The 72089-nt window shown below is 42.0% G+C and overlaps 4 protein-coding genes across 9 annotated transcripts; 2 read left to right on the top strand and 2 right to left on the bottom strand.

Annotated features, from left to right (window-relative positions):
• Window positions 1-37761: 37761 nt before the first annotated feature.
• On the top strand, window positions 37762-46238 carry comtd1 (catechol-O-methyltransferase domain containing 1). 5 transcript variants are annotated; one of them, XM_021575347.2, is made up of 8 exons: window positions 38565-38620; window positions 39115-39182; window positions 39372-39499; window positions 42297-42402; window positions 42607-42725; window positions 44706-44760; window positions 44845-44978; window positions 45561-46236. In XM_021575347.2, the coding sequence occupies exons 3-8, from the start codon at window positions 39395-39397 to the stop codon at window positions 45711-45713; spliced, it is 672 nt and encodes a 223-aa protein (XP_021431022.1). In that variant the 5' UTR covers window positions 38565-38620; window positions 39115-39182; window positions 39372-39394; the 3' UTR covers window positions 45714-46236.
• Window positions 46239-46392: 154 nt separating this feature from the next.
• On the bottom strand, window positions 46393-50720 carry LOC110499468 (voltage-dependent anion-selective channel protein 2). The gene is made up of 9 exons (XM_021576606.2): window positions 50571-50720; window positions 49652-49723; window positions 49209-49258; window positions 48958-49110; window positions 48827-48879; window positions 48396-48623; window positions 47993-48143; window positions 47710-47767; window positions 46393-47615 (listed from the first exon to the last, which is right to left on the bottom strand). Exons 2-9 carry the CDS (start codon window positions 49716-49718, stop codon window positions 47524-47526), a joined length of 852 nt encoding a protein of 283 aa, XP_021432281.1. The 5' UTR covers window positions 49719-49723; window positions 50571-50720; the 3' UTR covers window positions 46393-47523.
• A 5156-nt stretch (window positions 50721-55876) lies between these two features.
• On the bottom strand, window positions 55877-63265 carry LOC110499467 (sphingomyelin synthase-related protein 1). Of its 2 annotated transcripts, none has more exons than XM_036956333.1 (6): window positions 63084-63265; window positions 60133-60712; window positions 58851-58946; window positions 58351-58468; window positions 57283-57433; window positions 55877-57037 (listed from the first exon to the last, which is right to left on the bottom strand). In XM_036956333.1, exons 2-6 carry the CDS (start codon window positions 60693-60695, stop codon window positions 56730-56732), a joined length of 1236 nt encoding a protein of 411 aa, XP_036812228.1. In that variant the 5' UTR covers window positions 60696-60712; window positions 63084-63265; the 3' UTR covers window positions 55877-56729. The 2 variants fall into 2 exon arrangements, with proteins under 2 accessions (XP_036812228.1, XP_036812227.1); XM_036956332.1 differs by lacking the exon at window positions 63084-63265 and adding an exon at window positions 62798-63048.
• Window positions 63266-65957: 2692 nt separating this feature from the next.
• On the top strand, window positions 65958-69122 carry LOC110499466 (dual specificity protein phosphatase 13). Its single transcript, XM_021576604.2, has 3 exons — window positions 65958-66383; window positions 66693-66910; window positions 68677-69122. Exons 1-3 carry the CDS (start codon window positions 66247-66249, stop codon window positions 68895-68897), a joined length of 576 nt encoding a protein of 191 aa, XP_021432279.2. The 5' UTR covers window positions 65958-66246; the 3' UTR covers window positions 68898-69122.
• Window positions 69123-72089: the final 2967 nt, after the last annotated feature.

The following is a 72089-nucleotide window of genomic DNA, read 5'->3' as shown; positions in this document are numbered from 1 at the left end:
ACTGACTAGTCTATATTAACATAGTGGACCAGTAACTGACTAGTCTATATTAACATAGTGGACCAGTAACTGACTAATCTATAATAACATAGTGGACCAGTAACTGACTAGTCTATAACAACATAGTGGACCAGTAACTGACTAGTCTATAACAACATAGTGGACCAGTAACTGACTAGTCTATATTAACATAGTGGACCAGTAACTGACTAGTCTATAATAACATAGTGTACCAGTAACTGACTAGTCTATATTAACATAGTGGACCAGTAACTGACTAGTCTATAATAACATAGTGGACCAGTAACTGACTAGTCTATAATAACATAGTGTACCAGTAACTGACTAGTCTATAACAACATAGTGTACCAGTAACTGACTAGTCTATAATAACATAGTGGACCAGTAACTGACTAGTCTATAATAACATAGTGGACCAGTAACTGACTAGTCTATAACAACATAGTGGACCAGTAACTGACTAGTCTATAACAACATAGTGGACCAGTAACTGACTAGTCTATAATAACATAGTGTACCAGAAACTGACTAGTCTATAACAACATAGTGGACCAGTAACTGACTAGTCTATAATAACATAGTGGACCAGTAACTGACTAGTTTATAACATAGTGGACCAGTAACTGACTAGTCTATAATAACATAGTGGACCAGTAACTGACTAGTCTATAATAACATAGTGGACCAGTAACTGACTAGTCTATAATAACATAGTGGACCAGTAACTGACTAGTCTATAACAACATAGTGGACCAGTAACTGACTAGTCTATAATAACATAGTGGACCAGTAACTGACTAGTCTATAATAACATAGTGGACCAGTAACTGACTAGTCTATAATAACATAGTGGACCAGTAACTGACTAGTCTATATTAACATAGTGGACCAGTAACTGACTAGTCTATATAACATAGTGGACCAGTAACTGACTATCTATAACATAGTGGACCAGTAACTGACTAGTCTATAATAACATAGTGGACCAGTAACTGACTAGTCTATAACAACATAGTGGACCAGTAACTGACTAGTCTATAATAACATAGTGGACCAGTAACTGACTAGTCTATAATAACATAGTGGACCAGTAACTGACTAGTCTATAATAACATAGTGGACCAGTAACTGACTAGTCTATAACAACATAGTGGACCAGTAACTGACTAGTCTATAACAACATAGTGGACCAGTAACTGACTAGTCTATAATAACATAGTGGACCAGTAACTGACTAGTCTATAACAACATAGTGGACCAGTAACTGACTAGTCTATAATAACATAGTGGACCAGTAACTGACTAGTCTATAATAACATAGTGGACCAGTAACTGACTAGTCTATAATAACATAGTGGACCAGTAACTGACTAGTCTATAATAACATAGTGGACCAGTAACTGACTAGTCTATAATAACATAGTGGACCAGTAACTGACTAGTCTATAATAACATAGTGGACCAGTAACTGACTAGTCTATAATAACATAGTGGACCAGTAACTGACTAGTCTATAATAACATAGTGGACCAGTAACTGACTAGTCTATAATAACATAGTGGACCAGTAACTGACTAGTCTATAATAACATAGTGGACCAGTAACTGACTAGTCTATAATAACATAGTGTACCAGTAACTGACTAGTCTATAACATAGTGGACCAGTAACTGACTAGTCTATAATAACATAGTGGACCAGTAACTGACTAGTCTATAATAACATAGTGGACCAGTAACTGACTAGTCTATAATAACATAGTGGACCAGTAACTGACTAGTCTATAATAACATAGTGGACCAGTAACTGACTAGTCTATAATAACATAGTGGACCAGTAACTGACTAGTCTATAATAACATAGTGGACCAGTAACTGACTAGTCTATAATAACATAGTGGACCAGTAACTGACTAGTCTATAATAACATAGTGGACCAGTAACTGACTAGTCTATAACAACATAGTGGACCAGTAACTGACTAGTCTATAACATAGTGGACCAGTAACTGACTAGTTTATAACATAGTGGACCAGTAACTGACTAGTCTATAATAACATAGTGGACCAGTAACTGACTAGTCTATAATAACATAGTGGACCAGTAACTGACTAGTCTATAACAACATAGTGGACCAGTAACTGACTAGTCTATAACAACATAGTGGACCAGTAACTGACTAGTCTATAATAACATAGTGTACCAGTAACTGACTAGTCTATAACAACATAGTGGACCAGTAACTGACTAGTCTATAATAACATAGTGGACCAGTAACTGACTAGTCTATAACAACATAGTGGACCAGTAACTGACTAATCTATAACAACATAGTGGACCAGTAACTGACTAGTCTATATTAACATAGTGGACCAGTAACTGACTAGTCTATAATAACATAGTGGACCAGTAACTGACTAGTCTATAATAACATAGTGGACCAGTAACTGACTAATCTATAATAACATAGTGGACCAGTAACTGACTAGTCTATTACAACATAGTGGACCAGTAACTGACTAGTCTATAACAACATAGTGGACCAGTAACTGACTAGTCTATAACAACATAGTGGACCAGTAACTGACTAGTCTATAACAACATAGTGGACCAGTAACTGACTAGTCTATAATAACATAGTGGACCAGTAACTGACTAGCCAATAACAACATAGTGGACCAGTAACTGACTAGTCTATAACAACATAGTGGACCAGAAACTGACTAGTCTATAACAACATAGTGGACCAGTAACTGACTAGTCTATAACAACATAGTGGACCAGTAACTGACTAGTCTATAACAACATAGTGGACCAGTAACTGACTAGTCTATAACAACATAGTGGACCAGTAACTGACTAGTCTATAATAACATAGTGGACCAGAAACGGACTAGTCTATAACAACATAGTGGACCAGTAACTGACTAGTCTATAATAACATAGTGGACCAGTAACTGACTAGTCTATAACAACATAGTGGACCAGTAACTGACTAGTCTATATTAACATAGTGGACCAGTAACTGACTAGTCTATATTAACATAGTGGACCAGTAACTGACTAGTCTATAACAACATAGTGGACCAGTAACTGACTAGTCTATAACAACATAGTGGACCAGTAACTGACTAGTCTATAATAACATAGTGGACCAGTAACTGACTAGTCTATAATAACATAGTGGACCAGTAACTGACTAGTCTATAACAACATAGTGGACCAGTAACTGACTAGTCTATAACAACATAGTGGACCAGTAACTGACTAGTCTATAACAACATAGTGGACCAGTAACTGACTAGTCTATAACAACATAGTGGACCAGTAACTGACTAGTCTATAACAACATAGTGGACCAGTAACTGACTAGTCTATAATAACATAGTGGACCAGTAACTGACTAGTCTATAATAACATAGTGGACCAGTAACTGACTAGTCTATAATAACATAGTGGACCAGTAACTGACTAGTCTATAATAACATAGTGGACCAGTAACTGACTAGTCTATAATAACATAGTGGACCAGAAACTGACTAGTCTATAACAACATAGTGGACCAGTAACTGACTAGTCTATAACAACATAGTGGACCAGTAACTGACTAGTCTATAACAACATAGTGTACCAGTAACTGACTAGTCTATAACAACATAGTGGACCAGTAACTGACTAGTCTATAACAACATAGTGTACCAGTAACTGACTAGTCTATAATAACATAGTGGACCAGTAACTGACTAGTCTATAACAACATAGTGGACCAGTAACTGACTAGTCTATAACAACATAGTGGACCAGTAACTGACTAGTCTATAATAACATAGTGGACCAGTAACTGACTAGTCTATAATAACATAGTGGACCAGTAACTGACTAGTCTATAACAACATAGTGTACCAGTAACTGACTAGTCTATAACAACATAGTGGACCAGTAACTGACTAGTCTATAACAACATAGTGGACCAGTAACTGACTAGTCTATAATAACATAGTGGACCAGTAACTGACTAGTCTATAACAACATAGTGGACCAGTAACTGACTAGTCTATTACAACATAGTGGACCAGTAACTGACTAGTCTATAATAACATAGTGGACCAGTAACTGACTAGTCTATAACAACATAGTGGACCAGTAACTGACTAGTCTATAATAACATAGTGGACCAGTAACTGACTAGTCTATAACAACATAGTGGACCAGTAACTGACTAGTCTATAATAACATAGTGTACCAGTAACTGACTAGTCTATAATAACATAGTGTACCAGTAACTGACTAGTCTATAACAACATAGTGGACCAGTAACTGACTAGTCTATAATAACATAGTGGACCAGTAACTGACTAGTCTATTACAACATAGTGTACCAGTAACTGACTAGTCTATAACAACATAGTGGACCAGTAACTGACTAGTCTATAACAACATAGTGGACCAGTAACTGACTAGTCTATAACAACATAGTGGACCAGTAACTGACTAGTCTATAATAACATAGTGGACCAGTAACTGACTAGTCTATAATAACATAGTGGACCAGTAACTGACTAGTCTATAATAACATAGTGGACCAGTAACTGACTAGTCTATATTAACATAGTGGACCAGTAACTGACTAGTCTATAATAACATAGTGGACCAGTAACTGACTAGTCTATAATAACATAGTGGACCAGTAACTGACTAGTCTATAACAACATAGTGGACCAGTAACTGACTAGTCTATATTAACATAGTGGACCAGTAACTGACTAGTCTATAATAACATAGTGGACCAGTAACTGACTAGTCTATAACAACATAGTGGACCAGTAACTGACTAGTCTATAATAACATAGTGGACCAGTAACTGACTAGTCTATAATAACATAGTGGACCAGTAACTGACTAGTCTATAATAACATAGTGTACCAGTAACTGACTAGTCTATAACAACATAGTGGACCAGTAACTGACTAGTCTATAATAACATAGTGGACCAGTAACTGACTAGTCTATAATAACATAGTGGACCAGTAACTGACTAGTCTATAATAACATAGTGTACCAGTAACTGACTAGTCTATAATAACATAGTGGACCAGTAACTGACTAGTCTATAATAACATAGTGGACCAGTAACTGACTAGTCTATAATAACATAGTGTACCAGTAACTGACTAGTCTATAATAACATAGTGGACCAGTAACTGACTAGTCTATAATAACATAGTGGACCAGTAACTGACTAGTCTATAACAACATAGTGGACCAGTAACTGACTAGTCTATAACAACATAGTGGACCAGTAACTGACTAGTCTATAACAACATAGTGGACCAGTAACTGACTAGTCTATAACAACATAGTGGACCAGTAACTGACTAGTCTATAACAACATAGTGGACCAGTAACTGACTAGTCTATAACAACATAGTGGACCAGTAACTGACTAGTCTATAACAACATAGTGGACCAGTAACTGACTAGTCTATTACAACATAGTGGACCAGTAACTGACTAGTCTATAATAACATAGTGGACCAGTAACTGACTAGTCTATTACAACATAGTGGACCAGTAACTGACTAGTCTATAACAACATAGTGGACCAGTAACTGACTAGTCTATAATAACATAGTGTACCAGTAACTGACTAGTCTATAATAACATAGTGGACCAGTAACTGACTAGTCTATAACAACATAGTGGACCAGTAACTGACTAGTCTATAATAACATAGTGGACCAGTAACTGACTAGTCTATAATAACATAGTGGACCAGTAACTGACTAGTCTATAACAACATAGTGGACCAGTAACTGACTAGTCTATAATAACATAGTGTACCAGTAACTGACTAGTCTATATTAACATAGTGGACCAGTAACTGACTAGTCTATAACAACATAGTGGACCAGTAACTGACTAGTCTATAACAACATAGTGGACCAGTAACTGACTAGTCTATAATAACATAGTGTACCAGTAACTGACTAGTCTATAATAACATAGTGGACCAGTAACTGACTAGTCTATAACAACATAGTGGACCAGTAACTGACTAGTCTATAACAACATAGTGGACCAGTAACTGACTAGTCTATAACAACATAGTGGACCAGTAACTGACTAGTCTATAACAACATAGTGGACCAGTAACTGACTAGTCTATATTAACATAGTGTACCAGTAACTGACTAGTCTATAACAACATAGTGGACCAGTAACTGACTAGTCTATAACAACATAGTGGACCAGTAACTGACTAGTCTATAACAACATAGTGGACCAGTAACTGACTAGTCTATAATAACATAGTGTACCAGTAACTGACTAGTCTATAACAACATAGTGGACCAGTAACTGACTAGTCTATTACAACATAGTGGACCAGTAACTGACTAGTCTATAATAACATAGTGGACCAGTAACTGACTAGTCTATAATAACATAGTGGACCAGTAACTGACTAGTCTATAATAACATAGTGGACCAGTAACTGACTAGTCTATAACAACATAGTGGACCAGTAACTGACTAGTCTATAATAACATAGTGGACCAGTAACTGACTAGTCTATTACAACATCTCTACCTGAAACCGAAGCTGAATAATTAAGTGTAGTGAGGTTGATGAATTACTTTCCTTACCCTCTGGGATTGCAGACTAAATGAGGATGGAGCTAATTGCTGTGTGAAATACTTTGGCATGAATGGAGGTGGGGGGGGGGGGGGAATTCATCAAGCATGCAGCAGACCTGGGTTCAAATGCTATTCGAAATCTTTTAAATACTTTGAGTGATTGTTCTAGTCTGCCTAGAGTGGCAGATAAGTGTGTGTGTGTGGGGGGGGGGGGGGGGGGGGGGGGTTTGGTTCCATTGGTTCCATTGTGCCAGGAACGCTCAATCAAGCCCATACAAAGTATTTGAAATGATTTCAAATAGAAATTGAACCCTGGTCTGTTCTGCAGCCATCACAACAGGAACTGACTTTTGCTTATGCCTGCTAGAGTTCACTGGATGTCTAGAAATCATCGGCTGCTTACAGCTGAGAATGCCGGCCCAATAACAACATAGTGGACCAGTAACTGAGAGTGCCGGCCCTGTGTCGTCAACATGTCATAACATAAGTCCCGACTGACTGCATTATCCTCCCAGTTCAAACCAGGCTCTGTTTTAAACTCGCTCACTCTCTTTACTCCCGACATCTTGCACGTTGCAGGACATGTAGACCAGGTGGCTTTAAAAGACAGAGTGCAGCCTGTAATAGCATAACGCTGCCTGTTTATAACACAAAGCTGCCTGTTTATAACACAAAGCTGCCTGTTATAACACAACGCTGCCTGTTATCACACAACGCTGCCTGTTATCACACAAAGCTGCCTTTTATCACACAAAGCTGCCTGTTATCACACAAAGCTGCCTGTTATCACACAAAGCTGCCTGTTATAACACAAAGCTGCCTGTTATCACACAAAGCTGCCTGTTATCACACAAAGCTGCCTGTTATCACACAAAGCTGCCTGTTATCACACAGTTGCCTGTTATCACACAAAGCTGCCTGTTATCACACAAAGCTGCCTGTTATCACACAAAGCTGCCTGTTATCACACAAAGCTGCCTGTTATCACACAAAGCTGCCTGTTATCACACAAAGCTGCCTGTTATCACACAAAGCTGCCTGTTATAACAAAGCTGCCTGTTATAACACAAAGCTGCCTGTTATCACACAAAGCTGCCTGTTATCACACAAAGCTGCCTGTTATCACACAAAGCTGCCTGTTATCACACAAAGCTGCCTGTTATCACACAAAGCTGCCTGTTATCACACAAAGCTGCCTGTTATAACACAAAGCTGCCTGTTATCACACAAAGCTGCCTGTTATCACACAAAGCTGCCTGTTATCACACAAAGCTGCCTGTTATAACACAAAGCTGCCTGTTATCACACAAAGCTGCCTGTTATAACACAAAGCTGCCTGTTATCACACAAAGCTGCCTGTTATAACACAAAGCTGCTGTTATATGTAACTGCCCTGGTTAAATACCATGAGGTGTGATTCTACTGCCCTGGTTAAATACCCTGAGGTGTGATACTACTGCCCTGGTTAAATACCCCGAGGTGTGATTCTACTGCCCTGGTAAAAAACCCTGAGGTGTGATACTACTGCCCTGGTTAAATACCCTGAGGTGTGATTCTACTGCCCTGGTAAAATACCCTGAGGTGTGATACTACTGCCCTGGTTAAATACCCTGAGGTGTGATTCTACTGCCCTGGTAAAATACCCTGAGGTTGAGATCAGCATCAACACCACGGTACAACTGAAATACATTTCCCCACACTGAACAGGTTTGGGTACTGTGTGTGTGTGTGTGTGTGTGTGTCACTTTGCTTTTACCAGCCACAATACTGAGTTTGAGCTTTTGTTTTGATTTTTTTTGTACCCTACTACTGTACCCTACTACTTTACCCTACTACTGTACCCTACTACTGTAGCCTACTGTACCCTACTATTGTACCCTACTACTGTACCCTACTTGTGAGAGAGGTAAAATTGTTTTATAACTCTTCCGATGTCCCAATATTCCTAAAAATGAATTAGCATCACAAATCCCCTTATTCACTATGATTTAGTGTGTGAATTCTATCTTCTAGCCAACAGGCGTTCCATGGAGATGTCAGGATATGACGAGACATTCCTTTTCTCCCTCATCTGAAATCAATTACATTTCCAGTTTGTTTGCAACTACACCACTAAGCAATAATGGGGATGCGTCCCAAGTGGCACCCTATTCCCTAACAAGCCCACCGAGCTCTGGTCAAAAGTAGTGCACTATGTACGAAATAGGGTGCCATTTGGGACATGTCTAGACATATCCCTCGCCACCTGCAACTCAAGCAGCCAGCCAGTCAGACATTATCTGTGTGTTTTACTATCAGTGAAAACGGCTGGTGACTCATACATTTAAATTCAGTTGAACTGGACCGTTTAGAGCACAGGGTTGTTTTGGATGTTTTCCTGGCTCAAGCTGAAAACACCTGACCAGCTCTTACTGTGCGAGTCACTGCTAATATATCAACAGAGTAGGTGCCTGAACAGATGTTGTGGAACCAGCAGAGAATCCCAGCTAACCCAAGACCTGGCTGCCTTTTAGAGCACGCTATATTTGTGAGACTAGATCAGAGGTCCCATGCCATATTAATCTTCTCAATAAATCTTCATATTCTTTTTAAAGACATGCATACTACCTATTCCGTTTTGTTGACCTGGTAAATTTAACTGGTTAACTGGTAGGCATACTGTAAGTATAAAAGTTCTCGTCGAATCTTCCGATGCTTCGTGTTAAGTATCATCGCTTAAGTATCAGGGTTATCGTCCCGTTATCCCAAACTCAAAAGAGGGATGACAACAACCTCAAGAAACCAGTCAACAAACCAACGTATGAACATGTACATTGATCGCTGAATAAAGTTGATGAATGTTCTAGAACACCTAGTGAATTTTCTCCACCCAAAAGACTTCAACGGATTTCTCCCGTGTGACCTTCAATTAAACACTTAAAGAGTATGGATCACCTTCTCACCTTGGTTATACGATTACTCTAGCTATTTATTTCCCCTAAGTTTAATATGTTATGTAATATGTAACGAATAAAACCACTTTTCAACACAGTATTGTGTGAGGATAATAGCATCTAATATTGCCACTTAACGGTAAGTCTCAAGAAGCTTGATTGATGTAAGCCATTGTAAACAAGACTTCCCGAATGTCAATTGACTGCAACTGAAACTAACTGAAATGGAGCGAGAGGATACTGAAGTATCAGACACAAGACAATACATAGTGATCTATAGCACTGTTGTAATGGTATGGTATATCATAGTCATTGATCTGAACTTCAGAAGGTTACTCGAGACGTCTCATTCTGCCAAAAGGAGTTCTGCTACAACTCAAATATTTCTCTTTGACAGCCTCCCTATAGGATACATTACAATACAACCTCCCACTCTTATTGAAACATACAAGTTGGCAACCAGGCAAGGCAGTGCCCGAGGCTGGTCAGGTATACTGTAAGCAATCTAATTGAAGAAGCCAAAATGGACACCAAGTAGACGTTTACTTTCCCATGATCACAGCAGCTTTGATTTAGTGTGTACGGGATTTAGTCTGGGATTTAGTCTGGTCTAAATCAAGAACACAGGGATTCCCACGGTACTGTGGCATAACTCAAAATTATCATAGCAGCTTTGATTTAGTGTGTACGGGATTTAGTCTGGGATTTAGTCTGGTCTAAATCAAGAACACAGGGATTCCCACGGTGCTGTGGCATAACTCAAAATTATCATAGCAGCTTTGATTTAGTGTGTACGGGATTTAGTCTGGGATTTAGTCTGGTCTAAATCAAGAACACAGGGATTCCCACGGTGCTGTTGCATAACTCAAAAGCTAAAAGAAAAAACAGCAAAGAACATACTGCTCTAAGACATGAATATATAAATTAATAAATACATAAATAGTATATCTACAGTACATTCAATATTTTTAAAATCGAGCTTATAGGTGTAGAAACACTCGGGATACACTGTATAAAAATCCTGTTGTTTTTTACAGTTGAAGGTAATGTTCTTTAAACCAAAGTTTCCTTGGAATTTACGGTAATATACTGTACCTTTGTTTACAGTAACTTACAGGTAACTGGCAGCCTGTAAGTTACCATAAAAACAACAGGATTGTTTTTTGTTTTTTACAATGTATGGTAGGCTACAAGTGGTCTCGGTAATTGTTATGTATGGTACGGTGTGCTGTACGGCGTGCTGTACGTTGCTATGGTTTACTGTACGTTGCTATGGTTTACTGTATGTTGCTATGGTTCACTGTACTTTGCTATGGTTTACTGTATGTTGCTATGGTTTACTGTATGTTGCTATGGTTTACTGTATGTTGCTATGGTTTACTGTACGTTGCTATGGTTTACTGTATGTTGCTATGGTTTACTGTATGTTGCTATGGTTCACTGTACTTTGCTATGGTTTACTGTATGTTGCTATGGTTTACTGTACGTTGCTATGGTTTACTGTACGTTGCTATGGTTCACTGTACTTTGCTATGGTTTACTGTACGTTGCTATGGTTTACTGTACGTTGCTATGGTTTACTGTACGTTGCTATGGTTTACTGTACGTTGCTATGGTTTACTGTACGTTGCTATGGTTTACTGTATGTTGCTTTACATATGAATGGGTTATCAGAATGACACTTTGGACAAGTCGTTAGACATCATAGTGATGTACAATGTGAAACCATTCTACAGCTAAGCTACACTGAACAAAAATCTAAAACGCAACATGAAACAATTTCTAAGATTTTACTTCAGTTACAATTCATATGGGGAAATCAGTCAATTGAAATAAATAAAAATAAAGCCCTAGGCTATGGATTTCACATGACTGGGAATACAGATATGCAAAAAGGTAGGAGTGTGGATCAGAAAACCAGTCAGTATCTTGTGTGACCACTTGCCTCATGCAGCGCAACACATCTCCTTCTCATAGAGTTGATCAGGCTGTTGATTGTGGCCTGTGGAATGTTGTCTCACTCCTTTTCAATGTGCGAAGTCGGTGGATATTGGCAGGAATTGGAACACGCTGTCGTACACGTCGATCCAGAGCATCCCACACATGCTCAGTGGGTGACATGTCTGTTGAGTATGCAGGCCATGGAAGAACTGGGACGTTTTCAGCTTCTAGGAATTGTGTACAGATCCTTGTGAAATGTGTTATCACGCTAAAACATTAAGTGATGGCGGCAGATGAATGGCACGACAATGGGCCTCAGGATCTCGTCACTGTTCCCTCTGTTCACAGCGTTGACATCAGCAAACCGCTATCTAACCGGTACAGTTGAAACCGGGATTTCATATGTGAAGAGCACACATCTCCAGTATGCCAGTGGCCATTGAAGGTGAGCATTTGCCCACTGAAGTCAGATACGATGCCAAACTGCAGTCAGGTCAAGACCGTGGTTAGGACGACGAGCACGTAGATGAGCTTCTCTGAGAAAGTTTCTGACTGTTTTTGCAGAAATTCTTTTGGTTGTACAAACCCATAGTTCCATCAGCTGTCCAGGTGGCGAGTCTCAGACTATCCTGCAGGTGAAGAAGCTGGATGTGGAGGTTCTGGGTTGGCGTGGTTACACATGGTCTGCAGCAGTGCTTAATTTGTCAATCGTGAGGTGCCGGAAAACAGCGAGAGGGAGGTGACCTGGGAAGCTCTGAGATACCAGAAAATCCCCTTTATAATAAATCACTGCATGCATATCATCCCATGTGGTAGCAGTCTAGACTAGAGCAGAAGAGTAGAGGCGATTGTAGCCTAGGGTCCGGGAAAAACTGAGCCTTTCATAAACGCATTTCATGCAATTCTGTGTCATTTTACATGACTGGAGACTTTCGCAGAATTAAAAAAAAATACCACACAAGTTATTTAAATGTCAAGCTACTTTGACACCGACAAAATGAGAATGTGGGTGGGGTTATATCCTTCCTGTTTGGCCCTATCCGGGGTTATCATCGGATGTGGCCACAGTGTCTCCTGACCCCTCCTGTCTCAGCCTCCATTATTTATGCTGCAGTAGTTTGTGTCGGGGGGCTAGGGTCAGTTTGTTATATCTGGAGTACTTCTCCTGTCTTATCCGGTGTCCTGTGTGAATTTAAGTATGCTCTCTCTAATTCTCTTTCTTTCTCTCTCTCGGAGGACCTGAGCCCTAGGACAATGCCTCAGGACTACCTGGCATGATGACTCCTTGCTGTCCCCAGTCCACCTGGCCGAGCTGTTGTTCCAGTTTCAACTGTTCTGCCTGCGGCTATGGAATCCTGACCTGTTCACCGGACGTGCTACCTGTACCAGACCTGCTGTTTTCAACTCTCCAGAGACAGCAGGAGTGGTAGAGATACTCTTAATGATCTGCTATGAAAAGCCAACTGACATTTACTCCTGAGGTGCTGACTTGCTGCACCCTCGGCAACTACTGTGATTATTATTATTTGACCCTGCTGGTCATCTATGAATGTTTGAACATCTTGGCCATGTTCTGTTATAATCTCCACCCGGCACAACCTGAAGAGGACTGGCCACCCCACATAGCCTGGTTCCTCTCTAGGTTTCTTCCTAGGTTTTGGCCTTTCTAGGGTGTTTTTCCTAGCCACCATGCTTCTACACCTACATTGCTTGCTGTTTGGGGTTTTAGGCTGTGTTTCTGTACAGCACTTTGAGATATCAGCTGATGTACAAAGGGCTATATAAATACATTTGATTTGAATGTGAGATCAATAAAAAACGATCTGGTCTTGAATCCAGCCTGGACCAGGTGTATAGTCCTAAAAATGCTTTCCAGTTTCACTGACTCACCCAAGGATTTGCAGCTCACTCACCAGCGATGGCCAGCCAAAAGCCTCTCTCTTTCGTTTTAGTTTGTAAAAACAATGCTGTTCACTCCATAGGCCTATTTGGATGTTAGGCCTATTTGGAAGTTGATCAGCTAGCCTACAGACAGAATAGTATTTTTTGTTTCAGCAGGAGCCATTTGCTTTCCAACCTGTGCTATCCCACAATTGTGTTTGACATATTGCGAAAGGCCTGTTTTGGCTGCATGCTGTTCGCTGACAACATTCTACCCATGGCTATGATTCTATAAGGAAATAAATGATCAAGTGCAACGCAGGAGAGATGAGAGTTGCAGGCTCATGTCTATCAGACTAGCGAGAGGGAGAGAGATCCTAGAAAGTGAATCACATTCTGGTTCTGTGAGAGATACAGGCGAGCTTCTCTCTCACACCACAACAACTGCCACAAGCTGGTCTCTAGGCTACAATGTTGCGTAAATCATAAACCGGGGTTGAATCAATTCTTAGAATATCAGGCATGGGTTGAAAATCAACGTTTTCACATTAGGCCACATTTTTTTTAAGGGGGCATGATACTTACAGAGGGGGGGAACTCGAATTAACTAAAAAAAAATTACATTGCAAAGAGTTAAAATGATGTTTCATGCCAGTAGAGGTACCTGATTCTGACAAATAGGTTCAGGAATGAAACAGTCTCTAAAATGATGTTGGAGGCGGCTTATGGTCGGGAAATTAACATTCAATTCTCTGGCAACAGCTCTGGTGGACATTCCTGTTGTCAACATGCCAATTGCACACTCCCTTAAAACTTGAGACATCTGTGACATTGTGGTGGTGTGTGACAAAACTACTCATTTTAGAGTGACCTATTATTGTCCGCAGCACAAGGTGCACCTGTGTAATGATCATGCCGTTTAGTCAGCTTATTGATATATGACATATGTCAGGTGGATGGATTATCTTGGCGAAGGAGCAATTCTCACTAACAGAGATGTAAACAATATTTTAGAGAAATAAGCTTTTTGTGCATATGAAACATTTCTGGGATCTTTTATTTCAGCTCCTGAAACATGGGACCAACATTTTACATTTTTGCGTTATTATTACAGACATTACGGTAAAATTGAATCTGTTTTCTGTGTTTACTTTGTTATCCTTTCAGAATGATCACAGACTAATAATAACACCTGCCATTCACATGACACACACACACACACACACACACACACACACACACACACACACACACACACACACACACACACACACACACACACACACACACACACACACACACACACACACACACACACACACACACACACACCAGAAAATCTCTGACATCTTCCATTCACGCTGTCTTCTCCTCACATCTCACTTCATCATCACCAGCCCACAACAAAGAGAGATGCCCCAAGTCATCGTCCATCAAACCAAGCCTTTTATGGCTCTTCAATAGACAATGTACTGTCAAAGCCAGAGGAGTGTTTCAGACATGATATGACAGCAAATACTCCAGACAGAGATGAAACCGTCTGCTGAAATGAAAGGGCTACATGATGTTTGGGTAATTTGAAAGAATTAGTCAATATTATCCGTCTTTATGAAGGAACAGGAGTGTGGGAAAGTTCTCTCCCTTGTTCCTGATTGCAGTTTGATCCTTTGCCTTGAAGATTATGCTTGGCATCGGATCCACCATTTTGATGGGTTTAAGTGTTTCAGTATTTCATTGTTGACATATGTCAGCAGTGTTCTTTAGTTCTGAGGTGCATGCTGGGAATAAAAGCAGTATTCTGAAACAATATGTCATTCAATTAAATCAAACGTTATTGTATTCAAACTAAACATAGTGTAACACAGGGCAAGAAATGGTTGGACAGATATCAAGAGAACTATCGTTGTCTACTGGCACTGAAGAATGCAGATCAGTGTATAGTGAAGAATGGACGGACGACTAGCACCCCTTAAGGAAAAACCACATGAATTTCACATGTGATCACGTGTTTCATGACTTATGTAAAAGCAACATGTGATAACATGAAACTACGGGTGACAACATTTGCAAGATTTTCACATGTGAAAGTGCCAATTTGAATTTCACATGAGAAAGTTAGATTTTCACATGTGAAAGTAAAAGTAACATTTTCACGTGAGAGTTTTTCAGTCAGTGGCGACTCCTCAGAGGAGGAAGGGGAGGACCATTTTACTCAGTGAATTTCATAAAAATCCAAAATTGTGAAACACTAAAAAAGTTATATTTTTAAATAAACTATACTAAATATATTCACGTCGCCAAATAACTGATTAAAACACACTGTTTTGCTATGAAGATCTACAGTAGCCTCAGCGGCACTCTGTAGGGTAGCACCATGGTGTGGCAGGAGGACGGCAAGCCTCTATCCTCATCTGAATGCATTGACTTCCATACAATACTTCTCATCCCCTTCCATGATGACTTCCCAGAGGACGTCTTCCAACCTATCAGAGTTCTTGTAGCATGAACTGGCGTGTTGTCCACCCAATCAAAGGATCAGAGAATGAATCTAGTACTGAAAGCATAAGCTACAGCTAGCTAGCACTGCAGTGTATAACATGATGAATCTAGTACTGAAAGCATATGCTACAGCTAGCTAGCACTGCAGTGTATAAAATGTGGTGAGTAGTTGACTCAAAGAGATAAAGACAATGGTTAAACAGTTTAACAAATTAATGTCTTTAAAAAATAAGGAGAAGCAGCAGAGAGAGAGAGAGAGAGAAACAGATATATTTTGTTGTATTTATTTTACTTACTTACTGTAGCTACTTATTGCAGCTAGCTAGTTAAACCTACTCAAACACCAGGCTCAAACAGAGAGGAAGGCTATTTATGTTAACTAGATGGCCAAGACTATCCAACAGAGAGGGGCGCTATGTTAGCTAGCTGGCTATGGCTATCCAACAGAGAGGGACACTATGTTAGCTAGCTGGCTATGGCTATCCAACAGAGAGGGATGCTATGTTAGCTAGCTGGCTATGGCTATCCAACAGAGAGGGATGCTATGTTAGCTAGCTGGCTATGGCTATCCAACAGAGAGGGATGCTATGTTAGCTAGCTGGCTATGGCTATCCAACAGAGAGGGATGCTATGTTAGCTAGCTGGCTATGGCTATCCAACAGAGAGGGATGCTATGTTAGCTAGCTGGCTATGGCTATCCAACAGAGAGGGATGCTATGTTAGCTAGCTGGCTATGGCTATCCAACAGAGAGGGACGCTATGTTAGCTAGCTGGCTATGGCTATCCAACAGAGAGGGATGCTATGTTAGCTAGCTGGCTATGGCTATCCAACAGAGAGGGATGCTATGTTAGCTAGCTGGCTATGGCTATCCAACAGAGAGGGATGCTATGTTAGCTAGCTGGCTATGGCTATCCAACAGAGAGGGATGCTATGTTAGCTAGCTGGCTATGACTATCCAACAGAGAGGGATGCTATGTTAGCTAGCTGGCTATGGCTATGCAACACTGGAACTCTTCCAAGTCAGGGGAAGCCTTTGGTTTTATTAATTTATTGCCACCGAGACCCGCCGGTTTAACTGCTAAACCTTCTTGCTGACTGTACACTGTACTGCATGATTGTAGCGGGTTTACTAACGAGTTAGATCTATTAGCTATGTTGACTAGTATGACGTTAGCTAATACGGTGACAATGATGTAGGCTGTGTGTAGTGGTTAGCGGTTATGGCATGAAGGTTTGGCTTGGAAAGGATTTTTCGCCTGGTCACAGACAGTTGCTATGTTGTGCAATGAAGTGAGACAACAACATCAAACAAAATGATGATACTGTTTGCATGTGGCTGCTATGAAAGTGGCTATGAAAAGCCAACTGACATTTACTCCTGAGGCACTGACCTGTTGCACCCTCTACAACCACTGTGATTATTATTTGACCCTGCTGGTCATCTATGAATGTTTGAACATCTTGGCCATGTACTCGTATAATCTCCATCCTGCATCCGGCCAGAAGAGGACTGGCCACCCCTCAGAGCCCGGTTCCTCTCCATCCTGCACAGCCAGAAGAGGACTGGCCACCCCTCAGAGCCTGGTTCCTCTCCACCCGGCACAGCCAGAAGAGGACTGGCCACCCCTCAGAGCCTGGTTCCTCTCCATCCTGCACAGCCAGAAGAGGACTGGCCACCCCTCAGAGCCTGGTTCCTCTCCACCCGGCACAGCCAGAAGAGGACTGGCCACCCCTCAGAGCCTGGTTCCTCTCCATCCTGCACAGCCAGAAGAGGACTGGCCACCCCTCAGAGCCTGGTTCCTCTCTAGGTTTCTTTAAAGGTTCCGGGCTTTCTAGGGAGTTTTTCCTAGTCACTTCTACATCTGTTATTGCTTGTTGTTTTGTGTTTTAGGCTGGGTTTTCTTTATAGCACTTTGTGACATCTGCTGATGTAAAAAAAGGGCTTTATTAATACATTTGATTGAATTAAATACATTTGATTGATTGATGAAAGTGAACTGTGAGTGTGGGTGATTAGGGGTGTATTCATTCCAACAATTCTGTTGAAAACGTTTCTTAAAAACGGAAGCAAACGGAATGAAATGGTGATAAACCTACCTGAATTTGTCCAATACAAACTCTTGTTTGCAACTGTTGGACTAATGATTACACCCTAGATCAGCTAGATTCAGGCAAGAGTGTGCAAGGCGGTATTGAATGTGTCACTGTCTGCTACCTTGATTACTCAAATTTCTCCAATTTATCTCTCGATCTATACACCTACATTGTAAACTTTCCTTCATAGGCTAGGTTGTAGCAAGCTCATGATGGGTATCATGTAGTAGCCTAAACCTATCACTTACATTGAACTGGGTGAATGGAATATGAATGACAGTCATCCAATATGCTATATTAGAAACAAGGCCATGCTCATGGGAAAAATAAAATCATCCTCCATAATCTTAAACAGCACCGACCGCCACTGAATTCCACATCTGAGGGTTTTTCACATGATACCCGAAAATTCTGCAATTCGCATGCGGGTTGAAAACACGTTATTCTCCTCACGTGTGAAGAGGTGGCTTTATTAACACGTGAACTCTATATTGAATACATTGTGAACAACTGACCTCACGTGTGAAGAGGTGGCTTTATTAACACGTGAACTCTATATTGAATACATTGTGAACAACTGACCTCACGTGTGAAGAGGTGGCTTTATTAACACGTGAACTCTATATTGAATACATTGTGAACAACTGACCTCACGTGTCTCTTTTGTTTTTACACGTGAAATGTTCAACTCAACATGTGGAAAAAAGTTATTTCAATTTTTGCAACTGCAAATTTAACATGTTTTTTTGGGGGGTAAGGGAAGTAATTAAATTGTATGGGTGTTTTAAGGTAAGTTGTACGTTATTCAGCTAAAATAGTGTAAAAATCTTTAAATCAACAACATGATAACTTAGTATTGACTTTTCAATATGTGTCACGTCTTCCAACGAAGGTGTTCGGGCGGCGGTCTTCCTGTTCGGGCGGCGCTCGGCGGTCGTCGTCGCCGGTCTACTAGCTGCCACCGATCCCCTTTTCCTTTTCTGTTTGGTCTTGTTGGTTGCACCTGTCTCTTATTTTGTTTTTTGATTCAGTACCATTTAAGCCTGTTTTTGTGCGGGCTTGTTTTCTGTTAGTCAGGTTGTGCGTGTTCTGTTGCTGTCCGTCTCTGCCCTGTGTTGGACATTTTGTGATCATTTTCACCTGTTGTTTTGGGCGTTGGCATTGGAAACCAAAATAAAGTCTGGTTTTCCCCGTATTCTCTGCTCTCTGCGTTTGACTCCGCACCCACCACTCCAGGCGTTGTGACAATATGACCACACCTGTGATTTGAACTCACGATCTCTGGATTTGGGGTACGCCGATCATTCTGGTGCCAACACACTCTCTCTCTCTCAGCAGTTTGAGGGTTTTCTGTATAGTTGTCTAATGTTGATGGAGCATATTATTCCCTTTTTAAAAGTTTCTCCTCAATCACTATGATAAATAGACTAGTTTTCCTTGATTATACAAAGCTGAGATTGACGTTGAAGTCCAAAGTGTTGAAATACAGGTGAAATCAGTAAACTGATAGACATGTTGGTGTAGAAAGAAGATTGGACTGCAAATCCTCGGTGAGGATGACATGTTGAATGATAATTCAGGATCTCTGTATGATGACACGGTGTTCACTGATTTATCGTAACAGCGGTAACTCCCTGCTGAACCCAGTCATCAGCTGTTACTATGACTAGTGCCAGACCTGGGTTCAAATAGTATTTATTTTCTTTCAAACGCTTTTCGTTTGATTGAGCTTGCCTGGGGCAACAGAATCAATGTGTGTGTTTTGGATTACAGTACTATGTGTCAAAAAGAGCTATTCCTCTCTGTGTGTTTTGAATTACAGTACTATGTGTCAAACAGGGCTATTCCTCTCTGTGTGTTTTGGATTACAGTACTATGTGTCAAACAGGGCTATTCCTCTCTGTGTGTTTTGAATTACAGTACTATGTGTCAAACAGGGCTATTCCTCTCTGTGTATTTTGGATTACAGTACTATGTGTCAAACAGAGCTATTCCTCTGTGTGTTTTGGATTACAGTACTATGTGTCAAACAGGGCTATTCCTCTGTGTGTTTTGGATTACAGTACTATGTGTCAAACAGAGCTATTCCTCTGTGTGTTTTGGATTACAGTACTATGTGTCAAACAGGACTATTCCTCTCTGTGTGTTTTGGCCTCAGTCCTCCAGTAAACTCTACAACACAATTAATCACTGAGCTGAGCTCAGTGTCAACATCGTTTGTCATCAGTGGTCCGTAACAGTCACTCTTAAGTCGGGAGTGCAAGGATGTTGCTGACAGAACCGCCTGCCAGAACTTTCCCGGCTGTAAACGAACACATTTTGACACTCCCTATCACTATCAGTGAGCTCGGGACTCAGTCAGGAGCTTCTTCCTGGGTGACTAGACAGGGGAAGATAATGCACAAGGCCCTGCCTGCCGCTCTAGCATTCCTGCCTGGTTCTCAGGACCCTTGTCAACAACCCAGAGGTGCAGATGCTCCGGCTGTCAGAGCCACTTCAGGAGGACTGGAAAGAAGGGATTTGTCCCACATGGCACCCTATTCCCTATTTAGGGCACTACTTTAGACCCGAGCCTCATAGGCCCCCAAACCCCAGATCAAAAGTAGTCCACTAAATAGGTAACAGGGTGCCGTTTTGGACGCGTAGGATAAAGGGCTGAGGCTCGACAGCCTTTGCATGCGATTTGTGATGTCAGCCTTGTGTGTTACAATGGGAAACTTCATCACCATCACCATCGTTTCATGTCCCATATGCTCATGACGTTATGCACCACTACGACAGAATCTTGGCGAGGACTTCACGTGTAGAGATTGTGGTGTTGTAAAATGAACCACTCATTATTTTTTAGTTAACTACTGTTTGTATATAGGGCGTCATTGTAAATAAGAATATGTTCTTTAACTGATTTTGCTTAGTTAAATAAAGGTTCAATTAAAAAAAAAAAAAAAGGTATGTACTTCTCTTAAACAAGATCATAGAATTGAAACTGTACCAATGCACATTGATTTAAAAGTGTCTATAATATATAGTTGAAAATGTAGACAATTAAGTGTACTACAGCATGTTTAATGAATGGTTGGATGTGAGAGGCAACCCGCTTTTAAAAGGTGGCTTTCCATTTAGTAGTGTTGACTATATTATCTCTAGAACATTATTCAGAATAAATGCATTATCAGGAAGTGGACACAAACGACTAGATACAAAATGTTAAACAGACAACCCAATGGTCCCCAACAAGATAAACAGCAGGTATTCCTTTTTCAGGATTGGATTTATTTTCTATGTTATTTCTCCCGTTAATAACTAGCCGTGATCACCACTGTTAATAACATATCGACAGTGTCTCCAGATTGGCAGTGAAACCCCGACGACTAATGAGAATTCAAAATGGCCGTTATCTATGTTAATGTCTTTTCATTCGGAGAGTCAATACAGTGTCTGAGATGGTGCGTGAGAGAGAGATGTATTCTAAGGGAGAGCAATCTGGAGTAAAGTCATCCGTTATCAACGATCTAATTTAAAGTGTTTTTTTAAACACGGCATGTGAAGGTATTTTGGTTTCTATGTGGGTGTAGCCAGTACATTTCTATTAATGCATTTTCTTCTCTCTTCGTATTACTCTTTTAGATGAGTGCAAGATTTTCCCAATCGCATTTATCACCTACTAGGCCCAATTTAACTTTCATCAGTGTATGTATTATCACACCAACCAGATTTAAAATATTGAAAGCTTAATGATGTAGACTGATGTAGAGAATCTGTTGTAGGCCATTTTTTTTTCCCCCAACGAGAATGTTTTACATTAGTGGGATGAATTGAAGTAACACGTTCCTGCCTTCAATGTGTTTTCTCTCTGTAGGACGTACAGTGTATTCTACCAGAGGCTCTGAGGTAGAGAGGAAGTTGGACTCTTTCATTAAAATGAATGCTATCTTAGTAATGACTCCGCCTGTGATTCATAATGAAAGAGTCTAGCTTAGTAATGATTCCTCCTGTGATTCATATTGAGAGTCTAGCTTAGTAATGACTCCGCCTGTGATTCATAATGAAAGAGTCTAGCTTAGTAATGACTCCGCCTGTGATTCATAATGAGAGTCTAGCTTAGTAATGACTTCGCCTGTGATTCATAATGAGAGTCAAGCTTAGTAATGACTCCGCCTGTGATTCATAATGAAAGAGTCAAGCTTAGTAATGACTCCGCCTGTGATTCATAATGAAAGAGTCTAGCTTAGTAATGACTCCGCCTGTGATTCATAATGAAAGAGTCTAGCTTAGTAATGACTCCGCCTGTGATTCATAATGAAAGAGTCTAGCTTAGTAATGATTCCTCCTGTGATTCATAATGAGAGTCTAGCTTAGTAATGACTCCACCTGTGATTCATAATGAAAGAGTCTAGCTTAGTAATGATTCCTCCTGTGATTCATACAGTAAAGGAAATCGACTTTTAACAGGGGGAAACGGCATCTTTCAAAGCCCTTTAAATCCAAGCATTAGGGAAGATTCGCTGCCCCATGCAATTACATTAAAACCTACTGTTTCTCATCGATGTACAGAATAAAGACAGATTTATATAATATATGGTGTTTTCAGGTAAAATATAGCCTACAATAACTTTCTTAGCATGTTGTGTGCAATTCAAATGCTTAGGCTTGTTCATCTGTGATTTGGCATAGAGGGAGGGGTGACACTCTTAAGAGGACATGATTGTCATGCGTGCTATTTTACACCTGTCTAGGTGGTCATAAATGGCAGGGTAGCCTAGTGGTTAGAGTGTTGGACTAGTAACCGGAAGGTTGCAAGTTCAAACCCCTGAGCTGACAAGGTACAAATCTGTTGTTCTGCCCCTGAACAGGCAGTTAAACCCCAGGCCGTCATTGAAAATAACTAATAATAATTAACTGACTTGCCTAGTTAAATAAAGATAAAAATTAAACGCAGAGAAATGATCAAAGAAACTGTTTATCCACTTCCTGTATGGAGACGCACGGCAATAGTCTTGATTAATGACAAACAGAAATCTTTGAAAACACACCCCTGAGGACTTTGTAGTATCATCTGTTTTGTTAACCTACATACAAACATAATGTCTCTTATTTAACACTTTTATTTATTGAACTAGGCAAGTCAGTTAAGAACAAACTCTTATTTTCAATGATAGCCTACCCCAGACAACACTGGGCCAATTGTGCACCGCCCAAACACAGCTGGTTGTAAGACAGCTTCGATTTGAACCAGGCCATCTGTAGTGAGACCTCTAGCACTGTAGATGCAGTGCCTTAGACCGCTGCGCCATTCAGGAGCCCAAGTAGACACGAATCTTCTGTTGAGAGAACACAGAGCTGGTTCAGAGAGCTGACCTAACCATATCCTGTAATCTAGCCAGGATCGTGAGAAGTTACACATTACTACCGCCTTGTGAGACGAAGAAGGCAGGAACCACATGGAAAGACGTGTACACACTGGCCACATTTGTAAAGTGATAATAACAAAGACTCATACAGGGGTAGCAGGTAGCCTAGTGGTAAAGAGTGTTGGGCCAGTAACTGAAAGGTTACTGGTTTGAATCCCCAGCTGACTAGGTAAAAGATCTGTCAATGTGCCCCTGACCAAGGCTCTCAACCCTTGAGTTGTCTTAAGGGTAAAAAAATGACACACCACTATGTTTAAATGACATTTTGGGAAAAAAAAGCCAACTTGGCTCCTTCATTCATTGAATCAGATGGCTCATTCATCACAAAGCCCACTGATATTGCAAACTACTTTAATGACTTTTTCATTGGCAAGATAAGCAAACTTAGGGATGACATGCCAGCAACAAATGCTGACAATACAAGTATATCTGACTAAATTATGAAAGACAAGAATTGTACTTTTGAATTCCGTAAAGTCAGTGTGGAGGAGATGAAAAGAAGTATTGTTGTCTATCAACAATGACAAGCCACCGGGGTCTGACAATCTGGATGGAAAATGACTGAGGATAATAGCGGACGATATTGCCACTCCTATTTGCCACATCTTCAATTTAAGCCTACTAGAGAGTGTGACCTCAGGCCTGGAGGGAAGCTAAAGTCATTCCCCTACCCAAGAATAGTAAAGCTCCCTTTGCTGGCTCAAATAGCCGACCAATCAGTCTGTTACCAACCCTTAGTAAACTTCTGGGAAAAATGGTGTTTGACCAGATACAATGATATTTCACAGAATTTCAGCTTGCTTATAGGCAAGGATGCTCAACTAGCACAGCACTTACACAAATGACTGATGATTGGCTGAGAGAAAGTGATGATAAAATGATTGTGGAGTGGCAATATCGTCTTGTTTTGACATTATTGCAGCTTTTGACATTATCGATCATAGTCTGCTGCTGGAAAAACGTATGTGTTATGGCTTTACACCCCCTGCTATAATGTGGAAAGTTGTGATCAATATAATAGCCATACTGTGAGGGGTGTGGCTTCATGACAATGATCAAGAGCAGCTGCTCACAGATTTGACAGCTCCAACACAGTTCCAGCTCCAGCACCGCCACCTCCAGCACCGCCACCTCCAGCACCGCCACTTCCAGCACCGCCACCTCCAGCACCGCCACCTCCAGCACCGTTCCACCTCCTATATATATATATATCCATCATCTTTGAAATGCAAGAGAAAGGCCATAATGCAATATTTGCAGTTTAAGCGCAATTTAGATGGTGGCCACTAGATGGCAGCAGAGGGTGTGCAAAGTTTCAGATTGAACCATGTAAGTGCATTATTAGATGAATGTTGTGCACTCTCCTCAAACAATAGCAAGGTATTTTTTCCCCTGAAATAGCTACTGTAAATTGGACAATGCAGTTAGATTAACAAGAATTTAAGCTTTCTGCCCATATCAGATATGTGTCACATTTGCTCCTGCTACACCCTCTGGTGTTCATCCGGTGTCTCCTTGACCCGCAGCTACTCCCCCAGTACACGCTCACTCTCTCTCCCTCTCTGTGTGTGTGATTGTGTGGTTGGAGACAGGTGTGCTGAAGTCAGAGCAGATCCCCACCAGCTGCAACCCATTCCACAATCAAGACCTCTACAAATACTCAGTCCTGCCACTTCCACTCTGCCAGAACGTAATCTCTGCTCATTTCGTCGCCCTGACTCTGGTCCCTGTCTCCTGTTCCACGCTACGCTACCCTACCCTACCCTACCCTACCCTACCTTACCCTACCCTACCCTACCCTGTTGTGGTTTCGGCACACTACTAATCCCTTGGATTCACATCCGGACCCTGTTCCAATCCCGTTCACTCCAACCTCAGCCTTCATATCTGGTTTCCTACAGCCCACCTGAGCTTCCTCTGGCCTGCGCTCCATCTCTCCCTGTTTTTATTCATCCAGTTTCCTACAACCCACCTGAGCTTCCTCTGGCCTGCGCTCCATCTCTCCCTGTTTTTATTCATCCAGTTTCCTACAACCCACCTGAGCTTCCTCTGGCCTGCGCTCCATCTCTCCCTGTTTTTATTCATCCAGTTTCCTACAACCCACCTGAGCTTCCTCTGGCCTGCGCTCCATCTCTCCCTGTTTTTATTCATCCAATTTCCTACAACCCACCTGAGCTTCCTCTGGCCTGCGCTCCATCTCTCCCTGTTTTTATTCATCCAGTTTCCTACAACCCACCTGAGCTTCCTCTGGCCTGCGCTCCATCTCTCCCTGTTTTTATTCATCCAGTTTCCTACAACCCACCTGAGCTTCCTCTGGCCTGCGCTCCATCTCTCCCTGTTTTTATTCATCCAGTTTCCTACAACCCACCTGAGCTTCCTCTGGCCTGCGCTCCATCTCTCCCTGTTTTTTGTAATAAATACTTTGATTTTATTCATCCAGTTTCCTCATTTGAGTCTGCTCTTGGGTTCCCCTGTGCCTCTCCCACCTAACACTTTGTCCTGGGAAATTTTCTAATTACTTACAATGTCATGCTAATCACATTAGCGCACGTTAGCTCAACCGTCCCGGTGGAGGGACACCGATCCCGTAAAACCTGTCAATGTAATGTGTTTATTCATTGTAATCATGTGAGTATTAATGATGAGTTGATAGGACATACTAGTACAGCCTCTAAGTCTCATTCAGTGATATGGAAATGAAATTGATAGTTCTCAAAGACAAATGATCAAAACACCCATGGATAAGGCAGGCTGGGTGATGGATCTGACCTGCCTTTTGAAGTGTTGCACTGAGTTTTTTGGGACTTATGTCGTGTTCTTCACATGTTCTTTGCTGCTTTTTACATTTATAAAATCTTTGTCTGGTTGATTGTCTGAAACTCATGGGTTGATGCTGGTCTCTCTTTAAAAAAATAGTTGTTTTTATTAGTAAAGATTAAATAAAATATTTAAATAAAAGATGAATATAGGCCTTCATCCCTTTTTATTAGGATAACAAAGTAGCATTACATAACCGTCTGCTTTGTCAGTCAATAGTGAGATGATGGGTGGGTTGGTAGGCAGTGGTGTTACACACACACACACACACACACACACACACACACACACACACACACACACACACACACACACACACACATATACACACACATACACACACACACACACACACACACACACACACACACATACACATACACACATACACACACACACACACACACATACACACACACATACACACAAACACACACACATACACACACACACACACATACACACACACACACACACACACACATACACACATACACACATACACACACACACACTGATCGTCAAGCTAAATGCCACTGAGTCATTAAATGGGGTCCTTCTGCTTTGTGTTCTCTCAATCAACACTAGTGATTTCGTGCTGAAGTGAGAGACTAACTTGCCCTAGGCCAAACTCATCTTTGTCTAAACTGGAACATGCTGGGCATAAAAAGGCATATTCTTGAGAGAATAGGCAACAAAACAATGGGAGGTTTAACAAACCGATTAGGATTATTATGTGGTCAATTTAATGTAAATATCACTGACTATTCTAGAGAAATATGTTTCTGAGAACTTAATAATGTAAAAAAATACAATTCTTAACAGGTTACATCTACAGGACAGAGCGATACCTCTTGTAATACGATGAATACAGTTCAGCTATATCTACTATCCAGCTATTTAAAGTACTTTACAGCACTGGTAGTTGTATTGTTGATTAGCATCCAGCATTTCAAGTCATCTCCCAACAGCTAAATTGGTTATAGCTGGTTACAATTATTAGACGTAATTTTCCGGTTATAATGATGTCATTTCAACCAGTTTTGCCCAATGGGATCGGTTTCAACAACCAAAACAGGACAGGCAGATTCCCAACCACTGTTGTTTAGAAAAACAATCTTTCGGATCTGACCTCACCTTACAACCTGGTCTCATAGCATTTCGTATTATTCTGTACGTAAATCCGAGACACTCCATTTGGTATGGTTCCATAAGACAGATGGTTACTTTAGGCAAAAGTCAAAGGAGGGTGGTTGGTTGGTGTGGATAGATAGATAGATGTATAATGTGAACGTCTAGCAACCCAAATGTTGCTAATTCGAATGTCCTCACGTACAACTTTAGCATTTTAGCTAAATAGCACCTTTTCAACTACATTTTTAGCTACTTTGCAACTACTTAGAATGTTAGCTAACCCTTCCCCTGACCCTAACCTTAACTTGAACCCTTTTAACTAAACCATTAGCTAACCTTAACCTTAACACTTTATCCTAACTCCTAAACTTAACCTTAACCCAAACCTAAGTGTGAAATGTTACGTTTCGTATTGTATGTATTATTAATTTGTGGATGTGGATGTGCATTACCCATTATGAATGCTATGTTATGAATTACAATTCTAATTACTTGTTAAGAATTTGCAAAACATACAATATGTTATGAATTTGCTAAATGTATGTTATGAGTGCTAGCTAGGTGGCTAATGTTAGCTAGCTTGCTAACATTAGTTAGGCTAGGGGTTAGGGTTAAGGTTAAGTTGGGGTGGCAGGTAGCCTAGTGGTTAGAGCATTGGACTAGTAATTGAAAGGTTGCTGTGATTTAATCCCAGAGCTGACAAAGTAAAAATCTGTTGTTCTGCCCCTGAACAAGGCAGTTAACCCCACTGTTCCTACGCCGTCATTGAAAATAAGAATTTGTTCTTAAATTACTTGCCTAGTTAAATAAAGACAACAACAAAAATGTTTAGGAGTGATAAGATTCCAAACTTTGGGTTGCTAGGCCTTCGCATTATACATCTACCCACCCACCCTCCTTTCACTTTTGCCTTAAGTAACCATCTATCTTAAGTAACATATACTAAATGAAGTGTCTTGGATTTACGTACAGAATAATATTAAATTCTCTGAGACCAGGTTGTGCCTTGACCTGGCTTAATTCAGAGTGGCTACAATGGAAGGAATGCCACCGATGGGCTGTAAAGATGAGAGTTGAAAAAAGCTAATGCTAACGACAACTTGACTTGAGCTTTGTCTACTCTGAGATTTATACAAATGTAACCTAAGATGGTGTTTTAAAAAGCATTTTGGAAATAACAATTCTGAAATAAAATCTGGGGTCAATTGCTAGATCAAGACATTGCGTATTTGTGTACATAAAATTCCGTCTGAATCAAAGAACTAGCCGAGTACGGGGTAAACTGTAAGCCAATAGGGTACTCAATAAAATCACTGCTGCCCGTGGGGCCTCTCTGTTAGAAACATCAATATCCAGAGAGCAAATAACCTATAGTCATCACTTAATTACCTTTATGACTGTGATTTAGGGGACAAGGAGAATGTTAAATAGCTGTAAATCCTTATCGTTGACTATGTGGGTGGTTTATGGCAGTTTCAACAGCAGCTCGGAGACAAAACCTCTATACCTGCAGCGGAATATACGATTTCTAGCTTTATTACTCGTTGTCTAAAAGAGCAGAGAAACATATAATTGAAAGGAAGAGATAGCAGCTAGCTAGCGGCTCTGGGAGCTAGGGGGGACTGGAGGGGGTAAGGGGATTGAGTATCATCATTGGTAAAGACATATCTCGGTGACAGGTTAATAGCAGAAGGGGCTAGCTCTTTATTTTTGGAGCTGCTACTCTATATGAAATGAGCAAGATCCAATTTTCTGATTCATCTGCAAACATTCCTAAGTTAAGTTAGACACCACCCACCAGACACACCACACACACACACACACACACCAGACACACACACACACACACACACACACACACACACACACACACACACACACACAAACACACACCAGACACACACACACACACACCAGACACACACATACACACCCACCAGACACACACACACACCCACCAGACACACAGAAACACCCACCAGACACACACACAGAAACACACACCAGACACACACACACACACACACACACCAGACACACACACACACCAGACACACACCAGACACACACACACACACACACACACCAGACACACACACACACACACACACACACAAGAATGCACCAACTCAACCTCATGTTTTCCCTCTTTACACACTATCCACCCATAGTTCCACCCTGGGTGACACAAGGCATATTGCTCTCACTGATAAGACCACGATGTACACGGTAATGGGAATTAGGGGAAGTCACAGAAAGTGGGTGACACCGGACCAATAGATAGTCACGGCTTTCTCGTGAACCCTGAGGGGCCATTAGTGGAGAGGACTTCTTTGTTTGTCTAATGGTGAAAGACCAGCCCATCCCAAATGGCACCCTATTCCCTATATAGTGCACTACTTCTGTCAGAAGTTTACTATAAAGGGAATAAGTCACCATAAATTATACATCCTGAGATTCTCTCTTCACCTGTGGACAAAGACAGAAGTTGACCTGAAAGTCAAGTCAAGCAAAATTCTAAATATTTTTTTTTTTTGTGAATTACTCTGAAAATTACATGAAACTAAGACCCTTTCTTGCCGCCACTGCTCATCTTTATAAACAGACGGCCGTAGACATTTCCATCAGGAAGTGGGTTCTTAATGTGTTCGGTGGACTGTAGGAAAGGTCTCCGAACCCCATCATCAGAGCAGCCGTATAGGCCTGCAGCTCTGGCTGCTCAGTCTAGCCGGAGGATGGAAATAAATGATCTCTCATCTTCAACTGATTACCCCGAGCATGTGACAAGTTCAATAGAAGAGAATCTACATTAAAGTTCTTAAGGCAAATGCATATTGTAGCCATCACTGTGATGTGAGCCCCCAACATCCCACCTAAACGTACAGATCAGTTGTTGTTAGTCCTACCCCATAACAACACCTAACTGCTCCGACTACAGCTGAGCGAGCGATGTGCCAATCAAAACCAAATATGTTAATTTGTGTATTATGATGGCGGCACATGCATATTCACAATTAATAAATTCCACCCCATCGAGTTGCGATTTAATTAGGAATTATGTAAATGGTATATGGCATGAATCATTTATGCTTTTTTATTAGCTAAATGGGGGAACGGAATGTAAGTACAATCACGATGGTTTGAATTAACCCTCTCCAAATGTAGACGGCAGAAGTAACAAAATAATCAGAACGGCGCACAGAACGGCGTTGCTAATGGCAAAACACATTTCAGATTACAGATGAATAATTGACAAATAAAGCTTGAATGGCTTTTAAAGGGCCATTATATTTATCTGGTCTTCGAACCTGTTGCTGGATCCCAGGAAGAGTAGCTGCTGCCTCGGCAGGAACTAATGGGGATCCATAATAAACCCCAGGAAGAGTAGCTGCTGCCTTGGCAGGAACTAATGGGGATCCATAATAAACCCCAGGAAGAGTAGCTGCTGCCTTGGCAGGAACTAATGGGGATCCATAATAAACCCCAGGAAGAGTAGCTGCTGCCTTGGCAGGAACTAATGGGGATCCATAATAAACCCCAGGAAGAGTAGCTGCTGCCTTGACAGGAACTAATGGGGATACATAATAAACCCCAGGAAGAGTAGCTGCTGCCTTGGCAGGAACTAATGGGGATCCATAATAAACCCCAGGAAGAGTAGCTGCTGCCTTGACAGGAACTGATGGGGATCCATATTAAACCCCAGGAAGAGTAGCTGCTGCCTTGGCAGGAACTAATGGGGATCCATAATAAACCCCAGGAAGAGTAGCTGCTGCCTTGGCAGAAACTGATGGGGATCCATATTAAACCCCAGGAAGAGTAGCTGCTGCCTTGACAGGAACTAATGGGGATCCATAATAAATCCAAGGAAGAGTAGCTGCTGCCTTGACAGGAACTAATGGGGATCCATAACAAACCCCGGGAAGAGTAGCTGCTACCTCGGCAGGAACTGATGGGGATCCATAATAAACCCCAGGAAGAGTAGCTGCTGCCTCGGCAGGAACTAATGGGGATCCATAATAAACCCCAGGAAGAGCAGCTGCTGCCTTGGCAGGAACTAATGGGGATCCATAATAAACCCCAGGAAGAGTAGCTGCTGCCTCGAAAGGAACTAATGGGGATCCATAATAAACCCCAGGAAGAGTAGTTGCTGCCTTGACAGGAACTAATGGGGATCCATAATAAACCCCAGGAAGAGTAGCTGCTTCCTTGGCAGGAACTAATGGGGATCCATAATAAACCCCAGGAAGAGTAGCTGCTGCCTTGGCAGGAACTAATGGGGATCCATAATAAACCCCAGGAAGAGTAGCTGCTGCCTTGGCAGGAACTGATGGGGATCCATATTAAACCCCAGGAAGAGTAGCTGCTGCCTCGAAAGGAACTAATGGGGATCCATAACAAACCCCAGGAAGAGTAGCTGCTGCCTCAGCAGGAACTAATGGGGATCCATAATAAACCCCAGGAAGAGTAGCTGCTGCCTCGGCAGGAACTAATGGGGATCCATAATAAACCCCAGGAAGAGTAGCTGCTGCCTCGTCAGGAACTAATGGGGATCCATAATAAACCCCAGGAAGAGTAGCTGCTGCCTTGGCAGGAACTAATGGGGATCCATAATAAACCCCAGGAAGAGTAGCTGCTGCCTCGGCAGGAACTGATGGGGATCCATAATAAACCCCAGGAAGAGTAGCTGCTGCCTCGGCAGGAACTAATTGGTATCCATAATAAACCCCAGGAAGAGTAGCTGCTGCCTTGGCAGGAACTAATGGGGATCCATAATAAACCCCAGGAAGAGTATCTGCTGCCTTGGCAGGAACTGATGGGGATCCATATTAAACCCCAGGAAGAGTAGCTGCTGCCTTGACAGGAACTAATGGGGATCCATAATAAACCCAAGGAAGAGTAGCTGCTGCCTTGGCAGGAACTAATGGGGATCCATAATAAACCCCAGGAAGAGTAGCTGCTGCCTCGAAAGGAACTAATGGGGATCCATAATAAACCCCAGGAAGAGTAGCTGCTGCCTCGGCAGGAACTAATGGGGATCCATAATAAAGCCCAGGAAGAGTAGCTGCTGCCTCGGCAGGAACTAATGGGGATCCATAATAAACCCCAGAAAGAGTAGCTGCTGCCTCGGCAGGAACTAATGGGGATCCATAATAAACCCCAGGAAGAGTAGCTGCTGCCTCGGCAGGAACTAATGGGGATCCATAATAAACCCCAGGAAGAGTAGCTGCTGCCTCGGCAAGAACTAATGGGGATCCATAATAAACCCCAGGAAGAGTAGTTGCTGCCTTGACAGGAACTAATGGGGATCCATAATAAACACCAAGGAAGAGTAGCTGCTGCCTCGACAGGAACTAATGGGGATCCATAATAAACCCCAGGAAGAGTAGCTGCTGCCTTGGCAGGAACTAATGGGGATCCATAATAAACCCCAGGAAGAGTAGCTGCTGCCTCGGCAGGAACTAATGGGGATCCATAATAAATACAGATATTGTTTATTTGTAATATTACATATTATGTTATGGAATATATGAAATAATATGTATGGATTTGACCGGCTAAAAAGAATGAAGCAGAATAATAGACTATCAACCTCCTCAACATTAGGTTGTGTCTCTCACTTCACTCTCTTGTCAAGAAGATGCGGTATGAGTATATTTAGCTTGAAAAGGGCTGTCAAATCGAACCGTCAAGACTGCATTTTTGGATGAAGCCCTATTGCTCGCTCATCTGTCAATCAAAGGAGAAAGACTCCTGCCAAAGTCAAATTGAAGAGATGAGAGAAACGGAGTTGTCTGACAAGCTAACAGTTCACAGTGAGACCTGGGTGATAAAGAGATAGGGTATTCTGGGTATTCTGACAAGCTAACGTTTCACAGTGAGAGCTGGGTGATAAAGAGATAGGGTATTCTGGGTATTCTGACAAGCTAACGTTTCACAGTGAGAGCTGGGTGATAAAGAGATAGGGTATTCTGGGTATTCTGACAAGCTAACGTTTCACAGTGAGAGCTGGGTGATAAAGAGATAGGGTATTCTGGGTATTCTGACAAGCTAACAGTTCACAGTGAGACCTGGGTGATAAAGAGATAGGGTATTCTGGGTATTCTGACAAGCTAACGTTTCACAGTGAGAGCTGGGTGATAAAGAGATAGGGTATTCTGGGTATTCTGACAAGCTAACAGTTCACAGTGAGACCTGGGTGATAAAGAGATAGGGTATTCTGGGTATTCTGACAAGCTAACGTTTCACAGTGAGAGCTGGGTGATAAAGAGATAGGGTATTCTGGGTATTCTGACAAGCTAACGTTTCACAGTGAGACCTGGGTGATAGGGAGGTATTTGAAGGGTATTTTTACTTGGGGCAGCAGGGTAGCCTAGTGGTTAGAGCGTTGGACTAGTAACCGGAAGGTTGCAAGTTCAAACCCCCGAGCTGACAAGGTACAATTCTGTCGTTCTGCCCCTGAACAGACAGTTAACCCACTCATTGAAAATAAGAGTTTGTTCTTAACTGACTTGACTAGTTAAATAAAAATAAAATAAATATATATATAAATATAAATATTTCCTCAGGAAAAGGGTTGTTTCCCAAATGTCACCCTATTCCCGACATAGTGACATGACCACTATGTAGAGAACAGGTTGCCGTTTGGGTAGCCGATGATACTCTCTGGTATGAAGTATAACACACCCATACAAAATCACACTAGACTTGTTGGTTATGATTTACGCATGCCGTAGTAACTCAGCTAAACTACATACCGTACCGGTCAATATAGTCTTCCTGAATTTATTTGTATCTTTCATACACACATAACGTAAACTGTGGGCTGTTGGGTTGAGCGTGCAGTGATTAACACAGAGACCAGGAGGTTTTAGTCAGCAAACATGACTTTACTAGGCCATGAAATAAACATAACAAAAAAAAAATCACATAGGTTTGGCTCTCCGTCAGTCTCTCCCGCGGTGTGCCACAGAGCTTCTTTTATGTGGCCTCCACAGCTGGTTGGCCCCTAATTAGCTCCACTTGGAGCCATCCGTGCCAGGGTGCTCAGCTCGTGTACTCCCAGCAGACGGAGCCAACGTCGCAGCACGTACCTCCCGGGATACCACAACATTAAGTTAGCTGGAGATACACTATATATTTAGTTTTTTTTACTTAACCTTTATTTAACTAGACAAGTCAGTTAAAATCAAATTCTTATTTACAATGACAGCCTAGGAACAGTGGGCTAAATGCCTTGTTCAATGGCAGAGCAACAGATTTTCACCTTGTCAGCTCGGGGATTCGATCTGGCAACCTTTCAGTTACTGGCCCAACGTTCTAACCACTAGGCTACCTGCCACGCCAACAGCCGTTGAGGCTCTTCACTCCGCTAGGAGCTGAAATGAATATGTCAAGTCCAGTAAGTCATTACAGCATCAGGTTGTAGCCTAAGACTATAGAGCTCAGAGGAATAGAAAGGTATTCATAATGATATCCTTCACAGTAGCCTAAGACTATAGAGCTCAGAGGAAAGAAAAGGTATTCATAATGATATCCTTCACAGTAGCCTAAGACTGTAGAGCTCAGAGAAATAGAATGGAATTCATAATGATATCCTTCACAGTAGCCTAAGACTGTAGAGCTCAGAGAAATAGAATGGCATTCATAATGATATCCTTCACAGTAGCCTAAGACTGTAGAGCTCAGAGAAATAGAATGGCATTCATAATGATATCCTTCACAGTAGCCTAAGACTGTAGAGCTCAGAGAAATAGAATGGCATTCATAATGATATCCTTCACAGTAGCCTAAGACTGTAGAGCTCAGAGAAATAGAATGGCATTCATAATGATATCCTTCACAGTACCCTAAGACTATAGAGCTCAGAGAAATAGAATGGCATTCATAATGATATCCTTCACAGTAGCCTAAGACTGTAGAGCTCAGAGAAATAGAATGGCATTCATAATGATATCCTTCACACCACAGCAATTTCCCAGATATACGGAGGAGTAATGCATCCCATCTGGATTTGTTGTGTGATGGTGTGATATTGCCTTTACTCCCTTACCAGGGGTGAGGGGTGCCCCTTGGCAGACTCCTCCAGACTTTTCCTCACCTCAGTGGGCCAGCTGTGGCTGTGAGCTCCCATGTTTGGTCCCCATGGGGAAATACTCTCTCAGACAGACACATTCTGTATTCACAGTTCATCTGGACAGGATGGAACCTGTAGACACTCAGACAGACAGATTCTGTATTCACAGTTCATCTGGACAGGATGGAACCTGTAGACACTCAGAGAGACAGATTCTGGAACTGTGTATATCTTCACGTGATTCGTATTTTAGATTGGGAACTTTCTTACTCACCAGGTCTCTTAGATAATACTCTCTCTCTCTCTTCTCTCTCTTCTCTCTCAGTAAATTAATTGGTGCTTTCTAGTGACACACCTGGCAGCTGCTTGCCCTGACCTTTCTCCTGGGGACGAGAAATAATAATATAATTGGTTAGTCACTGTGTTATCCTGAGTTTATTCTGCCCTGTGCTTGTCAAAACTGAGGCATATCATCATCCAAAGCTCTTAAAACTAAGGCCTATCATCACCCAAAGCTCTTAAAACTGTGGCACATCATGAACTAATGCAGTCAATAATGATTTTAGATTATGTAATGACATAGTCATGGAGGCACTGACATTTTCTGTCTCCTCTCTCTCTCTCCCCGTCTCCCCTCCTCTCTCATTCCCTCTCCCCTCCACTCGCATCCCATCTCTCTGCTCCTCCTCTCTCATTCCCTCCCCCCTCCTCTCTCTGCTCCTCCTCTCTCATTCCCTCTCCCCTCTCTCATGCCCTCTCTCCTCCTCTCTCATTCCCTCTCCCCTCCTCTCTCATTCCCTCCCCCCTCCTCTCTCATCCCCTCTCTGATCCTCCTCTCATTCCCTCTCCCCTCTCTCATTCCCTATCCCATCCTCTCTCATTCCCTCTCCTCCTCTCTCATTCCCTCTCACCCCTCTCTGCTCCTCTTCTCTCATTCCCTCTCCCCTCCTCTCTCATTCCCTCCTCCCTCCTCTCTCATCCCCTCTCTCTTCCTCTCCCCTCCTCTCCCATCCCCTCTCTCATTCCCTCCTCCCTCCTCCCTCCTCTCTCATCCCCTCTCTCTTCCTCTCTCCTCCTCTCCCATCCCCTCTCTCTGCTCCTCCTCTCTCATTCCCTCTCACCTTTCTCATCCCCTCTCTCTGCTCCTCCTCTCTCATTCTCTCCTCCTCTCCCTTCTCTCATTCCCTCTCCCCTCTCTCTGCTCCTCCTCTATCCTCCTCTCCCCTCTCTCATTCCCTCTCTCTGCTCCTCCTCTCTCCCCTCCTCTCTCATTCCCTCTCCCCTCCTCTCTCATTCCCTCCCCCCTCCTCTCTCATTCCCTCCCCCCTCCTCTCCCATCCCCTCTCTCTGCTCCTCCTCTCTCATTCCCTCTCCCCTCCCCCTCTTTCCCCTGAAGTTAATTATCTACACCATTTGTCTCTGACATAACGCCAGCTGCTCTTGACCTTGTACTCATGTGTCTCAGAGCAGCTGATGAAAGGGAGTCGTCCCCTCATGACTGGATTAACCGCTGATATGGGATGTGTGCATTCCAAATAGCACCCTATTCCCTACATAGTGCACTACTTTTGACCAGATCGAGCCCTATGGGCCCTGGTCAAAAGTGAGGCACTACATAGGGAATAGGATGCCATTTGGGATGTATCTATGGTGTGTGTCTGGCACTATTAGGATCCTACACAGGGCCCTGTGATGACGCCCACCATCCTCCAGCCGTCTCTCCATGCAGAGCCACGTCTCTCGCTGGGAACATGCTGTCACCACACTATCACACGGCATGGCTGTGGAACTAAAAGGCCCTGAGGAGAAGACTGCTATTCACTTCAGCTACGGATCAGAGATATCAGCTCCCACTGGCCTGCTGATCACCACACCAACACATACTGTATGTAACTGGGTCAAAATACCATAGAGGCAGAGAGTTGGTCTATGTTACATTGTTGACAAGCACTTCATTGTGTAGCCTAGTGAAAAATCCTACTGCTTTTTAATATGATAGAAAATAACTCAACCAGCTGAAATGCAATAGCATTACTATTGTAGATGCAATAACATTACTATTGTAGATGCAATAACATTACTATTGTAGATGCAATAACATTACCTTTTTGTTAGGTGAAAGTAGCAGACCAATGGCCCAGTGGATATCTATCTCCCACGATACAGTATAGTGAACATTGACATGACAACAGCGCCCCTCTCTGTACGAAAGTATGCATCACATGTTGGTCATCCCCCTCAGCTATTTATTTTGTTCATGATCACGTTACATGCGTCATGGATGCTCTAACGATATATTTCACAGGCAGTCACAAACAGCCCAGATGAACACGGGGGTAATAGTAGGGTTGACCTGGATTTTCTGCGAAACAGAATCAACTGGAGGGTGACCGTGTCATTACCCTCGTAAGATATCTGAAATGACATCAAAGGGTAAATAACAGTCCATGGTTTCCGACTGTGCTGTGGTAGAAAAGTAAATACTACATACCCGGGACACTGACTGTAGTCATTAAGATTATAGAATTTGCAATTCAACAATGACATTGCAAAATTATAGTAGTCTAGAATGATATTATTTTTTTTTTTAGACATGGCCATGCAAATACGCTATAGGGCTAATGTTTTGGACAAGACCTATTCACATATTCCTACTGGAACTATTGTCAGACGAGTTTTACATCGAGTTCAAAATAAACACACTGTTCAAACCGACTGTCCTTGTTCTCCTCTGTGTTGTGATGACAACCAATGATCCACATTCTCTAAGTGTTCTAGGACACTGTTGTTGTTTCTGTAACAGCAGGGTCCATGGTACTACTGTATGTTCCACAAACCAGAAATGGAATGGGATAGGGGGAACTGTCGTAATACAATACAAAACTTTACAGAGACACAGAAGCCTCACACTTTGGCAACTATTACGGTGTGTCTGGTGACGCACCACACAGCTAGGTCTTTGTGCAAAACTACCATGGTTATGAGCACATGATAAAGCAATGGCATTATCTAGATTTGGTGAAGCAAGTGTTAAAATAATTATTCATGAATCAGGGATCAGAGACCCTCCCTCCATCCCTCCCTGTTCAGAGGCCATTTTTATACAGTGAATCACAAAACGGTACAACATAACTGGCACCACGCAGTTTCATAGCTCGTCGATTTAATATCTTTCTACGCGGTAAGTAGGTTACTGTACGCATTACTTTTGGTGCTCCGTCATGTGAAGATCGGGTTATTTGTTCATGTTGATGAGGAACTTTGTACAAATGATTCTGATAATTTTGCAGCCATAAGATATAATGGTACAAAATATCAGTGTCTGAATGGATTAGGATGACAAGTTAACAATTCAACAGTATCTTGCTCAGAGTAAAATGGTGTTAAATTGCAGACCGCTTGTGGTTATGGGCATTACAGCCGTTTGGGGTGGTTTTAGCACATGAGCGGTCACGTGCACGCGCCTATTATTAATTTGACCTAGAACATTGTAATATAAGCGCAATGTGAATGTATTGTCCGTTCATGTGTATGCATTATATTTAGGGTGCGCCACTATATTACAGCTTCGCGGTTACGTATAGCAAACAAGGAAAGAACTTGTTACACGGTAAGAAGTCCTTGATCGGTCAATGTTTAAGCGAGGAGAAACATTGTTACAATGTCTTTTCACAGTGTGTCCAGAGAAGCATTGATCGGCTCGGCTACACTTGGAGTTGTCTTTGTGGCTGGTTATTACATTGGTAGGGGGGGTTAGAATCAATATAAATTTCATCACATGTCAAGATGACGTTGAACAGTCAAATATGACAGAGAGAGTCATCGTGTATTGTTTCCCATTATTGTTAAATTATCAAACACTTAAACCACAGTATCTGTACCCTATAGCCATCTTGAGATTACTCATCATTTCACATGATTGCTCCCTCCAGGCAAAAGAAGATCCACATTTTCCATGGACATCTTCAAGAGTCACTCTGGGGCAAAAGATAACCCTTTGATGCAGTATGTCCTCAATCATTCAATGAGGGAGCATCCGGCCCTGAAAAAACTCAGACTGGTAAGAAGGTCCGGATTTACACATGTCTTCATTATCAAATATGTTCATATATTTGCCAAACAGTAGAAACTGTCCAAAGTCCATAGTGTCTGCCTTTTGCCACAAGGGGGCACCATTTGTTATATTGTACAAATCACATCAAATCTAATTTTATATGTCACATGCGCCGAATACAACAACACTTTACAGTGAAATGTTTACTTACAAGCCCTTAACCAACCATGAAGTTTTAAGAAAAATAAGTGTTAAGAAAGTATTTACAAAAATAAACTGAAGGGTAAAAAAAAGGAAAATAAGAAAATAGACAAATAACAAATAATTAAAGAGCAACAATAAAATAACAGGAGTGATGCTATATATAGGGGGTACAGGTACAGAGTCAATGTGTGGGGGCACAGGTTAGTTGAGGTAATTGATGCAATATGTACAGTACCAGTCAAAAGTTTGGACACCTACTCATTCAAGGATTTTTCTTTATTTAAAAAAAAACTATGTTCTACATTGTAGAGTATTAGTGAAAGCATAAACTATGAAATAACACATGGAATCATGTAGTAACAAAAAAAGTGTTAAACAAATCAAAAATATATTTTATATTTGAGATTCTTCAAAGTCGCCACCCTTTTCCTTGATAACAGCTTTGCACACTCTTGGCATTCTCTCAACCAGTTTCATGAGGAATGCTTTTCCAACAGTCTTGAAGGAGTTCCCACATATGCTGAGCACTTGTTGCCTGCTTTTCCTTCATTTTGCGGTCCAACTCATCCCAAACCATCTCAATTGGGTTGAAGTCAGGTGATTGTGGAGGCCAGGTCATCTGATGCAGCACTCCATCCTTCTTGGTTAATAATCCCTTACACGGGCCTCCCGGGTGGCGCAGTGTGCCACCAGAGATTCTGGGTTCGAGCCCAGGCTCTGCTGCAGCCGGCTAGGATCGGGAGGCCCATGGGGTGATGCACAATTGGCCCAGCGTCGTCCGGGTTAGGGAGGGTTTGGCCGGCAGGGATATCCTTGTCTCATCACACTCCTGTGGCGGGCTGGGCGCACTGCACGCTGACCAGGTCGCTAGGTGTTTCCTCCGACACATTGGTGCGGTTGGCTTCCGGGTGGGTTGTGCGTTGTGTCAAGAAGCAGTGCGGGTTGGTTTGGTTGTGTTTCGGAGGACGCATGGCTCTCGTACCTTCGCCTCTCCCGAGTAGCAGCGATGAGACAAGACAGTAACTACTACCAATTGGATACCACGAAAAAGGGGTAAAATAATAATTAAAATTATATATATATTTAAAAGCCCTTACACAGCCTGGAGGTGCTTTGGGTCATTGTCCTGTTGAAAAACAAATGATAGTCCCTCTAAGCACAAATCAGATGGGATGGCGTATCGGTGTAGAATGCTGTTGTAGCCATGCTGGTTAACTGTTCCTTGAATTCTACATAAATCACAGACAGTGTCACTAACAAATACCATCACACCTCCTCCATGCTTCATGGTGGGGACTACACATGCAGAGATCATCCGTTCACCTATTCTGCGGGGACACGGCGGTTGGAACCAAAAATCTCATATTTGGACTCATCAGACCAAAGGACAGATTTCCACCGGTCTATTGTCCATTGCTTGTGTGTTTTGGCCCTCTTCTTATTATAGGTGTCCTTCAGTAGTGGTTTCGTTGCAGCAAATTGACCATGAAGGCCTGATTCCACCATTCTCCTCTGAACAGTTGATGTTGAGATGTGTCTGTTACTTGAACTCAGTGATGCATTTATTTGGGCTGCAATTTCCGAGGCTGGTAACTGTAATGAACTTATCCTCTGCAGTAGAGTTAACTCTGGGTCTTCCTTTCCTGTAGCGGTCCTCATGAGAGCCAGTTTCATCATAGCGCTTGATGGTTTTTGCGACTGCACAATGCAAATAGTCTGGGTAGCCATTTGATTAGCTGTTCATGAGTCTTATGGCTTGGGGGGTAGAAGCTGTTAAGAAGCCTTTTGGACCTAGACTTGGCGCTCCGGTATCGCGCAGTAGCAGAGAGAACAGTCTATGACAATTTTTAGAACCTTCCTCTGACATTGCCTGGTATAGAGGTCCTGGATGGCAGGAAGCTTGGCCACGGTGATGTACTGGGCCGTACACACTATCCTCTGTAGTGCCTTGCGGTCGAAGGCGAAGCAGTTGCCATACCAGGCAGTGATGCAACAAATCAGGATGCTCTCGATAGTGCAACTGTAGAACTTTTGAGGATCGGAGGACCAATGCCACATTTTTTCCGTCTCCTGAGGGGGAATAGGTTTTGTCGTGCTCTCTTCACCACTGTCGTGGTGTGTTTGGACCATGATAGTTTGTTGGTGATGTGGACAACAAGGAACTTGAAGCTCTCAACCTGCGCCACTACAGACCTGTCGGTGAGAATGGGGGCAACTCGGTCCTACTTTTCCTGTAGTCCACAATCATTTCCTTTGTCTTGATCACGTTGAAGGAAAGGTTGTTGTCCGTGCACCACACTGCCAGGTCTCTGACCTCCTCCCTATAGGCTGTCTCATCGTTGTCGGTGACCAGGCCTACCACTGTTGTGTCATCGGCAAACTTAATGATGGTGTTGGAGTCGTGCTTAGCCATGCAGTCATGAGTGAACAGGGAGTACAGGAGGGGACTGAGCGCACACTCTCTGTTCACAAGTGTCTGGGTCTGAGACTTGTAAATATGAATGTACACTTAGTAAACAGGCTGTTTATCATGTTAACTTTTCTATTTCTGGAGAAAAACAAAAAATGAACATCTCCTTTCTTCTGTTTTATCTTCAAGAGGACTATGGATGATTCCTGGAACTTCATCATGGTTGCCGCTGAGCAGTCTCAGCTGATGGCTAACCTGGCAAGACTCATCAAAACCAAGAAAGCTATAGAAATCGGTAAACGTTATTCACATTATACTCTTTATCACGTAATAATCTCTTCTCACTAGTTTCTGTGGGATTTTATTTCATGTTGCTTTTACCACCAATAACAGTGTAATTCTAGTCCATATTGGCTCGCAAAAACAAATACTGGTTTTTATGTAAAACATTTACTGTATACGAGTCTCATAATACTCATTTTATTTGTCTTCCCTGTAGGAGTATACACAGGGTACAACACTCTGAGCATAGCGCTGGTTCTGCCAGACGACGGGAAGATGGTGGCCTGTGACATCAAAGACGAATACCCCAACATCGGCAAACCCTTCTGGAAAGAGGTGACATGTGGATTTACGTTTGCTTTCTCTGACACACCAGTGCTACGTGACCTACTGTTGACGTAACTCTTTTTAGACAGGCATTTCAGCGAGCAGAATCATTTGATTGACTATATGTCATCTTTCACACCATTGTAGTGATTCTGGCGTGTGCAGGCCAGACATGGGTGTATTTGTAAGGGATAGCTCCACTAGCCTTGTCAAGATCCCCAGGTAACAAATTACATTCGGAAACTATTATATTCACATTAGCCTGGTCCCAGATCTGTTTGTGCTGGTTATAGTTGACATGATGGTAATAGTTGGCATGAGGAAACAAACAGACTGGTACTCAAGCTACATTTGCAAGTAAAACTAAATGCATGCTCTTCAACCAATCGCTGCCCACACCTGCCCGCCCTTCCAGCATCACTACTCTGGACGGTTCTGACTTAGAATATATGGACAACTACAAACACCTAGGTATCTGGTTAGACTGTAAACTCTACTTCCAGACTAACATTAAGCATCTCCAATCCAAAGTTAAATCGAGAATCAGCTTCCTATTTCGCAAACAAAGCATCCTTCACTCATGCTGCCAAACATACCCTCGTAAAACTGACTATCCTACCGATCCTCGACTTCGGTGATGTCATTTATAAAATAACCTCCAACACTCTACTCCACAAATTGGATGTAGTATATCACAGTGCCATATACTACCCACCAATGCGACCTGTATGCTCTCGCTGGCTGGCCCTCGCTTCATATTCGTCGCCAAACCCACTGGCTCCACAAATTGGATGTAGTATATCACAGTGCCATATACTACCCACCAATGCGACCTGTATGCTCTCGCTGGCTGGCCCTCGCTTCATATTCGTCGCCAAACCCACTGGCTCCAGGTCATCTAAGTCTTTGCTAGGAAAAGCCCCGCCTTATCTCAGCTCACTGGTCACCATAGCAACACACACCCGTAACACGCGTTCCAGCAGGTATATTTCACTGGTCATCCCCAAAGCCAAGTCCCCCTTTGGCCGCCTTTCCTTCCAGTTCTCTGCTGCCAATGACTGGAACAAACTACAAAAATCACTGAAGCTGGAGACTCATATCTCCCTCACTAGCTTTAAGCACCAGCTGTCAGAGCAGCTCACAGTTCACTGCACATAGCTCATCCAACTACCTCATCCCCATACTGTTATTTATTTTGCACTCCAGAGTCTCTACTTGCACAGTATCTCTACTTGTTCTCAACTAGTCTACCTGGTTAAATAAAGGTGTTCTCAACTGGCCTACCTGGTTAAATAAAGGTGTTCTCAACTGGCCTACCTGGTTAAATAAAGGTGTTCTCAACTAGCCTACCTGGTTAAATAAAGGTGCAATTAAAAAAACAACATTTGCATGGCATCAGATAAACTGTCTCACTGGGCTAAGAACTAGCTGCAGCTCGATGGGTGTGCAGCACGATGGTTGTGCAGCACGATGGGTGTGCAGCTCGATGGGTGTGCAGCTCGATGGGTGTGCAGCTCGATGGGTGTGCAGCTCGATGGGTGTGCAGCTCAATGGGTGTGCAGCTAGTTATGGTTGTTGTTTTTATGGAGCCAAGATACCAAGCACAAAACTCTGTATGTTATGAAAAAAATACCTTTAAATTCATCATTAATCCCATAGCTGTGAACCTGTAGCTGTACAGCACACTGCTGATATTCTCAGACTTGCTTTTTCACAGTCCCTCCTCAAAATCAATTCAAGCTTTTGAGAGACTGGCTGCGATTGTGTGATAGATTGATGGGAATGTAATCTGATCCGTCGTCGAGAGAGCATGTCAGAGCATCCATTACTAACGGTCTCACCTGATAACAGAAGTTCTTATCAATACTCACCTACCACCTTCCAGAAAAGACCCTTCTTGTTGACGTTGTAAACAGAGTACAACATTTTTCTTGTCAGAAAGTCATGCGTAACTCAACCACCAGGCCTACTTCTGTGCTTTCTTCGCAGGCTGGAGTGGAACATAAAATAGATCTACGCATCCAGCCGGCATTGAAAACTCTAGGTATAGTAATAACATGTTTATAACACATCCATTACAAAACAAGACAATGAACAAATGTATTCACACTCACTCACTCTTCCTCAGATGACCTCTTGGCCAATGGCGAGGCCGAGACATTTGACTTCGTCTTCATCGATGCAGACAAAGCAAACTATGACAACTACTATGAAAAATCCCTCCAGCTAGTGAGGAAAGGAGGCATTATTGCCATTGATAATGTGAGTGTTTCAATATGAGGACTGAAGCCTAATCTAAAATCACATGGACAGCCATAAGCAACCAAAAGAGAGAGAGATAGATATATATATATATATTACACACACACTACTGTTCTAAAGTTTGGGGTCACTTAGAAATGTCCTTGTTTTTGAAAGAAAAGCACATTTTTTGTTCAGTGAAATACAGTGTAGACATTGTTAATGTGGTAAATGACTACTGTAGCTGGAAACGGCTGATTTTTGTATGTAATATCTACATAGGCGACCAGAGGCCCATTATCAGCAACCATCACTCCTGTGTTAGCTAATCCAAGTTTATCATTTTAAAAGGCTAATTGATTATTAGAAAACTATTTTGCAATTATGTTAGCACAGCTGAAAACTGTTGCACTGATTAAAGAAGCAATACAACTGGCCTTTAGACCAATTGAGTATCTGGAGCATCAGCCTTTGTGGGTTCTATTAGGCTTTTTTATGGCTTTTCTTTCAAAAGCCAAGGACATGTAAGTTACCCCAAACTTTTAAATGGTAACATACATATATATACATACATTAGAATGCTGATGCTGCTCTGTGCTTTAGGTTCTGTGGAGTGGGAAGGTGGTGAACCCTGCAGCTGATGACATTGACACCCAGGCCATTGACAAGCTGAACAAGAAGTTGTACCGGGATGTCAGGATCAACATCAGCATGCTCACCGTGGGAGACGGCGTGACACTGGCCTTCAAACTCTAACACTATGTAGGAGACAGGTCTTAAAACTATAGTACTAAATGGAAGATTGGCCAACACTGGTCTGTACTGTGGTAAACCGTAGTACCCAATTACTGAGAAGTAGCTTTACATTACGATAATCAGATAGTACTTGCCAAGTGCTGACTTTTAAAATGGTTGTTTATAGGTCATTAAATCCACGTGCGTAATGCTGCCCTTTAATATATGTGACCTGAAAAGGTTTAAATGAAAGAACTAGGACTGTCAGAGTTAATCAGGTAACTTTGTGTGCATTTTTTTTTTTTAATATATTGTCTGAAGGCATTCAAAAATATACTGAAAACAAGTCGAGTGTCTGCTTTCTCAATTTACATCATTTTGCCAACTGTTACTTTAGACAAAATTAAGATGTCAATATTCTTGTTTTTTTTTAATGAAAAATCTTAAATCGCACCTTAATTTGAGCAAATTCTGAAGTTGTGATAATTCACAGCAAACCCTGCGATTAAATAAAACGTGATGGTCCTAGAAAGGACCAAAGTAATGTGTAATGTTTACTATTGTACTCAGGCGAGCCATACTTTTACGGTTGTTTTAAATGTTCATTATGGTTGAGCTGTAAAACAAGTGACTTGTCGTGTACAGTTTCATGGTTGTCCAACCGTGTGAAGGCGCCATGACTTATCCAAGAACAAAGGACTGACTTGTTTAAAGACTTTATTGTAAAGGTAGACAGACAAGTGGACTTGGTTTCCCAGTCATATCATTTATACACAGCTAGGGGAAGGGGAGGAGTCACTCAGTTATAATACTTTCCCTTTTTCCTTTCTAATGACACCCAGAAAATCCCATTTGGCAAATGTCTTGCAATTTATATTACCATGTTCAACTAGGAAACAGGTCAAGATCATATGAGCCTGCAGAAAGACCGCAGAATGAGTGGCGAAGCAGTAAGCATAATTAATACGTCCTCAAGAATATTAGCTAAATAGATCAACACCCAATAGAAGAGAGGTTTAAGGTCTCTAGAATACGCGATGAACATTCTGAGTAGGAGCCGTCCTGACAACAGGCAAAGCGTCGCTAACCGAAGGCTACTCTATGTGCAAATGAAACAGGGAAAGAAAGGATATAAATTAAGGTATAATATAATTTTCTAGTGTGCAAAACAACAGTTCAGGATTGTCACATAATAACATTGTTATTATATATAGAATTAAATCAAAGTATACATCTTAATATAACCCTCCTTGGATTGTCCGGGCCAAACCAATGAAACAAATGTAAAACATACAGAATAAACACGATCTTTGAGAAGGAGGATGTATTTCACTAGTGGTACAGGAATACATAACAGGCTTAGTAGTACTGGGCTACTGTTCATAGGACACACAGGATGACTGACTACAAACCAATACATAACAGGCTTAGTAGTACTGGGCTACTGTTCATAGGACACACAGGATGACTGACTACAAACCAATACATCACAGGCTTAGTAGTACTGGGCTACTGTTTATAGGACACACAGGATGACTGACTACAAACCAATACATCACAGGCTTAGTAGTACTGGGCTACTGTTTATAGGACACACAGGATGACTGACTACAAACCAACTGAAAGGAAATGACAGTGGCTGATAGGTCAGGGTTCCATCTAACTGACAGAACTGAGGGCTATGTTGTTGATGTTTTAGATTAGATTCATCGCTTTCCTTTGGAGACATCCCTTACTGGTTGTTGGGTTGGAAATAAATAAGGCCAAATTCTTCTAATATTCCCTCAAATATTAAAACATGAAGACTTCACTAGAAAGGATAGCTAGATACTTATGCCTCCAGCTCCAGGCCCAGTCCCAGCTTGTGGCCACCGGCGTTGATGCTCTTGCCATCCACCAGTGCAGACAGGACAAGTTTCATACCTGCAGAACAGGAAAAATAAATAACCTGGCTACAACAATCCACTTTGGTGATGGCCGGCAGTGCTATTGCAAAGTAGCGAGAGCCGGTTCTTACCTGGTCGCAGCGTCTGGGTATAGCCCACTCCCACCAAGCTGGCATTGTTAACTTTAGCCTGGAAAATATAACAAACACATACAATTAACAATGGAATACAACGGGTTATGATAATTATTGGCATTGTATAAGAACGTCACTTTATTCTCCAGTTACTTCCTAAAACATCTCATTTGACACAACCCATTCCCATTGAATAAACTACTAATCCTGCAGAACCCGACTCTGAATACTAAACAGCCGTCAGGCTGATAAACAAGACAACCAAAAGAGCAGCACTCACAGATATGGAGGCACTGGAGTCCAGCTGATACTTGGCAGCGATGCCAAAGCGCGTGCTGTTGCTGCCTGCTGTCCAGGCCAGGTTCACAGCAGTCTCCAGCTTGTCATTCACCTTCTGGTAAATGGACCCTCCAAACTCTGTGCCATCATTACTGGGATATAGGACATAAACAGACCATACATTGTGTTATCATTGTCTGATGAAGAGCTCTTTTATGTTTAATAATAACTCAATTAAAGATGAACTGAAACGCTCAAATCCACCTAGAACTTATTAAAATCGAATGTAACTTGTTAAGACCATAGTACTTTTCACTTCACTGCTGAGACACAAGTCCTCCAACAATACAATCCATATGAAGCTTACACAAGTCCTCCAACAATACAATCCATATGAAACTTACACATTGGTGTGCAGCTGGAAATCTCCCGTTTTGTAGCCAACAGCAAAGTTGCTCTGGGTCATTTTGGACTTGGCCGTGTCGAAGGTCATCTGGTAGCCAGCCAGCCATCCCTCGTATCCGGCCACCGCCGCCCCATGGATGGCCGGGCCGGCAAAGTCAAAGTCCACATCCACGCCCAAGTTGACGTATTCACGCTTATACGCAGTCTTCACCTTACCGCTCTTCTTGCTGTTAGAAGGAGAATAGAGGAGGAAAATAGGACGAATAAACACCAGTCTTCAGTCATCACTGATTATTTTCAATAAAGGAAGATGGGTGGTGGATTACGCAGTGCTGAACGTGCACAATAAAGGTTATCCATTTCAGGGTTCCAAAAGACTGATGAGAAACATTTAGTAGTGCTTGAAATTTAAAAAAGCCACAAACCTTACCCAGAATTTGGTGAGAATTGGGTGTCAAACGTAAGTTTCAGCCCTTTGGTGATCTATGGAAGAAAAAAAAACTAAGCATAACTGAATAGAAAGTTCACAAACGACAGTATAGACTGGTTTCTCCTCTCTACCTGGTCTTCAACTGTGATCTCAGTCCCCAGAGTGTTGTCGGTGGTCCACTTCTCTGTAAACGTCAGGCCGTATTCAGCCCATTTGTACTTGGTCTCCAGGTTGCCATTGACTTTGCTGGTGTCAGTGTTGGATGAGCCAGAGGTTTTGAATTCCTAAATAACAACAATGACAAGACGTAGTAAGCCTAGATCTTGCTATGGAGGACCAGAATGTACAGTAACCCTGGTAGGATTGAAAAGCTAAAACTCACCACTCCGCTTGAAGACTTAGTCTTGACATCAAGTTTCACCAATCCAAAGCCTAATAAAAGAACAAACCATAACATTCAGAACACCACGTTCCATTACATATTAAGGTAGTGGCGTTAACCTCGTTTTGATTAGCATCTACTTAACAGTGAAAATACTTGCTAAAATGGACTACTACATGGAGAATACTGATCCAGTCGGCCCAATTGTGACGCGTCTTGAACAAATTGAATGTCCGGGTGTTACGTTAACTTCCTTGTAAAAATGTCACGTCAGTGTGAAATGTGTTCTGTGCATTGACGGAAACCCTCCCTTACGGGCTCAAGAGAGGCCAAACGAAAGTGATGTGAACGTTTAAGTTGTCAGAAGATGCCCCTGTTACATTAATGAGTGTCCTGCTCATTATTCCTACAGGGGTAAAGCAACCAGTTTCAAAGACATTTACCGTATCCTTTGTTGAAGATGTCCTTTGCAGATTTACCAAGGTCACCATATGATGGAGGAACAGCCATTCTACCTGTGACAAGAAGGAAAATGGCAGATGACAAATGATGCTATCATAGTACTACTGACCGAGTTCCGCATGTAGCCTATTGCAGCAAATGTAGGACAAAGATGGTATTGCCACAAAGGGATAATCCTAACATGCTCGCCATTTATTGACTAGTAGCAGTGTACTCCACCACCAAGTAACTGATCCGATAGTAGGGAATGTACGGATCATCTTCTCGTAGGACTGTGAACACATTATAAGGGATATAGCCAGGCCTACACAACCATCTCTATACACGTAAAGCTTTGAAGAACAAGGTTATCTGCCAGCAGCCATCTTGACGTCGATATTAGCACGTCAAAAGCCCCTGCCAAGTCTCAAGTTGATTGCTTGCCTAGCTAGTTAGCTACAGTAGATCGTTACAATATGCAATATCAATGTGACTGGCGGCTGGTTCAATGAAAGTCAAGTTAGCGAGCTAGTAGCCGTTAGAAAAATAGCAAGCCGGCGAGCAAGTTAACAAGCCATTAACATCACAGACAGGGATTTGCTCACAGCAGCAATCTGTTCTCTCAACTTGAACTAGACAATAAGAAGACGTAGCTAGGCAATGGTACATCATATTTCCACCTCGAAGTCAAAATGTAATTAGTTATACTGTAGTTAATGTGTCAAAGATCGGGACATGTATTTACCCTTGACAATGGACTAACGTTAGCTAGTTAGCTATCCATGTAACTGGTAGCTATCTGGCTACAGATTTTTCAGCGCTGGATCCCGGCCATGTCCCCTACCTAGCTAACGTTTAGCTAGTTAGCTGGCAAGCAAGGTATCTAATTAGAAAGAAAACAAAACTATGGCAATTACTTACTGGATTTTTTTGCGTTGGTTCGTTGTTTTCAAGCAGTTTCTAACACCGAGTCGCGACAGTCCTATCCAGCTGGAGGGCGATGAAGGAGAAACAGCGAAAGCAAAACAACCTCTCATGACCCCAGGATCGCAGGACCCTATAAATATAGGTGTTCGTTTTTTCGCCTGTCTAAATCAAAATAGGATGACTGAGTTCTGGGTTTTTTTGAGTATTTCTATGTCCATATTTAATCATTTTGTTAATACAAGACTGAAACACTTTAATATTTGTGTATTAATTTACTTAATACAATTGTCTTTACAAATAATGTATCTGGCAACTGAAAGATGTCTTTATCACCATAGAAACCACGGTGCTTTACCTAACACGATAGGTCTAGCAGTCAGCTAATCACAAATCAAATTGTATTTGTCACATGCGCCGAATACAACATGTGTAGGTAGACCTTACAGTGAGTGACATGCTCACTATCAAGCCCTTAACCAACAATGCAGTTAAGAAAAAATACGTTAAGTAAAAAAAATAGAGAAGTAAAAAAATAAAAATGTCAGAGCAGCAGTAAAAATAAGAGGAGAGGCGCTATACAGGGGGTCAATATGCGGGGGCACAGGTTCGTCGAGATAATTGAGGTAATATGTACATGTAGGTAGAGTTGTAGGTGACTATGCATAGATAATAAACAGAGTAGCAGCAGCTTAAAAGGGGGGGTGGGGGACGACAATGCAAATAGTCTGGGTTGCAATTTGATTAGTTGTTCAGGAGTATTTTGTCTAGGGGGGTAGAAGCTGTTAAGAAGCCTTTTGCACCTAGAAGCTTGTCCCCAGTGATGTACAGGGCTGTACTCACTACCTTCTGTAGTGCCTTGCGGTCGGAAGCTGAGCAGTTCCAAACCAGGCAGTGATGCTCTCGATAGTACAGCTGTAGAACTTTTTGAGGATCTGAGGACCCACGCCAAATCTTTTCAGTCCCCTGAGGGGGAATAGGCTTTGTCGCGCCCTCTTAACGACTGTCTTGGTTTGTTTGGAACATGATAGTTTGTTGGTGATGTGAACACCAAGGAAATTGAAGCACTCAACCTGCTCCATCGATGAGAATTGGGCCGTGCTCGGTCCTGTAGTCCACAATCATCTCCTTTGTCTTGATCACGTTGAGGAAGCTTGTCATCCTGGCACCACATGGCCAGGTCTCTGACCTCCTCCGTATAGGCGGTCTCATCGTTGTCGGAGATCGGGCCTACCACTGTTGTGTCATCGGCAAACTTGGTGTTGGAGTTGTGCCTGGCCATGCAGTCATGAGTGAACAGGGAGTACAGGAGGGGACTGAGCACACACCCCTGAGGGGCCCACGTGTTGAGGATCAGCGTGGCGGATGTGTTGTTACCTCCTCTTTACACCTCGGGGCAGCCCCTCAGGAAGTCCAGGATCCAGTTGCAGGGGGAGGTGTTTAGTCCCAGGGTCCTTAGCTTAGTGATGAGCTTTGAGGGCACTATGGTGTTGAACACTGAGCTGTAATCAATGAATAGCATTCTCACGAAGGTATTCCTTTTGTCCAGGTGGGAAAGGGCAGTGTAGAGTGCCATAGAAATTGCATCACCTGTGGATCTGTTGGGGCGGTATGCAAATTGGAGTGGGTCTAGGGTTTCTGGGATAATGGTGTTGACGTGAGCCATGACCAGCCTTTCAAAACACTTCATGGCTACAGACGTGAGTGCTACAGGTTGGTAGTCATTTTGGCAGGTTACCTTAGTATTCTTGGGCACAGGGACTATGGTGGTCTGCTTGAAACATGTTGGTATTATAGACTCGGTCAGGGACAGGTTGAAAATGTCAGTGAAGACACTTGCCAGTTGGTCAGCACATGCTCAGAGTACACATCCTGGTAATATATCTAGCGGTCATCTTTTTTACCTGTACAGTTTCAGGAGGTTAGCATTTTTGTTGACATCTGGATTAGCAACTATAACAGGGGCTGTCAGAAACACTTCAATAAACCTTAACTAGAAGAATTCTGCATGATAAGGAATTACACTAACTGAGCTGTGATGAAATAAACATCTGCTGGAGCTGATCACTGTGCTGCTAGCGGAGGGCTGCAGTGTGGTTGAAGAAGAATGGGTTGGAAAAAAGCTTTTGGTGGTCACAACAGAAACAGGTGGTCTAGCTAACTAAAAACAGTAAACACTGAATCAGCACCGTCAGAGGACTTTGACCTGAAGTGGTACTAACTAAGCTAATAAGATAAGGCTGAACAGACATGCTGGTTTTCCATAGCAGACAGACCTGGCATGTAAACTCAGTAGTAGGTTAAATCCATGATTAGACACTGGACCTCAGACACAGTGGGAACCATGGCCGTCAACTGGACGGGATTTCCAATATGTAAACTGCTCAGGATAGCTCTGAGCCGATTCCCAGAATCCGCTTAAATCCACTGCACTCTGGCTCTATCCCGTGCAGATGTGTCACCATGTCCTCTAACCATGTAGCTAACTGAATTACATTCTTGCCCACAGTGCTCACGGGTGACTTTTGACTAGTTAAAGATTTAGGATCAGCTTCCCCTCCCTAAAATACTAACTTTAAACATTTGTAGGGAAACTGCAACAAGATCAGCATATAGGGACAATGTCACACTACACTCAAACCCTTCTCCTCTGAAGAATCACATCCAAGTCACATCATTGATGTCAACTGTTTAATGATGGCAAAGACATTAATCCATTTACCCAATACAACCACACTTTGTGTGATTGCTACATTTCCATTACAAAATGGTAGCTAATTACTGCATCTTGGAGGTATGTAACATACCATTATAACCACACCAGTGATAAAGGTTAGAAACACTTTTTTTTAATAGGGGGTTAAAAGTGACAAGAACAAATACATAAGAGAAAAGCCACAATTCTCCTGTACATCTCTCTCTAAAAAAAAAACATCTTAGCAGCAAATTATAGTTTTGCAGTTAGGACAAGCTGGCATTAGTCAAGCCAGAAGTTCAATGCATCACTTTATTAGGGGGGAGGGGGGGGGGGGGGGATAAAAATACTCATAGCATGTAGAGGGATCTAGTAACTATTCCACAGCTGAAATTCCAAATTAAACATGGGATGGAGATGAGACTTTAACCCACTGGACACAAACCGGTTGAATAAACATAAATAAACTTACAAAAAATGTGACGTAATCTATGACGTAGAAACAAATGTGATGATGAAGCAAGGTGGAAAACTGATTCTCAACATAAAAATAACTTGGAAAATGTCTCCTTTTTTTCACTTATATCCAATGACATGGTTCAAATCTATATATATATATTTTTTACATTGAGTTGTTAACTTACGTGAATTTAATCAAATGTAGGATACGTTTAAAAATTAGATGTTGAACTGACATCTTTGCCCAGTAAAGTAATACTTAATTGTCTTACAAAAGTGGGTTGTAACCAATACCATTAATGGTCGTTTCAGATCTGATTTTGAGTGACTGTGTGGGGTGGGGGTTTGTGTTGGTTTTAATGATTTGGGTGAGAGGGTGATTCTGAAAATAAACCTTATACATAAAAGCACATTTGTGTTTTAAACAAATATATTTTCTCACAACTGTAAACATATTCCTGTTCAAGTGTATATTGCAATATCCTTTATGTATATCAAATATTTAATAAAAACAAAAACAATTCTATTGACATATACAAAATTAAATAAATTAAGACAGACCAAGGGATCTGTGGAAGAAGTAAAACTATTATTTTATAAGGATTTACATCCTCGTATGTTATCGCGAAGCATAGGCATTTACTAAATTACAAGCAAGTACGCAACATCTGAGATATGCATTTCTTATAAAAAGACAATGTTACTATAAACACCTAAAGTTATTGGCAAATGGAATGATATTTAAAAAAACGATTGTTCACCATTTTCCATTCCATTGGTTTTGGCTGCTTTTTGCGATCTCCTTGGTAACAGCCCCGTTTACGGCACAAGGTGTAGTTCGGGAAAAAAAGGTAAGAACTGAACACAAATATTATAAAGGAAACCAAATACATTGTACACACGCGCGCATGTGAACACCTCTTCAATTTAGTGGAGTCGGCCATTTCAGCCACACTCGTTGCTGACAGGTGTATAAAAAAATGTAATCGAACACAGCCACGCAAACTCCATAGTCAAACATTGGCAGTGGACTGGCCTTATTGATGAGCTCAGATGTCACCTTCCCAACAAGCCAGTTCGTTATATTTCTGTCCTGCTAGAGCTGCCCTGGTGAACTGTAAGTGGTTATTGTGAAGTGGAAACATCTAGGAGCAACAACGGCTCAGCCGCAAAAGTGGTAGGCCACACAAGCGCACAGAACGGGACCGCAGAGTGCTGAAGCACATACATAAAAAATAAAAAAAGAAGTCTGTCCTCGGTTGCAACACTCACTACTGAGGTCTGGGGCTGTTTTTCATGGTTCGGGCTAGGCCTCTTAGTTCCAGTGAAGGGAAATCTTAACGCGACAGCATACAATGACATTCTACACAATTCTGTTCTTCCAACTTTGTGGCAACAGTTTGTGGAAGGCCCTTTCCTGTTTCAGCATGACACTGCCCCCCCCGTCCACAAAGTGACGTCCATATAGAAATGGTTTGTCGAGATCGGTGTGGAAGATCTCGACTGGCCTACACAGAGCCCTGACCTTAACCACATCGAAGAGCTTTGGGATGAATTGAAACACCAATGGCGAGCCCGGCTTAATTGCTTAACATCAATGCCCGACCTCTAATGCTTGTGGCTGAATGGAAGTAAGTCCCAGCAGCAATGTTCCAACATCTAGTGGAAAGCCTTCCTAGAAGAATAGAGGCTGTTATAGCAGCAATGTTCCAACATCTAGTGGAAAGCCTTCCCAGAAGAACAGAGGCTGTTATGGCAGCAAAGGGGCGGGGACCAACTCCATATTAACACCCATGATGTTGGAATGAGATGTTCGACAAGTAGGTGTCCACATACTTTTGGTCATGTCGTGTAGTTCATGTCAACATGACGAATTCAATAATACAGCCAAACCCCACTGTAGTGTCTGAAGGAATGCAGAAGCTTTTCACACTACCTAAAGTAATAAAGATAAACAAGTAACAATTACCTGTCGCAACATCTGGAACTTAGATATTTTTACACAGAAATTCAGGAACAGTATCTGTGACATTTTGAAAATTGCTTTAAAAAAAAAAAAAAAAAAAAAGTGTGCCATACCTGTATTAGAGCCAAAGTCCAGATGAACACCACAATATACCCTAATTTCTCAGGATATCTAAATGAACACAATAGCTTTTTTTTTATTTATTACTATAATACTGTTGAACTTTAGATTAACAAATTCTATTGGACTTAAAAAATAAACATTTTTGGTTACAATAGGCTGCCTGAGAATTCTGCTTTCATGTTTCTCCTCCCAAACCTCTAGCTTGCTATTATTACCTTCGACATTCACTCCAGACTGCAAGTTAAGAGGCGTTAAAAGCGTGGAAATGCTAGCCTGGCAGTAGCAGGTCAGTTTGTGCTGTAGCCAACTCCTCTGTCGAGTTCACTGTCACGCCATAAACAGTAAGGCATAACAAGAGACGAGGAGTTGACTAAAGCACTTACATCACATCTGTAACCTGGTTATTGATCATGGCAAAAGGTGTGGGAAATATCTTCAAAAAATCTCAATCCCTTTTCAAATGAGAGGACTAGTCTTTAGCATTTATCCAAAATGGCACCCTATTCCCTATGTAGTGCATTATTTTTGACGAGAGGCCATAGAGCCCTGGTCTAAAGTAGTGCACTATAAAATGAGTAGGGTGTCATTTTGGACACACACTTAGTTTTATCCCTTTCAACAGGCTGCCGTGGGACAAACGCCAGCCAACCACTAAGTCACCGAATAGGAGTAAATCAAGTCTCCCCGTACCCTGTCTCACTGTGGCACCGATAGGATCCTACAAAGCCATCTCAGTTTGCAGTCTCTGCAGCTATTGGAATATAAAGTCAATATCACACAACCACAGTTGGCCACTCCTTGAAGGCAGCACAGCAGCAAAAATAGCACGACGGGGCTCAGAGTAAACAGCGTTAGTGTGTTAGAAGAGATCAACGTCGCCGTGGCTGCATCGCGGACCCGTGCACGCTACCGCCTAGTACCCAATCATGCTCCGGATCACGGCGGGTTTAGAGAAGGGCCAGCCGTACTCGTTGGGCACGGGCCCGTTGACGTTGCATTCGAAGAAGGAGAACATGGGGAACCAGATGCGGGCCCTGCGACTCTGCTGGTAGGCCCTGGTGTTAGCCAGCGTGTGGTAGTACAGGAACAGCCTGGTTGTGATGTAGAAGGCGATGAAGACGTCGATGGAATAGTGTTCATGGGCCGCCAGGATAAAGAAGATGCCAAACAAGTTCAGGACCCAGGACAAGGTGTGGATGAAGTTCCAGCCCCGCGGGGTGTCTGTTAGTGAACACATACAAGCAGAACATTGAACAGTGTGTTAGGATGGTTTTCAGTTCTGTTCCAATCAGGAATTGAATGACAACTTCAAGTGATCCTGTAGATTGTAACAACAGTTTAAAGCTGTCAGTGGTCTGGTCTTCATGTAGTTATAGCTGATGGACAGACCTTCTTCCCACTAGTCAATGACATCTTATAGGTTTGCACCAAGGAGACAGTAACAATAAATGACATGGAACAATTACATTCTGTCACAAAGAAGTTGAGCATGGTGATGACCACCGTGTGACCGCTGAACATGTAGTCCCCACATGTATGGACCCCTGTGAGGGACATTCCAAATCCACTCCATATGACCAGAGCTCGATGCAGTTTGGCCCACATATCACCATACACCTAGGGGGAAAGAGAAGGAAAGAGTCACAATTGATATTCTAGCCTGTTGTGAGAAGTGTAAATTGCCAACCATAGCATGTGGACAGCAGGGGGATGGTCCAGAGGGCCAAACTTAAAATTGGTCACATTTGCTCAGCGTCAAAATTTAACCATCACTTTTAGAATTTGCGATTCTCTGACTGTCTAGCTTTCATTTTGATTACTGTTAGCAAGCTGGACAGAATGAATAGTGACTATAGAGGACTTATCAAGCTGGACAGAATGAAAAGTGACTATAGAGGACTTATCAAGCTGGACAGAATGAAAAGTGACTATAGAGGACTTATCAAGCTGGACAGAATGAAAAGTGACTATAGAGGACTTATCAAGCTGGACAGAATGAAAAGTGACTATAGAGGACTTATCAAGCTGGACAGAATGAAAAGTGACTATAGAGGACTTATCAAGCTGGACAGAATGAAAAGTGACTATAGAGGACTTATCAAGCTGGACAGAATGAAAAGTGACTATAGAGGACTTATCAAGCTGGACAGAATGAAAAGTGACTATAGAGGACTTATCAAGCTGAACAGAATGAAAAGTGACTATAGAGGACTTATCAAGCTGAACAGAATGAAAAGTGACTATAGAGGACTTATCAAGCTGGACAGAATGAAAAGTGACTATAGAGGACTTATCAAGCTGGACAGAATGAAAAGTGACTATAGAGGACTTATCAAGCTGAACAGAATGAAAAGTGACTATAGAGGACTTATCAAGCTGAACAGAATGAAAAGTGACTATAGAGGACTTATCAAGCTGGACAGAATGAAAAGTGACTATAGAGGACTTATCAAGCTGGACAGAGTGAAAAGACTAAAATGTAGTTCCGTCATAATTTCTACACAGTTTTGATTTAGCTAGTAGAGCGGTGGTACCTTTCCTGAGCACTGCAGGTGCTGCCCTGGCACTGACAGGGAGGTCACAAACATGGTGACGCAACGCAGCATGAACACTGTCCCCATGAGGCTGCACAGCCGACGCAGTAGAATGGACCTTCAGCAGAGCAAACATTACACACATTAACATAGCACGTACTACCACAACTTCAATAACTAGGCCAAAAGGTTTTCAAACCTCTCCTCAGGGACCCTTAGAAGTTTCACACTTTTGCTGTAGCCTTAAACTAGCTCACCTGATTCAAGTAGTTAAAAGCCTAATGATTAGTTGAATCAGGTGTGCTAGCTCTGGAATAGATTGAATACATGAAACAGGTTCCTTGGAGGAGAAACTTGAAAACTGCTGGACTACACACTTCTATTCTACATAATTCCTCTATTCTAGTCGAGGAGAAATTCTAGATACTAGCTTTAAAAAAAAAAAAAAAAAATGTCTAGGCTGTGCATGTTTCCCCGTGGACCAGTAACCAGTACTCTACCTGTGTTTGTGCAGCAGCAGAACTAGCAGCCAGATATTACACAAGATGACTCCACATGCCTCTGCCATGGCAAAGGCCCATGGTATTCTAGGTACACTGTTAAAAAAAAAGAAGAAAAATGGTTATAGGCTGATCTTCAAGCTGTCTGCTACGGAGCACTGTGGGTTATTCTCCCAGGCTTAGCCAACCTCTTTTTTTTCCTCGTCTTTTTTTTTTTTTTTGAGTGACACTTTTTTTTTTTAAGTGTCACTCAAGCCTAATCGCTAATAACCTAATGAAAAGTATTAACCTATAGTCAACATTACTTGACTGGAACAAACGAAACAGCCTAGTAGATTTCTATCCCACGTAAAGGATGCATAGCGTCATCCAGCTCAACTGGGATAATACCTGACAGACCTGCATGAAGTTCTCACAAAAGGCTAAACCTTTCTGCTATTTCACACTATGCCGCGTCTCGACGTCAACCTCTAGTCCTGCTCGACCATAAACATACGGAGCTACATTTAGCCTAATTACTGTTTAGTCATTTCACCAACAGTAATCTGACACATTATCACACCATGAGTAAGTCAGACTCAGCACTCGGTGAGAACAAGCCAGACATTCATTATGGCAGAACAGCGAGATCTACTGTCCCAATTGGAAGTCATTGTGAACAGAAGATCAGACAATCCAAGAACACTTGATGGCAGGACATGCTATCGAGATTCAGAACAGGCAATAGTTGCGTCTCGATTGGCACCACATTCCTATATAGTGCACTACTTTCAAGCAGGGCCCAGAGTAGTAGTACACTTCATGGGAGCAATTTGGGACACACACCATGTCAGGCTTATAATAGACAGTTGCTATCAGAAAGTAGGGCAAGTATCACAATGTCCATCCAGACTGATCCCCTGATCCCCCCCCCCCCCCCCCCCCTGCAGGTGCACCATCATGTTTAACTTCATTATCAAGACAAACTTTCACTGTTGCTCTGGAAGCCTAGTCAGGGTTGTATTCATTAATCAGACAGACTAAATGAATACATTCTGCAACGGAAGCGAATTTACTCCAAACGGAAAACATTTTGCTATGAAAAAAGAGTTTATATTAATGAAATTCAGATGAGTTCCTCCCGGTTTCATTCCGTTTGCTCGTATTTGGTTCCTTGTGACATGTCGTCACCAAAGCATCCGTTAGGTTTAAAAATCGGTGCTTGCTGAGAAGTCACAAGATCAAGTCAGTCTAAATGTACACACATTGCTTAGGATGTGGGGGAACAGCATGATCAACCCACCTGTCTAAGAAAATGTCTGGCAAGGGCGGGTAGGTGCGCATGTCCGGCACCCTCTCGTGCACGATCACCATGACGAAGGAGGTAAATCCGAACACAAACACCACGTAGATGGCACTAAGCGCCGTCTTCCAGTACTCGGGGTCCAGCCTCCCGCTCCCTCCGTGCTTGTACTTCCCATTCCTATACTGAAGATACTGCTCTCCAACCGGTGCTGTGTCTGTGTTAGAGTTATCGCACTCTCTACTGGAGTCTCCGTTGCAGTGCCAGTCCCCACCCTGAGGCGAGTGTCCGTCGAACGGGACCCCCAGCTCCTCCAGGATGTCCAGGTTGTGTTTCTGCAGCTTGCGGAGGGACACCATCAGCCTCTTGATGTCCCCCAGCACCTTGAGTTCCAGCGGGGGAGAGCGGAGGTCGTATTCACTCAGGGTGAGTAAAGACATGCCATCCAGACGGTGCTTGTTGCACAGCAGGTCTACATAGTGGCAGAAGCCCTCGTCCTTAAGCCACTTGGCTACGTGCTTGGTGGTCCAATGCTGGATGCTCAGCTGGGTGCTACTAGACATCTCCCCTTCACTCTAAACTGTAGAAGACAACAAAAAAACAACAAGATTAATCTCGACTCCAAAACCAAATCAAACATGCTCTTAAAAAGGGCGACTGCATTCCTGATTTGACCTCGTTTTATATTTGATTCGTTAAGAAATGCTAGTGGTCGTGACTGAATTCAAACATGAGTTTGTGTCTGGGGTGTGGTTTGATGTGGGTCTCTCACAGGTGGGATGAGTTAAGTTATTTCACCAATTAGCTTCAGCAGGCTGGTGTTTGACCTTGGCAAAGTTGGTTACCTCATCTCTGGGGATAGTTCGGGACCCTCAAATTACACAAGAAAATATTTTAATGTCGCACATCTTTTAGTTGTCTCATTAAAGGCTTTCAATATTTGTATAGGAATTTCTAAAATGTATAGTTAATTTGAGGTTAAGTCATCGAAATTTGGAGCTATTGAACTGTTAAAATATTGTCCCATATGCAATTTACTGATGGTCTCCAACAATGCGGGTTACATTGTTCAGCAACAAGAATGCGGCGTGCGCATCTATGGGACAAAACAGACGGGTTGGTTTATACTGTATTCAATAAACATCGTCAACAAACAGCTGCACAATGAGCACTTGTTTATCAAATATACATGTTACAGTTGTTGGTTAGCGAATTTTTTTGTGTGCCATTTTAGCATAGTCAAAACAAGGAATCAAGAAGAAAAAAACGTTTCAAAAAAAACGAGCCCCTTAGCATTCCCCACGTGGCAGTTTCTTGTCATTGTTGCTAGCTATTTGGCCATCCAGAATCACAACACGGACATCTGTCCCATTGAAGCATGGGGTTCGTGGCAGCTTCAGCAAACCCATCTATAGAATCGACTAAGTGGAGAGGGGGGGAAAGATCTGTCGATGTGTCCTTGAGCAAGGCACTTAACCCTAATTGCTCCTGTAAGTCGCTAAATGACTAAAATGTAAATGAAAAGGATCGGGTCGAGTGCAGCTGCGCTCTGAATTCATTACTTGGATGCTGCCAGCTGGATTGAAATAAACACAAGGGAAAAAAAAAAAACTTACTGTACCCTTTATTCCGTGACATAACATTCTTTTCCCTATCATCTTGCAAATCTCTGTTTTGGACCAGACTGACTTTACACTTTGTAGTACATTTTGACACTAGAATAAAATGTTTCTAACTCATAACGATGCCACATAGGCCATTTTCAAAACGAGAAAAGCTTTTTAAAAAGGGCAGTCGCTTTTTAAGTCTGTCACAGGTAACATGCATATCACATGAAAAAATATGCAGTGTGTGGAATAGACAAAGTCCCCATATCGATTGGAGGAGCCAGTACCATTTCAAAAGAGAAAACACTGCAATTACACAAGCCACAGGGAACTAGGCATTCACCATTTTTCACTGAATCAACATTTCAGCAATACTGTCTGGTTCCCTGTCTAGCATACAATATTTCTACACGAGGCATTGACTTCACACTGTTTCAAGACAATCTTCTCCATTTCTTCCAGTCTGGTTAAAATTGTAGTCACTCAAAGCAGTTTTCGGCCGAAACTTCCAAGGACTAACGTTAAGTCTAGCCTACAGTACACTGTCAGACAAACCTCTGTATATACCGAGTAATTGTGTAATAAAGCCTAGTTAAAAATCTGCCTACTTAGAGGTCAGTGTCCCCTGGCAAGAAAAACTGTCCCATGTCATGTCCCTACTCACCTCCTTGCAAAACATTAAAACGCAATACAGAAAACTAGTATTAGGTGCTAATAGCACAGTCGGTCATTAATACTAAAAACAACAAGACAGACAGAGAAGGGTGGTGACATCTCTAGCAACAGCCTGTCAACAGTCTGTCTCCAGCAGGCCAGGCAGAGTTAGCTAACAGTAGCTAGCTAGTTAGCCATACACATTTGACTGATATATACTATCACAAGCCCAATTATCTTGCTGTGTGGATAGTTAACTACACAAAAACACATTTCAATGCTCAGAATACATTAGCTATCAGCAACAACGTGTACATTCCGGTCATAACGTTATCAGCTTGCTGGTATGCTAACGTTAGCCTGATATGTTAGCTAGTTAGCAATAATAACAGTAAAATACTCACCGGAATTCAGACTCAACTTTTAATGAGCTGCCGCGGAGAGTAAAAAATGACTATACGGCATCTCACATGAGTCTGACGAAACTATATTTACGTTTAGTGTGATAAGACGATTGAGGCAAATCATTTCGTCCGCTTTGCGGTTGACAACACTGGAAGGAGCCGAGCACCAGGTAGTTCTCTTGTACTGAGTCGAGGGTCGCTCATTGCTGAATTTATAGCCACTACACTGACCTCTACTGGTGAAATGACAGTATCGGTATGCAAAGACAGCACAGCATGTACTCACACTGAAACAATGTATTGTTCATGACCAGTGAAGTAACCTAACGTCATGTCAGCCTGGTCTCAGAATCTAGACGTAACATAGTAAATGTAAATCCAGAGTTTATGAATTGACGGTTTATTAACCCAACTTTACACAGGCTACTGTTTGGCTGTAGCCCACGCCAAATAAATGAAAGATAAGCCAACCGTGACCTTCTCTTGTGAAACCCAGACATAAGAGAGAGAACAATGGCTAAACCTGGTCTTAACTTCCAATGCTCCCTCCCCCTGCCCAATCCCCTCCACGCCACTCCGCCAACCACCAGATGCCCAGCATCAGAACATTCCAGGCATTCCCGTGATTGGCAGATAGCAGGTTGATTGGCATGTCGGACCCAAGAACACTGGTAAGTAGAACACAACCCACTAATAGCCTAACACATAACACACCGCTCGCTGTCTGTGCGGGTTGCTACAGTATGTTATGTTTGATATGTATACATAAGACAGAAAGATATGTCAAGCAACCCAAAGGTTGTGTATTTGGTGTTTGAATCTCATCACGGAAAACTTTAGCATTTTAGCTAATTAGCAACTACTTACAACTTTTTTTTACTCCTAACCCTTTAACCCCTCTTAACCTTAACCCATAGCCTAGCTAACGTTAGCCAACTAGCTAATATTAGCCACAACAAATTGGAATTTGCTATTTTGCAACTATTTGTAAGAATTACAATTCATAATATATTGAATGAATTGCAATTTGTAACATATACTAATTGTAATTTGTTACATTTACAAAATGGTTGATGACACCCACAAATTAATACATACGAGATGTAACATATCACATACCATTTGTGGATTTACGTTTACTTTGTTACATCTAAGCCTGAGTCCAGGTTGCATAATGTAGAATAGATTTAAATGAGGTGAGTCACTGTAGCCAACATTAGCTCTATGTAAAGTTGCAAGACACATGTAAGATTTAAGACATAGGTCTGAGTTCAATTACACAAACAGACATCAATCAGGTAATCTTAATTTTAGACTGAGGCGAAGGAACAGCACCTGTTCTTGTTACTATACATAGGCCTAAAGCCTCAACTAGGCTAATTACCATCCTACAACACCAGAAAATGAAAAGGAAAGATAGCTGATGTCTCATGAGAACCATTTATACCAGACTGTATGTGTGTTCTTGTCTTTCTAAATGTGTTCTATTGAATATAATGTACAGCTGTTGCATTGTTTGACAGAAGAGCCTGCAGGTAAGCATTTAATTGTACTGTATATTACACTACACGGTATCCTGTGCATATGACAAATATACTTTTATTTGATTTGTATGTTGTAAGTACACTTTAAAAAGTCATCGTTGTTTAAATGGTTCTTCCTCGGCTCGTATGGTTCCTTGGAGAACTCTTGCCTGATAAAGAGCCTTTGAGTTAAACGTGTGGGGTTCCGTTTAGAATTCTTCTTAATTCTAAAAGGTTCTTGAAAGGTTCCGGAAGCCTGCAGATGTGTCCCTTTCATAGCACACAGGAAATTGGCCAGTGTTAACTAGTGTAGATTATTTTCAGTGTAAGATTTCTAGTGGTTATTCAATAGGTAAATGAACACTGTAAAATGTTACATTAACACTCAGTGTTGTAAAATAACCTCCGTGTTGGGGTTAATAACCAGAGTTGAACCATTATTATATTTTCCAGCATACTCTATTGCAGGTTGATTTTTATAATTGTTTGTTTCAATATCAATGTTTTTGCATGTTCATTGATTGATGAATTAATCTAATGCTACTTAAATATAAATAACATCAATTTTTCTAAACTATTCCAATCTGTTACTTGGACTTATTGCACCCGGGACGGTCCCATATTTCAGCCCCTTTTCAGGTGTTTTGACTCTTCTTTTTACAAAAAGGTAAATTTGTCAGCAGGACGCACCAACTCATTTGGGCAACAAGAGTGTAGGCCTAACGACAATTGCCGAATGTCATTTTTTTTGTTGGTGTTTTATAACGGATGTGTTTCCATTCATCAAATGGATTGGATTTGGATGCTAGAATTACTTTGAAGTGGACAAACTTGTGCAGGTACAGTGAGGGGGAAAAAGGTATTTGATCCCCTGCTGATTTTGTACGTTTGCCAACTGGCAAAGAAATGATCAGTCTATAATTTTAATGGTAGGTTTATTTGAACAGTGAGAGACAGAATAACAACCAAATAAATCCAGAAAAACGGCATGTCAAAAATGTTATAAATTGATTGGCAGCAGGTAGTCTAGTGGATAAGGACGTGAGCCAGCAAACGGAGAGTTGCCATTTCGAATCCTGGATCTTACGGGAAAAATCTGGTTGGATGCAAACTGCAACCGGAGGGTGGGGGCGGTATCAAAATCCATTGCCATTTAAAACCCCCACAACAACTGCTCCACGGGCACCCAGCTCCAACCTCTCTAATATGTGTGTGTCTTTCGGAGGTTGGGATCAAGTGGAAGTCAAATTTCGATTGGACACAAAAGTGGATGAATAAAATGATTTTAGATCTACTCTACAGTATACTGTAGAAACACGTTTAACACGTCCGTCAGGTGCTCCCTCTCTGTTTGTGGTTTATTAAATTAAGGATCTTTGTCTGCGTCCCAAACGACACCCTATTCCCTATATACTGCTTTACTTCTGACCAATTTTTTTTTATTTTACCTTTATTTAACTAGGCAAGTCAGTTAAGAACAAATTCTAATTTTCAATGAAGGCCTAGGAACAGTGGGTTAACTGCCTGTTCAGGGGCAGAACGACAGATTTGTACCTTGTCAGCTCGGGGGTTACAACCTTCCGGTTACTAGTCCAACGCCCTAACCACTAGGCTACGCTGCCGCCCCAAGGGCCCATAGGTTTCTGATCAAAAGTAGTCATAGGCAATCGGGTGCCATTCTCGGACACACACCCGGGGTGGTGTGAAAGGACACAGTCACAGCCGCCAGTTTGTGATCCTGCCCTCTGCCTGACTTAGCCTGAGCGCTACATTGGGTAACTGTCCCAGTGAGGGTAAACAAACGCCAGCTCACACATATCAGCTGAAGTGGGAGTATAGAGTGTACTGCTGCTTTAACACACTGAAAACATTGAGTAGTAGCCTAGTCATTCATTTGTAATTTGAGGGGAATTTGGAATTGGAATAATGGCATTCCGGAAGACCAAAAAAGAACCCAGGAAAGAGTACCCATCTGTGAAGGACTTGGAAAAGATTTTGGATTCTTGCACGTTGCGGTTGACCCAGATAAATGAGGTTTGGCCGAACATATTCATAGGAAATGTGTAAGTATTCTTTGAATAATTATTAATCTTAACCTCATTACACTTAGTTTATAGTTCAAGCATTTGTAGATAAAAATACTCATGCAGTTATGATAAATTCTATGTCGATGTCACAGTAAACAGATCAACTATAACCCAAGGTCATATCACAGGCTACTGCAAACATCTAATGTAATTCAACAGAAGTATTGTTTATCGTTGGTACAGTTTCTGACGAGTTGAAAACTATTTGACAAACTAATATAGCTAGTGCTGCACTACATTTACAATAGTTCAGTCTCACCACCTTCTCTCTCTTTGTCTTACCAGGGCAATAGCCCAAAACAGGAGTACCTTACAGAAGTTAGGCGTCACTCATGTTTTAAACGCTGCTCATTCCAAGCGAGGCAGCATAGGGGACCACAGATTTTATGGCAACAGCTTTGTTTATTATGGTATTCCAGCAGAGGACTCGACTCACTTTGATCTGGATGTTTACTTCAAGCCCGCAGCTGATTTCATTCACAAAGCATTGAAACAACCAGATGGTAAGACTCCTATTCTAAGTCAAGTAGGGACAATCAGCAGTTGAAACTATAACAAAGTGTTTTGCCTGGCTTTGTTTGTTTGTTTACATTTCCAGTGTTTGCAAACATTGGTGTTAAACAAGCTTATATTTTGGGTTCTGATGGGCTACGACAGTTCAACTAAACATTTAGAAGTTATATTCTTCAAGAATAAGTCCAAAAATGGATGTAGCAACTGTTGATTTTCCCTGTAATTTTATATAGAAATATCTTTACATGCAGAGTTATGAAAAGCAAAAAAGATCATTTGAAGTTGACACATTTCATCTGTTAGGCTGACATTTGGTCTTTACAAAAGCACCAACCTCAACTCCTTCCCAGAGTACACCACTCTGTCCCTATATACAGTATCACCGACCTTAACTCATTCCCAGAGTACACCACTCTGTCCTTGTATAGCACCAACCTCAACCCATTCCCACAGTACACCACTCTGTCCCTGAATAGCATCGATCTCAACCCATTTCCACAGTACACCACTCTGTCCCTGTATAGCACCGATCTCAACCCATTCCCACAGTACACCACTCTGTCCCTGTATAGCACCGATCTCAACCCATTCCCACAGTACACCACTCTGTCCCTGAATAGCACCGACCTCAACCCATTCCCACAGTACACCACTCTGTCCCTGAATAGCACCGACCTCAACCCATTCCCACAGTACACCACTCTGTCCCTGAATAGCACCGACCTCAACCCATTCCCACAGTACACCACTCTGTCCCTGAATAGCACCGACCTCAACCCATTCCCACAGTACACCACTCTGTCCCTGTATAGCACCGACCTCAACCCATTCCCACAGTACCCAAGCCTGTCCCTGTATAGCACCGACCTCAACCCATTCCCACAGTACACCACTCTGTCCCTGAATAGCACCGACCTCAACCCATTCCCACAGTACCCAAGCCTGTCCCTGTATAGCACCGACCTCAACCCATTCCCACAGTACACCACTCTGTCCCTGAATAGCACCAACCTCAACCCATTCCCACAGTACACCACTCTGTCCCTGAATAGCACCGACCTCAACCCATTCCCACAGTACACCACTCTGTCCCTGTATAGCACCGACCTCAACCCATTCCCACAGTACACCACTCTGTCCCTGTATAGCACCGACCTCAACCCATTCCCACAGTACCCAAGCCTGTCCCTGTATAGCACCGACCTCAACCCATTCCCACAGTACCCAAGCCTGTCCCTGTATAGCACCGACCTCAACCCATTCCCACAGTACCCAAGCCTGTCCCCGTAAAGCACATTGAATAGTTAGTTATAGAGTGACTACTTCCAATCCACACAAAGAAGAATAAGAAATCTTACCTTGCAGAATTTTATAAAGTCTAACCATGGATCCTCTCAGAGAGCCTCACCACCAGAGGACAGGCAACATTGGAATTATGTGACAGCCAAGCAGCCTAGGCCTCTCTCTCTCTGCAAAGGCAACTTAAATGATCAAAGGCAATGAATTATGGAAACTATTTTTAGATCTCTGAAAGGAACAGAAAGGCCACAGTTTGAGGCAGGCAGTCATGTATGATATTAATAACACGGTGGCCTCTCACTAATCCCTCTCCATCACTTTCTTCTCTCTTTTCATCTTTTCTCGCCACTTCTCAAGCCGTCATTCCAAATAACAATTAGTTCTTAATTGACTGGATAAATAAAGGTTAAATATATAAAACAAACAATTCTCCTCTCTCCTCTTCTCTCCTCTCCAGGGAAGATTCTCGTCCATTGCATTATGGGTATGAGCAGATCGTCTACCTTGGTGTTGGCGTACCTCATGTTGTATTGTCACATCCCCCTCCATTGTGCTCTTCAGAAAGTAATCCAGAAAAGAGCCATTTACCCTAACAGGAACTTCCTGGCTCTGCTGCTGGACCTAGATCTTCAGCTGAAGAGAAAACAGAAAACGTGGAAAACCTGCCTGATTCTGTAGAGATCAGAACACAGCAAAACAGACCTTAACCTCACAAGTTAATATTTGTATCAGTGCACAACGAAGAAGCTTGAAAAGAGGAAGTTGATTTTCAAATCAAGTGGGAATGAATCTATGTTAAAAACCTTTCTAGTGTACAAACTACCTAAAACAAACAAGTATACCTCACCTACATACAGTATGTTGAATAAAAATATGTTGCAACATTTTTGGGGGATTTATAATTCATTTGAAAGAGCAGACTGTTATTGGCATTATAAACATATGTATGGATGTTGTATATTTTCAGCAGTGCCATCAAACGAGGTCCTTGGTAAACAGAGCTCAGACAATGGCTGTGTCCACACAGTGAAGGAACATTCTGTTAAAGAAATATCAACACAGAAGACACGAGCAGTGTCTCTAAAGCTATTTTGTCGCTGCTGACAAAAAAACAAACCGTGTGTCCACTCCCACTCTCCATACCTACTGGTAGCTCACATAACCTTGGGGGTATGCAGAAGAGATGCCAGAATTATTTTGAGCCGAGGTCATTCAGGTGTAAAAATAGAAAGAAAGAGTTAAGGCAGATGTCTACTACCTACAGCCAGTTGTGCTGTTAGAATACATGTACAAGAGCTCCGGTTTAATGAGATTCTAATATGTTTCATGTGTAAGTAGTCTGTTAGAAGAATAACTCATCTCTGTACAATATCAATTTGTATATACACTGGAGTGTACAAAACATTCGGAACACCATCCTAATATTGAGTTGGACCTCATTTTGCCCTCAGAACAGCCTCAGTTCGTCGGGGCATGGACTCTACAAGGTGTCTAAAGCGTTCCACAGGGATGCTGGCCCATGTTGACTCCAATGCTTCCCACAGTTGTGTCATGTTGGCTGGAAGTCCTTTGGGTAGTGGACCATTTTCGATACACACGGGAAACTGTTGAGCGTAAAAAACCCAGCAGCGTTGCAGTTCTTGACACAATCACACCGGTGCACCTGGCACTTACTACCAAATAAAATAAAATCCAATTTTATTGGTCACGTGCATTTTTAGCAGATTTTATTGTGGGTGTAGCGAAATGCTTGTGTTCCTAGCTCAAACAGTGCATTAGTATCTAACAATACACACAAATCTAAAAGTAAAATAATGGAATTAAGAAATATAAAAATATTAGGACGAGCAATGTCGGAGTGGCATTGACTAAAATACAGTAGAATCGAATACAGTATTTACACTACCAGTCAAAGGTTTTAGAACAACTACCCATTCAAGGGTTTTTCTTTAGTTCTACTATTTTCTACATTGTAGGATAATAGTGAAGATATCAAAACTGCGAAATAACACATGGAATCATGTAGTAACCCCAAAAAAGTGTTAAACAAATCCAAATATATTTTGTATTTGAGATTCTTCAAATAGCCACCCTTTGCCTTGATGACAGCTTTGCACACTCTTGGCATTCTCTCAACCAACTTCACCTGGAATGCTTTTCCAACAGTCTTCAAGGAGTTCACACATCCTTCACTCTGCGGTCCGACTCATCCCAAACCATCTCAATTGGGTTGAGGTTGAGTGATTGTGGAAGACAGGTCATCTGAGGCAGCACTCCATTACTCTCCTTCTTGGTCAAATAGCCCTTACACAGCCTGGAGGTGTGTTGGGTCATTATCCTGTTGAAAAACAAATGACAGTCCCACTAAGCCCAAACCAGATGGGATGGTGTATCGCTGCAGAATGCTGTGGTAGCCATGCTGGTTAAGTGTGCCTTGAATTCTAAATAAATCACAGACAGTGTCACCAGCAAAGCACCCCCACACCATCACACCACCTCCTCTATGCTTCACAGTGGGAACCACACACCATCACACCTCCTCCTCCATGCTTCACAGTGGGAACCACACACCATCACACCTCCTCCTCTATCCTTCACAGTGGGAACCACACACCATCACACCTCCTCTATCCTTCACAGTGGGAACCACACACCATCACACCTCCTCCTCCATGCTTCACAGTGGGAACCACACACCATCACACCTCCTCCTCCATGCTTCACGGTGGGAAATAGACATGTGGAGATTATACCTTCACCCACATCGTGTCTCACAAAGAGATTGTCCTCAGCACAAGGTACACCTGTGTAATGATCATGCTATTTAAACAGCTTCTTAATATGCCACACCTGTCAGGTAGATGGATTATCTTGGCAAAGGAAATTGCTCACTAACAGGGATGTAAACAAATGTGTTCACAAAATTGGAGAGAAATAAGCTATTTGTGCGTATAGAAAAATGTTATTTTCAGCTCATTTTCTTTTCAGCTCATGAAACATGGACTTTACATGTTGCGTTTATATTTTAGTTCAGTATAGAGCAGAGCTGCAGCTCAACATGAACACCATGGAAATCAGCTTTTTGCCCCTGACTTGAGAAGAGAAGAGGATATGTACTTATAGATACATGAAGAAGAAGAAGATTGTATAAAGCACATTGTTTTGTACTTGTGCAGAGACTTTAGCTACACCATTAAACCTTTCCAGTTGTTTTTACTGTAACTTACAAACAACTAAGGGGGAGAAGAGATTTTATTTTTTTTTTTACAGTATTTTATCGTAATTTTAGGGGGTATAAAAGGTATAATACCACTTTCACTTCAAGAGGCCTTAACAAAGGCTCCCTCACTGGCAGTGAATATAGGGTAAAACAGGCCAAAGGACGTGGCAAATAGTAACACTTGCCACCACTCCAATCTGTCCCCTATACACATTTAAGTGTGGAAACACTACTATGACAAATCAGTTTAATTGGCACAGGACTCTCGCTCACGGGTGGCACAAATTTAGCCTCTTTATTAGCCTCTTATACGCCTCAAAATATGTTAAGGAGCCAGGAACACACCTCTTGCACTAAGATGCAGTGCCAGTAAGGAGGCCCAAATGCTGTGGGGTTACAGTAAAGTACTGTTAAACCAAAGTTTATTTGGAATTTACAGTATAACTTACTGTTTATGCCCCAAAAAAAAAAAATCACCAAGAGTGCATTGCCATATACTGCAAATAATTAATACATGTTTTATTGTATAATACTGTCAAAACAACATTCTACAGTCTCTCTCTCTCTCATGGATAAAGCTATCAAAATGTTGCAGTGCACTTCCATATGCTACTCCAGTCCTCTTCTACGAAAGGTCACAGAAACAGATT

This window comes from Oncorhynchus mykiss, chromosome 20 (genome assembly GCF_013265735.2).
Source record: "Oncorhynchus mykiss isolate Arlee chromosome 20, USDA_OmykA_1.1, whole genome shotgun sequence".
In the NCBI taxonomy this organism is placed as follows: domain Eukaryota; kingdom Metazoa; phylum Chordata; class Actinopteri; order Salmoniformes; family Salmonidae; genus Oncorhynchus; species Oncorhynchus mykiss.
This window is presented reverse-complemented; position numbering and strand designations above follow the sequence as displayed.

Bases quoted from the DNA above. Each gene is read 5' to 3' on its own strand.
- LOC110499468 (XM_021576606.2), bottom strand. From the start codon at position 49,718: ATGGCTGTTCCTCCATCATATGGTGACCTTGGTAAATCTGCAAAGGAC. The intron at 48,144-48,395 runs GTAAGTTTCATA...CCTATATCCCAG, and splicing joins TTCCAGCTGCACACCAATGT to TAATGATGGCACAGAGTTTG. The intron at 47,616-47,709 runs GTAAGAACCGGC...CCTGTTCTGCAG, and splicing joins TACCCAGACGCTGCGACCAG to GTATGAAACTTGTCCTGTCT.
- LOC110499466 (XM_021576604.2), top strand. From the start codon at position 66,247: ATGGCATTCCGGAAGACCAAAAAAGAACCCAGGAAAGAGTACCCATCT. The intron at 66,384-66,692 runs GTAAGTATTCTT...TTGTCTTACCAG, and splicing joins AACATATTCATAGGAAATGT to GGCAATAGCCCAAAACAGGA. The intron at 66,911-68,676 runs GTAAGACTCCTA...TCTCCTCTCCAG, and splicing joins AGCATTGAAACAACCAGATG to GGAAGATTCTCGTCCATTGC.
- comtd1 (XM_021575345.2), top strand. From the start codon at position 39,101: ATGTCTTTTCACAGTGTGTCCAGAGAAGCATTGATCGGCTCGGCTACA. The intron at 44,761-44,844 runs GTATAGTAATAA...ACTCTTCCTCAG, and splicing joins GCCGGCATTGAAAACTCTAG to ATGACCTCTTGGCCAATGGC. The intron at 44,979-45,560 runs GTGAGTGTTTCA...TCTGTGCTTTAG, and splicing joins GCATTATTGCCATTGATAAT to GTTCTGTGGAGTGGGAAGGT.
- LOC110499467 (XM_036956333.1), bottom strand. From the start codon at position 60,695: ATGTCTAGTAGCACCCAGCTGAGCATCCAGCATTGGACCACCAAGCAC. The intron at 58,947-60,132 runs GTGGGTTGATCA...TTTTTTTAACAG, and splicing joins CCAGACATTTTCTTAGACAG to TGTACCTAGAATACCATGGG. The intron at 57,038-57,282 runs GTAATTGTTCCA...GTTCACTAACAG, and splicing joins CAACTTCTTTGTGACAGAAT to ACACCCCGCGGGGCTGGAAC.